The 72089-nt window shown below is 36.3% G+C and overlaps 1 protein-coding gene across 2 annotated transcripts; it reads right to left on the bottom strand.

The window, feature by feature from the left end:
* Positions 1-12270: 12270 nt before the first annotated feature.
* On the bottom strand, positions 12271-58005 carry LOC126754970 (integrin alpha-PS3). Of its 2 annotated transcripts, none has more exons than XM_050467205.1 (11): positions 57518-58005; positions 17399-18155; positions 17114-17329; positions 16944-17046; positions 16298-16876; positions 15930-16059; positions 15497-15865; positions 14835-14904; positions 14435-14759; positions 13868-14373; positions 12271-12756 (listed from the first exon to the last, which is right to left on the bottom strand). In XM_050467205.1, the coding sequence occupies exons 1-11, from the start codon at positions 57778-57780 to the stop codon at positions 12637-12639; spliced, it is 3438 nt and encodes a 1145-aa protein (XP_050323162.1). In that variant the 5' UTR covers positions 57781-58005; the 3' UTR covers positions 12271-12636. The 2 variants fall into 2 exon arrangements, with proteins under 2 accessions (XP_050323162.1, XP_050323163.1); XM_050467206.1 differs by lacking the exon at positions 57518-58005 and adding an exon at positions 25552-26000.
* Positions 58006-72089: the final 14084 nt, after the last annotated feature.

The following is a 72089-nucleotide window of genomic DNA, read 5'->3' as shown; positions in this document are numbered from 1 at the left end:
CTCATATTCTATATTTATCCCCATAAAAAGTAGCAAGTGGTCATGCGAGCTTTAAGGGTATTATAAACAACCGTTATCTATCTATCTATATAAATAAAAATGAATTGTTGTTCGTTAGTCTGATTAAAACTCGAGAACGGCTGGGCCGATTGAGCTGACTTTGGTTTTAAAATGTTTGTCGTAGTCCAGGGTAGGTCTAAACGGTGAGCAAATAAGGAAAATTTACGAGTAAGATAGAGTAAAACGACAATTCCATTTTCCTATATAAAAGTTGACCACTTACTTGCTGTCAAACATTTGACGGTATTTGTACTCTCAGTTCCACTCGAATTGAAGAACGCATTAAAACAAGACTTTTGAATCGACAACATAATATCAACTTTGCTCATAACATCGTGTATTTAAATTTCAATTTCAAAATATATAAATATAGTTAATGTGTTGACATGTTTGATGGTGCCAACCTTACAGTGTTACCAACTCTCAAAAATACTTTTATTATAATAACGGGGCATCTCTGCCTGTGCAGACTCCACATTGCTCATTGCTTACTAGGTATAGAATACTACATAGTTTGCCATATATGGTAAGCTCGAAGCTGTCTGTTCAGCAGTTTAACAGCGCAGTTTTCATTTATATGAAAATTTCGAAGAGGCAACATATCCCATTTCCACATATGCCGACGGCATTTTAATTTCGGTAATATGAAAATTAGAAGAGCGAGTTAAGACGGTTGTGTTATATTATAAAAATAAAGTACATTTTCAAAATAACATTTGATATTTAATTTAATATTGTTAATCTATAGAAATATTGTGCAAATTGGGTTGGGAAGTCTTAAATTTAATAAACTTATACAAGCATAAATCAAAATATCATTTCTCATTTTAAATTTATTATTTTAATTGGTATATAAAAGTTATGCCACAATTATTATATAGTAGTCCAAAAATATAAATTCTTATTTTTCCCAGAAATACATTTGTAAAAAAAGGATCTTTATCCTTTGTTATTATCTTATTTTTTCCAAAAATATATTTGTAAACAAAAGGATATTTATCCTCTTTTTTATGTTCCACACAAAAGATTTAAGGAGTTCAAGAGCTCAAAACGTGCCCTACATCAGCTACCTACTCGACGGCATTTCGCAAATGATAAAATAAATTTTTCAAGAGCTCAAAGCATACGCTACATCATCTCGAACCTACCTACCCTACGCTTTTGCGCAAATGATTATATCATGATAGCAAATGCCCACATACAGATTTGGCAATGGCAATAACAGTTAGTATTCTACAAATTCTATCCTGTCGAGATGCCCTGTAATAAGTGTATCCGAACGTTCCATTGTTTTTTCATCTCATGTAAAAAGCACGTGTATCCGAACGTTTCACTGTTTTGTCCATAAATTTAGAGACTTTTTGCTGCGCTCCTACTTTAACATCCTTCGTTTTGTCATCTCATGTTAAACAAGTAAGGAGGGGCTAAGTTCGGGTGTCACCGAACATTTTATACTCTCGCATGATAAAGTGATAATCGAGATTTCATTATACGTCATTTACATATTTTTTAAATACCGTATTTTTGTAAAGTTTTATTCCGCTATCATCATTGGTTCCTAATGTATACATATATTATACAGAGAAGGCATCAGGTGGAATTCAAAATAGCGTCATATTGGAAGAAGGCGTGGTTGTGAACCGATTTTATCCATAATTCGTACATGACATCAGGGTGTTAAGATAATATTATATACCGAATTTCATTGAAATCGGCGAAGTAGTTCCTGAGATATGGTTTTTGGTCCATAAGTGGGCGAGGCCACGCCCATTTTCAATTTTTAAAAAAAGTCTGGGTGCAGCTTTCTTCTGCAATTTCTTCTGTAAAATTTAGTGTTTCTGACGTTTTTTGTTAGTCCGTTAACGCACTTTTAGTGATTTTCAACATAACCTTTGTATGGGAGGTGGGCGTGGTTATTATCCGATTTCTTCCATTTTTGAACTGTATATGGAGATACCTGAAGGAAACGACTCTGTAGAGTTTGGCTGACATAGCTATAGTAGTTTCCGAGATATGTACAAAAAACTTTGTAGGAGGCGGGGCCACGCCCACTTTTCCAAAAAAATTTCGTCCAAATATGCCCCTCCCTAATGCGATCCTTTGTGCCAAATTTGACTTTAATATCTTTATTTATGGCTTAGTTATGACACTTTATAGCTTTTCGGTTTCCGCCATTTTGTGAGCGTGGCAGTAGGCCGATTTTGCCCAACTTCGACCTTAACCTTCTTATGGAGCCAAGAAATACGTGTATCAAGTTTCATCATGATATCTCAATTTTTGCTGAAGTTAAAGCTTGCACGGACGGACGAACGGACAGACGGACGGACGGACAGACGGACGGACGGACAGACGACGTGCTAAAAGTGATTTTCTTCTCGCTGCTTACAATGCCGAGGAAAAGAAAACGACCTGACATAGGTCGTCGAAGTCGTGTAAATGAGCAACGAGCTACTTTACGCTCCAACCGCACTAATGACCAGCGAGATGCTGATAATGATAACAGTCATACAAGTATGGAAGAATTAAGTACGTTCAAGAGTAAATAACTATCAAGTGGATAGGGGGAGAATGGAACGAGTTCGTGCACATCGATCACAACAGCAGCGAGCACGGGATAACGAAGTTAATCGATTCCACAGACGCAATGCTCCTGTAAACCTCGAACGAGGAGCATTTTCCTACGATCCAGAATTTGATTATAGTGCCGACAAATCTGTGACGATTGGAGAATTGTCAAGCATTTGTCAACATTGTAAAGCATTAAAGTACAGTAGTGAACCTGCAGGATTATGTTGTGCTGGTGGCAATGTACAATTGCCTCAATTGGTTCCACCACCTGAACCGTTACACTCATTAGTTAATGGGATGGAAAGTGAGTCTAAACACTTCTTGGCTAACATCCAAAAATATAATAATTGCTTCCAAATGACATCGTTTGGTGCAAAGCATATACTTTCAAGGTAGTATACCATAATTGTTTTAGTGAAATTCTAATTTGTATTTGTATCACAATTAATTTAACCAGTTCTTACACAATTACAGATACAAGGACAAATTCATCACCTACTGGGGGCAATGCTGCCAGTGCCAGATGCAGATCATAAATTTTTTCAAATTTATTTTATGAGCAATCAAGATGTGGAAGTTGATACACGTTGTGGTCATAATCCAACCGTCAAGCGAATCATTGTCCAACAACTGCAAACATTTCTTCACGAGATTAATGAATTAGTGAAGATGTTCAAAATGGCACTGGATCGGATGCCATCAGACAGCCATAATATTGTAATACGAGCCGACAAAACACCTGCTGGAGAGCATGCAAGGAGGTTTAATTCACCGACAATAGATGAAGTGGCTATTGTCGTTGTTGGAGAGAATTTGCAATCAAGAGATATTGTACTTCATCGCCAGAACAATGAATTGAAACGTGTATATGAAACGCATAGAGCTTACGATGCTTTACAATACCCATTAATTTTATGGCAGGGAGAAGATGGGTACCATTTTAATATCAAAATGGTTAATCCAACAACAGGTAATTGGATTATACAAAATAAAATATTTTATATGTTCAATATATAAATGTATTTTCTTATCATATGATACACACAAAAAAGTCAGTGCCATGAATTATTATGCATGCAGACTCATGATCCGTGAAGGTGAAGTTAGTCACATTTTGATGTGTCAACGGCTCTTTCATCAGTATGCAGTGGACATGTACGTCAAAATTGAGACTGAAAGATTGACATACATACATCCGTCTTAACCAATAGCAGCTTCGATCTGAAGAGTACATTCTTCTTCGCGATGCAATCAATGCTGACGGCAATGTAAATAATGTAGGAAGAATGACAATTTTACCGGCCACTTACATCGGAAGCCCGCGCCACATGCACGAGTACGCTCAAGATGCGATGTCTTATGTTCGAAAGTATGGCCGTCCAGACCTATTTATTACATTCACCTGTAACCCACAATGGATTGAAATAAAAACAAAAAGAACTGCTACACAACCAAACACCACTTGATAGGCATGACATCACAGCCAGAGTTTACAAGCAAAAATTAAAATCTTTAATGAATTTCATTACAAAGCATCGTGTGTATGGCCAACTACGTTGCTGGATGTACTCTGTTGAGTGGCCAAAGCGTGGTTTGCCACATGGTCATATATTAGTCTGGTTGGTTGACAAAATAAGGCCAGAAGAAATTGATTCCATTATTTCAGCCGAAATTCCTGATGAAACGGTTGACCCAAAATTGCATACGATAGTAACTAAACACATGATACATGGACCTTGCGGAGTTTTCAACAACAGCTCACCCTGTATGATCGACGCCAAGTGCTCCAAACGGTACCCGAGAAACTTGCTTGCTGAAACCATCTCGGGAATCGATGGTTACCCATTGTATCGTCGGCGATCAGTTGAGGACGGTGGACGATCTGTAGATGTCAAGATAAAAGGACAAGATTTTCATGTAGACAATCGTTGGATTGTGCCGTTCTCGCCCATATTGTCCAAAACTTTTGAAGCTCACATCAACGTGGAATTTTATAACTCTGTGAAATCCATAAAGTACATATGTAAATATGTTAACAAAGGTAGCGACATGGCCATGTTCGCAGTAACAAACACAAATGATGAAGTGTCTCACTATCAGATGGGTCGCTATGTAAGCAGTAATGAGGCTATTTGGCGCATATTTTCGTTTGCAATTCAGGAAAGACATCCCACTGTATTGCATTTGGCAGTTCATTTAGAAAATGGACAACGAGTGTATTTCAACCCAAACAACGCTGTGGATAGAGCGGCACGTCCACCTGTGACCACATTGACAGGTTTCTTCTCAATTTGTGCAACTGATCAATTCGCTCGCACTTTGCTGTATGCTGATATGCCGCGCTACTACACATGGAACGCATCATCAAAGTCTTTTCAGGGTCGTAAACAAGGAACACCACTTGAAGGATATGAAAATGTATTTGCCACAGATGCTATGGGCCGTATATATACAGTACATCCTAATAACGATGAATGTTATTATCTTAGATTGTTATTGGTGAATGTTCCTGGTCCGACAACTTTTCAACAATTGCGAACAGTTGATGGACATCTGTGTGCGACTTACCGTGAGGCGTGTCAATTATTACGGTTGCTTGAAAACGATTCGCATTGGGATGATACGCTCAAGGATTCCGTGATATCTTCATCGCCGCATCAAATTCGCACACTGTTTGCGATTATAATATCGACATGTTTCCCCTCAAATCCGAATGATTTGTGAATGAAATATAGGGATGACATGTCTGAGGATGTGTTGCATCGCGTGCGTTGTGAAACTTTGAATCCTACATTGGAAATTACGGCAGAGATTTACAATGACACATTGATCATAATAGAAGATATGTGTTTGTTGATGGCAAATAAAGTATTGTCGTGTTTGGGCCTGACAGCACCCAATCGTGCTATGCAAGATGTATTAAACCATGAGTTGCAAAGAGAACTCCAGTACGATACTCAAGCTATGACCGAAGCAGTTCGCACAACTGTTCCGCAATTGAATGAAGAACAAAGGATTGCGTACGATCGTTTAACACAAGCTGTAAACAGTGGGTCTGGGGGGATTTACTTTCTTGATTCTCCCGGGAGTACTGGGAAAACGTTCCTAATTTCATTGTTATTAGCAAAGATCCGATCGCTAAATGAGGTAGCCCTAGCGTTAGCTTCATCTGGAATAGCAGCAACTTTATTAGAAGGCGGACGAACTGCACATTCATCCTTAAAATTACCATTAAACATACATATCAACTAAACGCCAGTTTGTAACATTGCCAAAAATAGCGCTATGGCGAAGACTCTCCAAGTATGCAAATTGATAATTTGGGACGAATGCACAATGGCCCACAAGAGGTCGCTGGAGGCACTAGATAGGACGTTAAAAGATTTACGTGAAAACCAAAACATTTTTGGTGGAGCTATGATACTGTTGTGAGGTGATTTTCGTCAGACTCTTCCAGTAATTCCTCGATCGACTGTTGCTGACGAAATAAACGCATGTCTAAAATCATCAAATTTGTGGCGGCACGTAAAGACACTACAATTAACTACTAACATGCGAGTGTTTTTGCAACAAGATCAAACTGCGACTGTGTTTTCGAAGCAGTTGCTGGATATTGGCAATGGTAAGGTCGCAGTTGACAGCTCGACCGGATTAATGACTTTTCCCACAGATTTCTGTCACTTCAAAGAATCGAAAAAGGAGCTTATTCAGCGTGTTTTTCCGGACATTAAACAACAATATAATAACCACGATTGGCTAAGTGAACGAGCAATATTGGCAGCAAAAAACAAAGATGTCGATGATCTCAATGCTACCATTCAGAATTTCCTTCCAGGAGAGTTGTTTACGTACAAATATGTTGACACGGCCACAAACCAGGATGACGTAGTCAACTATCCTACAGAATTTTTAAATTCATTGGACTTGCCTGGACTACCACCATATAATTTGAAATTAAAAGTAGGGTCAGTTGTCATCATGCTGCGTAATATTAATCAACCTCGACTTTGCAATGGAACGAGATTGGTTGTGAAGAAACTCATGAATAACATCATCGAAGCTAAAATAATCAAAGGAAAATACAAAGGAGAGGATGTCTTAATCCCACGAATACCTATGATTCCAACGGATTTGCCATTTGATTTTAAGAGGTTGCAATTTCCCGTGCGTCTGGCGTTTGCGATGACCATAAATAAATCGCAGGGCCAATCGTTGCAAGTTTGCGGAATAAACTTAGAGTTTCCCTGTTTCGCACATGGACAATTATACGTTACGTGTTCGCGTGTCGGAAAACCAACATCCTTATTTATTTACGCACCGCAAAAAAAAACTAAAAGTATTGTCTACCAGAAAGCACTATATTAATCATAACTGTGTTGTATTTAATTTAAGCAAAGATTCGTTTATAATGTTCACAGTCCAGAAACGAGCACATCCAAGAAAATTTTAAATTTTTGTATATGAAGTGTATAGATATAAATAAATGACTTAATATGTATATAATATGTGCATTTGGATCCTTAATATCAACGTGTATTAGTAACTCTTTATTTCCATCAACTTGGCTCCATCTACTTGGGAACCACTTGGCTCGCCAGGACATGATAATATGGTGGAAGTACTAGGCGACTCGGACAAATCTGATTCCATCAGAACATTATCAATGTTGAGCTGCTGGCTGTCTTCAATAACATCAATATCTACCAGAACATTTTTGATGTTGGGCTTTTGGCTGTCTTCAATAACTTGAATGTCCTGTATGTCTTCGGCCGATAAATTTAATTCACAGAATGTCTCCTCAGATGATGAAGATGGCATTGTAGAAACGTGTTTTGGTTTAGATAGCAGCTTTTGCTTTAATATATTTTTTTGTACTTTTGCCCTGTTCACGCGTATTATTCGTTCTACATTCTTACCACACTTAGCACAAAATCTGAAGGTAACAGCGATTTGTTGTAGCATTCGTCGCATCTTAATAATAATTTAATACAATCTGGACAGTTATTATTTTTTTTCTGCCGTTCCATCCACTTTTTACAAAACGGACAATGCATTTTAAGGAGTTGAGGGATATATAGCTTCACTATAACTATATTATAGTTGTTTGAATTCTTTATTTTCTCGATGACAGATGTAGTTCTTCTTCTTTTCCTAACCATGGCCATCCTCAAAAAAAAAAAACGACAGATGTAGTTTGATAGTTATAGTGTAAATATTTGTCAGTATTCACTCAAAAAAAATTGTCTATGGTAAAATGTCACTTGAAATGTTAACGTCTCTTTGCTGTGCATCTATACTATAATTCTTTAATATTCCTAAAAATCTAAAAGCAGCAAATTTCAATAAAATGAAAAAAGTATTGTGTCGTGTGTTTGTGACTTACTAAATATGCCTCCAATAATTAGGCGGTGCGAAGTTCGCCGGGTCAGCTAGTACTACAATATTAATTTGTTATTTCATTATGGAGTTCAATTTTACGATTAACACTCGCGACCACTGCAAGCAAAACTAAGAAAAACTTCACCTTCGTTGGCACTGAAAGTATAATACCCTTCACAAATAAAAACTTCGTCCACACAATGGCATGATGTTGATCGATCAGTTTCTACGGCAGCTATATGCTATAGTGATGTTGTCTGAAAAATTTATGCGTAAACTGTAATATTAGCTCGGAAAATAAACCATGCCGAATTTACTTAAGATATCTCGTCAAATGAAGCTACATATATGCTTTAGTGATTTTTATAGTTTGATATCGGCGTTTCTGAGTTGCTTCTTGGACTGAAAAGAACGTGAGCGAAATTTCAGCTAGATACAGCAGAGGCCCGCTTATCCGGATCAATTAAAACCGGCCCCTATCCGGAATATAAGGAAATCCGGATTACCGAAGACATATCAGAACTATGTATTATGAAAAAATATTTATAAATTTCTGTTTGTTTATTATAACAAATAATACACATGTTCCAAAAAAAAAAAAACAAAAAAAAACTTAAACCAATAAAGCATAAAAGCGAATGTAGCGAATAATAAACATGTGATCCGGATTAGAGAACACGGATAGAGAATGTCGGTCCGGATTACAAGGGACATAATAGAAATTTTGAGTATTTTAACCCTGTCCGGATTACAGTGGAATCCGGATTAGGCCATGTCCGGATTAGCGCGCCTCTACTGTATCTGAAAATTTGGGGGAATAGTATATACAGACAGACAGTCGGATATGGATATCACTGATCACTTATATTTTTTCTATACTTCGTAGTAATGTTAATCTTTCCTCTTGAGAGTATAAAAAGTATGTATTCTAACCACAAAGCAAACGTACTTAACTCAATTCTATGAAGAATATTACATTTTCTTAACAAATTGTTAGAGTTGTGGTTAAAGAATGTAAAAATGTTATTTCAAACTAATGTTTAATTAAGTTCAGTTTAAGCATTCTCTCAAACACAAAAACTTGTCGGCTCCTTCAAGGCAATATAAACATTTAGTTAACATAACTGTTCACTCTCTGTCTTTACTTCATTATGTTAACCAATTATATTAGTTTTCTGTTCGATTCACAACTCTCTAAGGTAGAGCGGATAGAACACAGCTTCTGTATTTTCAACAGGTAGTCATTAATTCGATTATAATGCTTCTCCCGGTCTAAGTGAGTCGAAAAGGTCCGGATATTTCAAACTAAACGAACCATTGGTCTCAGAATAACATAACCTCTCTGTGTGTTTTGATGCAAAAGAAGTCTATTTGAACTGGGGTCGGCGTAAGAGCCGCTACAACAAATTTTATAGAGCTTATCCTGGAGAATAAATCCAAATTTGCGGAAATCCGTTCACCACATAGTAATTTCTTTAGAAGTTAAGTTAATTAAATATGAGTATTTTTCCTTGGAATGATGGGCAAATACTTCTCATAAAGTGAAACAACGATAGGGAGTCGCCTTGTCTGAAACCTCGTTTGGTATCGAACGGCTCGGAGAGGTCCTCCCGATCCTGACGGAGCTTTTGGTTTTGCTCAACGGCAGTTAGCACAGCCGTATTAGTTTTGCGGGGATACCAAATTCAGACCTCGCGGCATAAAGGCAGCTCCTTTTCGTGTCAACAGCAGCTTTGAAATCGACGAAGAGGTAGTGAGTGTCGATTCTTTTTTCACGGGTCTTTTTCAAGATTTGGCGCATGGTGAATATCTGGTCGATTGAAGATTTTCCAGGTCTAAAGTCGCACTGATAAGGTCCAATCAGTTTATTGACGGTGGGCTTCAGTCTTTCACACAGTACACTCGACAGAACCTTTTACGCGATGTTGAGGAGACTTATCCCATGGTAGTTGGCGCAGACTATGATGTCTCTTTTTTTGTGGATTGGACAGAGCAAACTTAAATTCCAATCGTCGGGGACTGCCACTAGAAACTCAACCGTTAACGATTGGTATTCTAAGTTTGGACATGGTAAAATGAGTATCGAAGACGAGGAACGCAGTGGGCGCCCCCAAAAGGTTGTTACCGACGGAAGCATCAAAAACGTTCACAGAATAATTATAGACGACCGTAAGGTAAATTTGTTCGAGCGAGCAAGTACTCTAATGATATCAACCGAACGTGTTAACCATGTCATTCAGGAATATTTGGGTATGAGAAGGCTCTGTGCAAAGTGCGATCTTTTGTTTCCTTATGTGACAATGGATGAAACGTAAGTCCATCATTTCTCTCCGAAGTCCAATCATCCAAGTGGACGCCACGCGATGAAACCGTTCCAAAACGTGGAAAAACGCAACAGTCAGCTGGAAAAGGTTACGGCGTCTGTCTTTTGGAGTGCGCATGGAATGATATTTATTGTTTGCCTTGAAAAAAGAAGGACCATCAACAGAGACTATTACCAAGCACTACTGAACCATATTTGAAGAAAAATAAAGTGCTGTTTCACTAGGGCAATGCTCCGTGTCACAAGTCAGTGGAAATGATAATTCGGATCATGAATTCGACTTATAATTGCTTCTTCTTTCACTGTATTGTACAGATCTGTCCCCCAGTGACTATTTTTTATTCTCAGATCTCAAAAGAATGTTCGCTGGGAAGAAATTTTGGTCGAAAGAACAGGTGATCTCATATACAGAGGCCTATTTTGAGGCAAAGGTTAAATCGTACAAATCTTAGGTAACATTCAGCACTACCAACCGATCATCTCTCCTCGAACATTTCAAAATTTATATTTTAAATAGTTAAGCACATCTTTAAGAATTCGTTTAAAGTTGTATTTTATTTGTAAAAAAAAACAATAAAATTTTCAAGAAACTTAAATCTAACGGTAATCACTTTCATAAAAACACTATTTCACTATTATAATACTTGTCTTATATAAGTAGTTATTGTTATTTAGTGACTGCGAAGTTTTCCTGAAGATCACTCAAACGTAAGTATATAGTACATACCTACGCATACTTATCTAATGCTTATAGGAGGCGACTGCTATTGGCAATTATTATGGTTTTTACAAAAATATTTTATTTTAACTTATCTTAAATGCACTCTATTAACAAAAAGTCTTTTTTACAGAAGGATATGCACATGCATACATACTTACATATACATATGTATGTAGATGTGTTGGAAATTGCAATTTCATAGAGAACATAATTAAATACATAGTTACATATATGAGGCGTAGATATGTAATTTAAATTATTTTATTCAATACATATGTACATATGTACAGAGGGTGCCACCAATAAACATATACAGAGAAGTTTGAAATATTTATATGCAACTTTCAAAATAACATAATTTTCTTTTTGTATTTACTGCTTGGCACAGTGTTTAAAAAAGTAAAAAAAAATTATTAATACTTTTTTTCTAAATTTCTGAACTTTTTAAATGTACCGGCAACACCCTTTAAGTAGCAACTTAACTAACTACATACATATACTCATGGCAGCTACTAAGCTTAAACCTATTATTGTTTTGCTCTGTCATTTATAATTTTATTTACATGCTATATTTCTTATGAAAAGCGCCTAACTAGAGTCTATACAATTAACAATACAATCATAATATAAATATATAAATAGAATGCAACACTTAAATCGATTGGTACATTTGGTTTCGTACATATGTATGTGTTTCACTTTTAAATCGTGTGATTTTATTTTCCAGCAGTAAAATTAAAAATTAAAAAAAAAAATTGTATAAAAATGTTTGAAGATAAAAAAATAAAAAAACATAGTAGATTAATATATTAAAAACAAATGTACATTAAAATAATTACTAATTAGAAGAGATTGCAAAATAAAAATTATTCAAACAAATTAATTAAAAAAATATTCAAATTAAAAATTTCAAAATTACCAATAAAAAAATAAAAACAAATAAATTAAAAACAAATGTGTATTAAAAAAATAATGTTTAAGAACAAAATAAAGAATAAGAAAATAATTTCAAATTACAAAAATGTAAATTAAAAAAAAAAAATTAAACAAAAATTAAAAAAAAAAATTAAATTAAATTTGTTTAATGTACATTTTTTTAATTATTATTATTTTTTATTTTTTATTTAATTTAATTATTAATAAAAATTAAAAAAAATTATTGAAAGTTAAAAAAACGTACATTACTTTTTTTACATTTGTTTTAATGTACATTTCTTTAATTACCTTTTTGTTTTTTGTAACTTAATTTAAAAATTAAAAAAATTTGCATTAAAAACATTAAAAAATAAGGATTAAAAAGTTAAAAAACAGCAAGAGTTTCAGATAATTTAACATTTCTAGCTTTTTCGAAAAGAAATTATATTAAATAATTTACAAATGCAACACTGGCACCTACTCTTTTTGTTTTTGCGCATGAACTTATTCCTTTCAGTTAATCCCAGCGAACATTTTCTATGTGATGATAAAGCCGTTCGTTTCGATGTTATTGCTTTAAAAATATATGTACATACATATATATGTATATATACATATAATGTATATAAAATATATATATATATAATATTTTTTTATTACTCTTCCCATTTTAGTTCCTTTCGGTGTTAAGATTTTCCGCCTCTGGCTCCACATCTTGTGCCGGTTGCGTTGAACCTTGATGCACCAAGGCATCCATTTGTTCTTTCTTGGCGCGCTTGAAGAAACCGAGCTGTAAAGTTTGGAGAAAAAACAAAATGGTTTTTATTGTTTTTGTGGAAAATTGTAAACATAGGATACATAAATAAAATCACGAGTTGTCATAAAGAAATAAGAACAATAATATATATACAGAAGAGCTTCAGAGCATAGCCTTTTAAAACGCATGGAACCCAGACCAAATAATCACTGAATGCATTTGCTGGCGAAAGGTTGCCCAGAAGCAATGGATATGTTTCAGACATATGGTTTTCAATGAGCAATGAGTCCTTTCGGCATCGCCTTCTACAATTGGAACTGTAGAATTGCCGTTGTTTCCGACTTTTACCACACAATTTTGTTTAGCGGTAAACCTCACTTTGGATTGAGTGAACAAAAGTTGAATAAACAAAAGTTTCGCATTTAGAGTTATGATAATCCACAAGCCATGGATTATGATGAGACGTCGTTACCTCCCCACAAAGTAACTGATTGGTGTAGCCAAAAATTGGACTTCTCGGCTGGAATTTACTCGAGATAGCTGCGGCGGTCACTTGTCCGAAACCATTTTCATAAACATATTGGCTCGCACGTCACTGTAGATAATGTCGTTTATCTTTGAAACAACATCAACACCAACAAGAGAGCGCTCGAGGGAAAAGTTTTACGGGAGGTTTATGGTCCTTTGCGCATCGGCAACGGCGAATACCGCAATCGATGGGACGATGAGCTGTATGAGATATACGGCAACAATGACATATTTTAGCGAATCAAGAGATAGCGACTACGCTGGCTATGTCATGTTGTCAGGATCGAAGAGAAAACTCCAGCTTTGAAAGAAGAGGACGACCTCCACTCCATTGGAAAGATCAGGTGTAGAAGGGCCTGGCTGCACTCGGTATATCGAATTGCCGCGAAATAGCGAAAAGAAGAGACGACTGTTATTAACTCCGCTATAACCGCGTAAGCGGTGTCTAACCCCCAGTAAAGAAGAGGATTGGAAATTTTTGAACTCAAATTCGTAATCAGAACAACTCAAATACCCCACAGATCTCTTAGCATATCAGTCGTAAATCTCTGCTTCAGACTGGTTGAGTAGTGTTACTAAAAATATTGCTTTTCCACATACATACATAAACACTCACCTTATACATGGCGTATGTCATTGCCGCCAATAACAACAGTCCACCCAATACAGCTAATATATAGACCCAGATTGGTGTGCCATAGAGCTGATGTTTCGACACAATATTATAATCTATGCTCTTACGTATCGCCAGCGTATTTTGATGCAAGTCGCCGAGTTTTTTCACATCCACGTCGATGAGTATAACGAAATATTCCCATGGTTCAATCAGAATCTGATTGATCTCTCGCAGATCGACCTGATATTTCATGCTAACGGTAAGCGGGTTTTCCGGCTTGAAAGTATGTAAACGTATGACGGCGCGCACACAAACTGTCATCTCCGGATCATGGCAGTTGAAGACTATCGTACGATTCACGGGCAGCTTACCCTTGAGATCCTCACTCAACAGTTCGTGCGACTTGACGATGCGCTCATACTGCGCTTTGGTGGCCGTGTTGGCGGCAACTTCACGTTTACGTCGTATAGACATTTGCGAGAACTTGCTGCTGTCATCGATATAATCTGGAAGTAGAGTTTGGTCAAATAATCTGTTGTGAAAACGTTTTATGGCTTTCCAACTTACAATTCTCGCTTTCGACTGGCAAATCATAGAGCCCCATTGAGTCGTACGTTGTACTGATCTGTTTCTCTTTGTATATTTGTATGTTTGAGTTGATACTCGTCGTGCTGTGTGTGCTGGACGTGCTTTCAATCGCATTCATCACAAGCTGTGTATTGTTTTCAAAATAATCGATGACAACGGTTTGTGCGTCACTCACAGCCTGCATATTTATTCTATCCTTCTCCACTATTTGTATGGTGTTCGTAGTACCGGGCACCTTATATGCTACTGGTATATAGAAAACAACATCTATAGTACCGACTGTGCTGGGTCCCATGCTTTTTATCTGGCAAAATAAGAATTTAATATTAGAGAACTCCGAAATAAATGATATTTCATCTCGAGGTTCTTGGAAACTTACCTCATAATTATTGATTATTTGCGAGGTATTGCTCACTTCTTCCAGATTGATGTGTTTTGTTTTGGGTATACTAAAAAGTGGAAAGAGATATTTTTAAATGATTTGAAAGTAATTTGTATGTTCGGAAAGATCTTGTTATCTCCGAATTAAGTAAGACGAGCGTAAAAATTTTATTCCAGTAAAGAGTTCGACAATAACTGAAGTTATTCGACCATCCGAACTCCCGACCTTTCGGATTCGAAAATATTTCCATGGACACGGAAGACTTTCCATATATTTAGACCAATATTGTCATATTGTTGGAATAAATATTTCCATATAGGTGGCTACTTTTCTCAGACATATTTGCCATACTAAGCTTTCGTAAGCCCCTATTGTTTGATACTCATATTGTAATAATTTCATATATAATTTTGTGAAAAAGTGGCAACTTTGTCGAAAAAATAATTCTCCAAAAAGCTCTGCTAGCGTTCTTTGATTGGATCCGCATGGCAATTTGTTATTTATTTTTTAAATTATTATCGAACTTCAAAAACAATATTTTATTCTCTTCCATAGTTTTTGGTCGATATTCCGAAATCAAAAATCAGAGTACTTAGTCATTATTTCACAAACTTCGGACTTTCCACACTTATAACTGTTAAAACTTGAACACTACTTACCCAACAACATCGATTTCCGTGAATTCACCCAGTGTTACAACATCGGTCGCAACATTATTGGCATCATTCGCCTCTTTCCCGGTACTGAAGACTTTCGCCGTCAATACCATTGCTTTGCCCGATATACTCGACACATCGAAAGTAACGGTAAATGAAGTTGTGGCGCCTTTTGCCATCGACACATCATTACTCTTCAAATCACATTCTAAGTAGTCATTTTCTTTGGGACGGCAGGTTCCTGGTATCTTCGCGAATGGCATGTGATTCGATGAAGTGAAACTGATTTGAGGTAGATAAGCGGTCTCACCGTGATTCGTTATGTCATAGGTAACGGAAAGCGTACGACTACTGCCGAGTATGTAAGTGTGACTGTAAATGACGTTAAATTACTGTTAATATTACATTTGCATTTAGTATTTAAAAGGACACTCACTTCAAGTCCCGACTCTTAACTTCCAGGTCGGCTACACAAATGTCAGAGCTGCAGCCAGTGCTAAAGATAATTTTTTCTCGATATATAGACGGTTCGGCGGGATCAACGGCGGCACATTTATCGCAGAAAGCTGTGAATAAAATAAGTAGGGGTTAAGCTGAGAATAATTTGTGAGTTTTGAGCGAAGAAATAAAAAATTTACAAACTCTAAGATTTCCCTGAATGTCCGATATATTCTTATGGGAGGATATAGCTTAAGATATCGCTTTGTCCGTTTAAACTGAGAGAAAAAAAATTCTCATTCCCTTTTGTCTTACAAGTACCACTACAGTTGCCAAACCAATGATCACCTGGATCTCTTTACTCACCTTCCGTTTTCGGCACACCATTAATTAGTTCGTAATGCATATCCAACTCGATCGGCTTGAATATATCCGCCACATTCGTGTATACTTCACAGTCGAACGTACGACATTGTTCCTGCAAGCCCGCCGAAACATTAAAACTGATCTCATTCGTGCGCGTCTGTATGAACTTGGCGCGCTTGACTTGCGAATCTACGACAATGCGTATGGCCAAGTCCTGGCCGGTCAACTGTGTGGATGTGGTGCTGATTTTATAGCAGGCCGTGATTTTGAATGAATTTTGATCGGTTTTAATTTCACGAGTTGCCGACTTGACAGTAGCGTGTATCTTAACAACTGGATAGGCACGATAGACGAAAACCGCTTCGGCATTCGGTGCACCGATGGCAAAATCATTGAAGCCGTTGCGATCGATATCGACGCCCTTGGAGAGACCGTGGCCGAACATGTGCTCACCATATTTGCTGCTCACCGACTCTGGCGCATCCAGACGTTGGCTGTGCTCTTCGCGTAAACCGCTACTGCTGCCGAGATAGACAAAGACTGCGCCATTACCGGTGAATGGTGCACCAACTGCGATATCTGTGTAGGAGAAGCGACTAAATTATATGCCACTGTTAATACAGAGGAATATATTTAAGACACAAACCATTGAAGCCATCATGATTGATATCACCCAAGCGGCTGAGGGTCGTACCGAAACGTGCCTTGCCTTGCACCGGCGATATGATAAGTTTTCTTTCGAAATTGAACTGTAAGTGAGTGAATATATTATTATTTTTCTAGGCTATATATTTCTAAGTTGTCGTGTACACTTACATTTCCCTTGTTCAGAAATACATAGATGGCACCGTTGTCGAAGTAGTTCGTTGACGAGTATTGTGGCGCTGAGATTACCACATCGGTAAGTCCATCACCATTAAGATCCTCAGTAATCAGTGAGTAACCGAAATATTCACCAAACTTCTCACCACGAAACACATAGATACGCTTCAATTTGAGCAGACTGTCTTCAGAGTATTTATACAAATAGGCCTGTTGTCGAAAGGGTTATTGACTATTAAAGATTGCCACGCAAACATCTTAACATTAACTGCTACTCACCTCGCCTGACTGCAGGTTGGCTTGCGGCGCTGAAGCTACATAAAACAGCTCAGTTTCGTCGTTGCTATCAAAGTAACCCGAACCGACAGCATAACCGAAATACGAATCATTTTGTAATTCCCCAGTATCCAACGTATATTGGCCGGAAAATTCAAGATCTCGTATTACACGCTTTCTGGACAGACTGCTTGTATCACGTCGACTTAGTGTGGGATCCTCTTCGAACCGCTTGCGACAATGTATCGTCGAACCACGCCACGTATTTATGCCAGGCGCACCAATGACGAACTCCTCATTATTATCTGTGACGTGCGCACTCAAACCCTCCTCGGCAAGCATATAATAGTAAATTCGATGACCATTAATTTGTCTCATTTGATCCGACTTGAGTCTTAAAGGTGAAATTCTTTGCACATTTTTAGGATTATCGTCCAGCGTATCGGCAACCCAGTAGCACACGCCATTCATTATATAATCACTAATGGTTGGCGATAGAAAACGTGGTGCGCATATAAGCAGTTTATCGGTATCCTTTGTGCCGCCGTCCATGGCGCCGCCTAGCCACTGATTGTTGCGCGCCTCGCTATCGTAGGTGTACGAGTCAGGTCGCTCGAATGTGAAATTGCCTTTGTCATCTATGACATATGGATTGCATGTGGAAGTCGGTGACAGCGAACACCGATATATGGCACCAGTTTCATTGACATTTCGCTGCGCCGGTAGTGTGGACTGAGCGCGTGGCGCACCAACAATTATGCTAGAAAGATTCAAATTAGATAAATTTAGGTTAGAAACAGCGGGTATATAGTATATGAAAGCAAAAAGAGATTGACACGACTCTCGCATGATCTGTCAGAAAAGGCTACTGAAAAGGTAGATTCCATCTCTCTAAAATTCTTTTTGTGTAATAAACCGAAAGTTATTTCTCTTTAAGGCACGAGTATTACTAAAAGTGTGATTTATCAAAAATCGTATCCCCGTGCAGTTGAAGTCTGGACAAAAAAGTATGGTTAAGCCACTACATTTGATTTATACCACTTGTTTGATCGATTCGCCACTGTCTATATAACATGATGCAATAATAACGATCTTGGACTGAGCTTGAGACCTCTCAAGTCGCATGTTATGACAAATCGTTTGGGAATAGCGAATGGAGTATCCAATATTTATCAGCCAAATTTCCTCAACGATCTATTTTTATCTGTCTCTTCTTCAGTCTCCAGTTTATGTATGGAATCATGTCTTCGCACGCACTCTTTTATGTGAGTTAAATATTTAACAGTTAGAAACACTTCATATGATTGGCGTTAGTTTGTATTACAGCGATTGGTCATTGCTATGAAATTAATTAATCACATCAAGTAAAATTCTTGTGGCTGAATAACAAACATACCGAGTAAACGAAGACGAGAGAGAAGTTAGTTTTTTTGTTCGGAGGAAAAATTAGTATAATTTTTTGAACGAAAATTGTTGGCATGACCTCATGAACTGCACCGAAAAGATCAAAACCGCACATAATTCATATATGTACATAGATACATTTATACGAAAATATTATAATATCTAAATCAAGATGCACGAAGAGTACTGAGACGTAATTTTTGTCGCCTTTAAAAATATAAGTGTGTAGGTTTCCGTGAATTTTCTGCGAATGTCATAAATCAAAAACAACGAGTGATAAGAACAAAAAACATATGTTGAGATCAAAAAGCTTACTAAGCAATATAAATGAATCGAGGATATAGACAATTATTTTGAAGCTAGCTGATCGAGTCTGGGAAATCATAAGTTTGCAAAAAGCTCCGAAAAGCATCCACAGCAATATACATATTTAAATACAAATAATGCACAGTTCCCTAAAAAAAGTTTCAAATGGGAAATATCTGAAGGTACGATTCATTAAAGAAGCGGCAAATATTTGCTTTCATACCTATAGAACTTTCAGATTTATAACAGCTACGCAATTTGTATGTCCACTTCCAAACTAGAGACGGCTAACTTTAGAGAAGGAAGCTCTTGCTAAATCGTCGACTGAGTTTAAGCGATTTCTTAACTTATTCGATAGCCTTTCCGACTTCTCTAAAAGAGTAATGCTGGGAACACGATTAGAGGGTGGTAAATAGCAAAACTATTAGAAAAAAGCTTACGTTGCCTTGCTTGCAGTAAACCTATGACATTCTAAAGCCGACCTCAAAGATTTCATAGGTATAGATGTTATTTGAAATCTGACAGTTTGAAAATGATTGCGGTCGAAACGTCTAAAAGATATATAGCGGTTAACATAACCCCTACTCAATCAAATCTGTCCTTAAAGTTAAACGCTAGTTTTTTGCGATAAATTAAAAGCCTTTATTAATCAAGACCAGTTGTTCGAAAAGCTCAGAATCTTATCAAAAGACATAAATACAAACAAAGATTGTTGAATAGAGCTCTCCAAATGCCCCTCCATAATTATCGATTAGTTATCTTATGAGATTCAAACTTTTTATACCCTGAGCAGGTTATATTAAGTTTGCCACGAAGTTTGTAAGACCTAGATAATAATGTCGGAGACTCTGTAAAGTCCATACATATAAATAAAGCGATCAAAATCCAGCAGAGGTGACAAGTCTATTACCCCCCGGCTGACACACAGATGGCGCCACAAGAATTAAATCCATATGATTTTTAGTTAGCTCTAATCTTCAAAAAGCGCGTGTATAAATTCGACAGCTGTCGAATTCTTAGTTTGTGAATTATATCATTTTGAGTGATGCAACTTATTGTGGAATGAAGAAAACGGATATTCGCGGATATTAAAATATTGCTTTTTGAAGGGGAAAAATACAGTTGAAGCAAAACTTTGGCTTGATGACGAGTTTCCGGACACTGCCCCAGGAAAATCAACCATCAAGGATTGGTATGCTAAGTTTACAACTGGTGAAATAAGCACCGAAACCGGTGAACGCAGTGGTCGCCCGTCAAAAACATCAAAAAAGTTCATAAATATTATAATTTTGGTTGATCTTAAAGTGAAGTTCTTCAAAGTAGCAGTCACTCTAAATATATGAGTTGAATGTGTACATCATATCATTCAGGAATATTTTGGGATGAGAAAGCTACATATGTGCAAAGTGGGTGCTGCGCGAGCTCACTTTTGCCCAAACAAACGACGAGTTGATGATTCGGAGCAGGGATTGGATATGTTCAAGCATAATAAACCCGAATTTTTCCATCGACATGTGATAATAGATGAACCCGTTCCAAAGCGTGGAAAAATGCAACAGTCGGCTGTTATGGTTATGACGTCTGTATTTGTGACGCGCATGACTACCTTCATAAATGAAATACAATCAACAGTGGTAATGGACCGTAGAAAAGGAAAGTACTGGGAAGAAATTTTCGTCGAATGAAGAGGTGATCGCCGAAACTGGGTCCCATTTTGAAGTAAAAGACAAATCGCAGTACAAAAATGCTTTCGAAAAGGGTCGCCTTGAAGGGAATTACGTTGAATAAAAAAAAACTGATTTTGGCAAAAACAACTTTTGAATTCATATATTATAGAAAACTTTTTATTGAGCAATATATTTTCCTCAAATTTGGAATGGTTTATTGCCCAAAGCATTGCAGCAATCTCCGAGCGTATTATTCATATCAACATGGAAAAATTTAATTGTTAAAATGGAAATAAAATTTTATGAGCTATTAAAAGTTCAGACCTCTGCTCTATGTTATTTACCCGTTATGCCTAAATTGTATGATATATTATGTATGCTATTCATGACAGCTGTCATACTTATTAAATACGATATTGATGAGCCCGAGCACACCTGAAATTGCAATAATTTTTGCAAATCGATGTGATTTACTAATCAATGCCGATATGTACAACATTTTATATATTATATAATTGCAAAATATTCTATAAAACATTGCACATATTTATTTATATCATATAGAGGCTATACTACGTTAGGGCGTTGCCTATTTACTTATCCTTAAAGCCACAGATATGGCTAACATTGCAAAATTCACCGTTATTTACCAATATTTCTATATATTTCCACAAATGCATAGCGGTAATGTTCTTGGTAAAGGCAAAACGTTGTCTAATCTTATCAACTTATGTATATCTCACTTTGGCACCGTTACTGAAGGTGGCCGATAACGATAGATTTTTATTAATTTCTATATTTTTTCGTTTCGTATTTGTGAAGCGATGAATACATTCCATTGTGATCCGTAATGTGAGTATACTATACTTAAACATATGCCGGTGTGTTGATATATTTTTTTAATTCTAAAATAGTTGAAAATCTAAAAAAGCGGCACACTGAGCTACTCCAGGTGTACATAAGTATATGTATATAAGTATGTACATAGCGAACTTCAAGTGTGTGCTTCAATGCTGTGGAGACAACAGTCACAACCCATTTATTGTTATTTCGCTTTTATCAATCTACCGAGTGTGTTTATTAAGTATGACTTCATCTCTTATTTGGTGTGCGAGTTTATCTATGTACATATGTACATATAAACAGGCATACATACGCGTTTTGGCAAATATTTAGGAACTCAATTTTATTCACTTTTAGTTAATATTTTCCAAGATTTTAGTCTTCAGACTATTTTTCTCATATTTATGGATTTTTTTGTGAGTAAAACATAGATTTAGAGTAACTTCTGAAAGAATCGTCGTAATTTTATTTCAAACGTTCCTCGGTAGGCGGTTTTTGATTTGGAAAACAAACAAATAAAAATTGCAAAACCTTTTTGAAAGTTATTCAAAACTATAGATTACTCGACAAGTCTTTATTTCACAGCTATCCTATGATAACCTATGAAGACCGAAGCCTATTCGGAATCATAAAACCAAATATGTTAATATGTAACCGGCATGTGGTTAGTTTTAAATCTTACTATGACTAGCTGAGTTACTAAGCTTTCAGAGCAACAAGCTCATTGAAGACCTATCAAAACGATGCTTCATCAAAAAGTTTTGTGGTCGCCCGTCCCGCATGAAGCGCGAAAATTTCTTCTTCAGCGGTATCTTAAGACCATCTCTGAGGTTAGATATCGGATGCGGAGTACATTCTACTACCATGAGTGAGATCTTGTTGGCTACCCTTTTCTGGGAATGTGGGAAAATTATGACATTCTCAATTTTCAGAAAAGTGTTATATTCAATGCTCCTAATCCATATACAATGTATACAGGTCAATATTCTCCGTGATATTTGCGGTTGGGGAATTTGTGGTTTTGAAGTAAGAAGTTGTTTTTTATGCAAAAAAAACTGGCAAAATTCCATTCTCATACAATTTTTTCGGAGAGTACACCAATGCCATATTTCGTGAAGCAAAGTTTTTGTATGGGAGCTATACTACTTCGGGCAAAAAACAGTAAGTCTTCTCTATTTTTGCTTCGTACGAAAACCCATTTGTCGAAATATTTTTCTTTCGAGGTTCTAGGACTGTCAGTAATACTTGTGCCAAATGTCACATGAAAATAATAATAATTCTTAGTGTCTAGCATGCTTGGCTTTCCGAAGTACATAGTCATTCGGCGATTTTTACGATGAGTGAAGTTATTCAAAAAAGAAGTAAAACTAAATTTTTTATGCAGATTCAAATTTCGGGTGAAGAAATGTTTATAATGTAGGGAAATTTCTTTGGTGATAGTTTTTTATTGCGAGTAAGTGTTTTTGATTGGTACAAAATATTTAAAGAGGGTCGAGAACGCGTTGCCGACGAAACACATCCAGGACGATCATCGGCACCAATTATTGATCAACACGTCAATAAAATAAAGGAATTGGTGCTTGAGAATCGACGATGAACAGTCAGAGATCTTACTAGCATCGTTGGAATATCGGATGAATCAGCAAACACCATTTTGAAAGGTGATTTGGTCATCACAGCGACACGTTAATGACTGTTAAACAACGATTTCCGACTGCCACGATGTCATGAAACGTATTATTTCTGGCGATGAGTCTTGGATCTATGCTTACGATCCGGAAACGGACGATGAATCGCCCAAATGTCGTGTCAAAAGTGAGCCGATGCCGAAGAAAAAACGTAAAAACAAACTCAGACAGTCGCTCCGGGGAATCCATTTTAAGTCAATTGAAAACATTAAACGTGAATCGCTACGCGCATTGAAGTCGATTCCGGAAATTGACTTTAACAACTGTTTCGAGGATTGGAAAAACTTTGGCACAAGTGTATTGAAGTCAAGGGGGATGAAAAAGTTTTTGAAGGACAAATTAAGAATTTTGAAGTAATGAAGAAAGTCTTATTATTTTTATACCCTGAATAGGGTATATTAAGTTTGTCAAGAAGTTTGTAACACCCAGAAGGAAGGGTCGGAGACCCTATAAAGTGTATATATAAATGATCAGTATGTCGAGCTGAGTCTATTTATCCATGTCCGTCTGTCTGTATATATACGAACTAGTCTCTCAGTTTTTAAGATATCGTTTTGAAATTTTGAAAACGTCATTTTCTCTACAAGAAGCTGCTCATTTGTTGGAAGCACCGATATCGGACCACTATAACATATAGCTTCCATACAAACTGAACACATAGTTATTAACAGAAATGCACCTGTGAAGGGTATTTAGCTTCGGTGCAACAGAAGTAAACGTTTTTCTTGTCAGAAATCGACGATTCCGACAAATGAGCAGCTTCTTGACGAGAAAAGATGTGTGCAAAACTTCGGATGAATATTTCAGAAATGAGGGACTATTTCGCGTACATACGGACGGACATGGTTCAACTGTATATATTTATTAGTGTCTTTGACGTTTTCTTGGAAAGCTTTGTTCAGGGTATAAAAATAATATATTTGATTCATATGAATACAAATTACAGCTCTGTAACCATTATTGATTCAAATAATTCAATTATTTTTTATTTTATCTTATTTATTGATAGAGTTACTTGCAGATATTATTTATTGTTTTTTTACACACATGTATGTGTTTATTTATATTTTTTGTATTAAAATTATAATTAATCTTTGTTTTATTATATTTTATTTCTTAATGGTATTATACTACTATTTTTATTATTTTAATTCTTTAATATATAATTTACTTATTTAATATATAATATACTAATATTATTAATTTTTATAAGTATTGTTCAATTAATATTGTGTTTCTAATATTTAATTAATATAATAATGTGTTATTTTATTTTGTTTACTAATATTTTTTGCCTTTAATTTTTCAATAAATGTTATTTGTTGTTATTTTTAAACGTTTTAGTTTGCATTAAAACCACTTAAACCTTAAAAAAGGCCTAAAAAAAAGTTGAATTGTGTTTCTAATATTTTTAATGCAAAATTACGAAATAAAATTCATCAGTTATGTTAAAATTATGAAAAATTTAAATTTTATTTTTTTTATTTGATATTCAAAAATATTTTTTATTTATCTGTTACTTTTAATTTTATTCTGTTCTGTTGTTATTTTTTTTTTTTAACGAAACAGATGTGAAATAAAACACATTATTAAAAAAAAAACAATATTAAAGAAAATATTATATAATTTAAAAAAATATTTTTTAATTTTAGATATTTATTTATTTTTCATTTAATTATTTGGCAATAAAAAAACATTTTTAATTTTAATTATTTATTTATTTTGTATTTAATTTTTTGGTAATTAAAAAAATATTTTTAACTTTTAATTATTTATTTATTTTGTATTTATTTTTATATTTTTTATTTGGTTTCCGAAAGCGTTCTGTTAAAAATATAACTTTGTTTTCAATTCTTACTTTTTATTTTAAGAATTTTTAATTTTTTATGCTTACATTTTTTTTATATATTTTACTCGAAAGCTTTTGCTACACCATTAGCACCTTGAATTTCCAATTATAAGCACAAACACAGGCAAACCTTCAAAGGCACAAGTGTTTTTATTTTTAGTTTTTATTTTTGCTTTTGGCTGACAGTTTTCAATCAACTCATAATAGACTTCTTGCTAATATGCATGAATCATGCAACAACAACAAGATACATATTATTTACACAATTCATAAAATTCGAAAAATCCATGCGTAACCGTAATGAACCACTAACAGGTATCACTTACACACACACACACACACAAAGCGGCCACTACAATCGCGCGCACACACCCACAAACAACACCAACACTCACTTACCCCAACGGACGCAAGTTGATGGTAAAACCAAAGTAAGAAGACTCGACTTTTGGCAAGCCGGTAGCAAACTGTGGATCTTTAACAATTATATTCGGTTTGGGTGACAAATTATATGCCACCAATCGGTGGAACAACGTTAAAAACACCAGCGAAAGCACTAACATGTGTGAGTGGCTCTTATGCGCCATTTTTATTTTAATAAATATTTTTTTTTGATTTTTTTTTAATTTTAAATGGTTTAAAATTTTTGTTTTCGTTAAATTAATCGATCGCGGGCTCGCGTTACCGCCGATAGCAACGGCTCTTATCGTTGTACTATATTCCTATGTATATATGTATGTATGCATTCGCGTACTTCTAATTCACTAACTAAATAACGGCAAAATTAACTAATTCAAGCAAGCAACCCGCTTAGCTGCACGTTCGCATTCGACTAACCCAACAAAGTTTTCCAACAGGCAAAACTAACTGTCGACGGAGTGCGCGCAACTCAGTTAACTGGTCACTCAATTAGAAGTCGCTTAAGCGATATCCACCGAAAACCACATACCAGTACTCGCATTCGCTCTACAGTCAGCGTCCGAAACAAAGGCGAGTGTAGCCTCTGTGTGTGTGCGATGAGTGTTTCTTACTAAATTTTGCTGAAGCAGAGAAAGTTTTGTTTTGAGCTCGAGTGGCTATGAGTAATAAGAAGCGAAAGAACACATACTTAGATACGTACTTCTAAATGTACTTATAACAGTGTGAGCCAAAAGTTTTGTATAAGGTACCGTCAGACCAAACCAGAAAATAAACATCTATAGGTTCTTTCAAATTGAAATTTATCAATATTTTCAAAATAAGCTAAGAAATTTATTAAAAAAAAAAACATATTAACATTTTTATTATCGTGGTAATATTATTTGAATTGTTTGAATTTACTGAGGAAACCATAAAAATTTATTATAAATTTGCAATGTCTCCACAAAAAACGTTATTCGAATTCCAAAATATACAAAAAGTTGATTCCGATCGTTCAGTTCGTATGATAGCTATATGCGATAGAGTCCGATATCGATGGTTCCGACAAATGAGCACATTTTTGGGGATATCTCACAAACTGAGGAACTAGTTCGCGTATATACGGACAGACGGACGGAGAGATAGAAGGACAGACAGGTGGTAATGGCTAAATGAATCAAGCCCTTTATGCTGATCGTTTATAGTCGTTTGAAAGTGTATATATATTATATAGGACCTTTGACGTTTCCTTAAGGGCTTTTGTGGCAAACTTGAAATACTTTGTTCAAGATATAAAAACTCTATGTAACAAATAAAGGGTGATCCATTTCGAGATTCCCTACTTTTTTAAAGAAAAACACAGAAACTTCAAATTTAATGGGATATGTTTATAATCATTCGTAAGAACATTCTTTGGCAAGTATTTTTGAAGATTATCTCTATCAAATGGTGGCCACGGATACGTTTCATTGAAATGAGCCTCAACGCTGAACAAAATTTGCCTCGAAAACGTCGGATCTTCTTGGAGCTTTTGAAGATGCCATAGAAATGAGAAAGAATGATCAGCATAAGTGTGAAAAGCGAACATATTAGAGATGATTTATTTATCTACTTATGACTCGCTGAGCAATAAGATATCCTCGGCAATTTCTTAAGGCTAAATCCGGTGTCTCAAAGCACACTTTTTTCATTTACTCGATGTTATCGTGCTCTCCCACGTTCAAACTCTTAACTTGCACCTATACTGTCAACCATTGGACCGTCGTCAAGTAAGCAATCACTCATAGGCGGTCAGCTTTGGCCATAGATTACTGCTATTCGGTCTATTCCTATTTATGGCCAATTGGCCTGGTGGTGATAAATTCGTTTCTAGAGAAGCTTGTGACAATTGGAGAGGAAGATAAGAGTCGTGGTTGAATTTTTCGGGGTTAAAAACGGGTTATCTCGATTTCCGGCGTAGCTACCAGTCCTATAGAAAAAACTTGTATTGTAAAGTTTTAACCTAAAATTTATGTGAATTAAATCAAATAATCAAGTTTTTCGGTTATTTAACTTAATCTTAAAAAAAATTTTTTTCTTTCACGAAAGTACTCACCAAATTTTTGTACACAAAATTCAAGAACTATCTACCCTGGTCTACTACTGAAAGTTATTCATATTGAAAGATCCATATATCAATAATTAATGTGCCACTAAGAGGTCAAAACCCAAACACTGTGCACATTTTAGACTAAGTGAATATCACCCACACAGTTGCACCATTCACCTCTCAACACCCACAGCCACAAATTGAGTGGTTTGCCCACGAGCGGCCACCTTAAGCGCTTTGAGTGAAAATATTTCTCTATTTCGGTTTATCGAAATTTTATTGAGCGTTCCGATGATTCAATATTAGCGACCAATTAATGCGCTCAAAGCTCTCTTCTCACTTAACTTAGTGCATTCGTTGTTCGTTCTTCTTCATAGCGCTGTTTTGTGAGTTTCCGGTTAACTGGCGTGAATCACTTAAAGTCGGCCGCCCAGGCAGATACACTGACATATCGACATACATATGTAAATAAGAACGTGTTATTTGAACCAATTTATTTATTTATTTTTGTTGTAATATTACATATTTGCAATTAATACATCGGCGCTCGAAATGTAACATTTATACTTGTGTAATATGCTATATAGTACAATCATGAGCTAAATTTTAGCGTGAGTAGCAATGAGCTAATATCAAAACAAGTTGGTTTTATAAGAATTTGAGGTTTCTATTGAGGTTTATGGATCAGTTCAGTTCGATTATTATACTCTACATTAAAACCATTGATTTAAAAGAAAGTTAAAAAGAAATCAAAATAAACATTTGTGCGTTTCTTGATGTTTCTCCAATTAGAGACTCTCTTCTTTTTTTTAAAGAAAAACCACAGAAACCTCAAATTTAATGGGAGGTGTTTACTATATTTTGAAAGAATATTCTTGGCATATATTGTTTGAAGATTCAAATGAAGATTTCAAATAACGGCTGCGGCTACGTCTCAAAAGGGATTGTCCGCATAAACTTTAGACTTTACATATCCTCGCAGGAAAAAGTCTAACGGTGTGATATCACACGATCTTGGTGGCCAATTGACCGGCCCAAAACGTGAAATTGTCTGCACACCCAATTACTCTCTCAATTAATCCATTGATTGATGCGATGTGTGGGAAGTGGCGCCGTCTTGTAGAAACCAAATGTCGCCGAGCTCACGGGTTTCAATTTCAGGCATCAAATAGTCGGTTATCATGACGCGATAACGGTCGCCATTGACGGTTACGTTCTCGCCGGCATCATTTTTGAAGAAATATGGACCGATGATTCTACCGACCCAAAAGCCACAACAAATTCTTGATTTTTCTGGATGAAATGGTATTTTTTGAGGGTCTTCAGGTTGCTCTTTGTCCCAAATTGCTTACATATCTATCTAGATCTAGAAATGAGCTTCATCGCTGAACAAAATTTGGTTCGAAAACATCGGATCGTTTTGGATTTTTTCAAGACCCCATAGAGCCTAACGTTGTCGCTTGGGAAGATCGAGCGGCTTTAGTTCTTTCACAATCTGTATTTTGTACGCTTTCAATTTAAGATCTTGACCTAAAATGCGCCAAGTCGTTCCATACGTCAGTCCGAGTGTTGCGAATCGACTCTCCACGGTCTCCGTGTACACTCTCAGCTACGGCTGCTCAAGATGGGTGATGTTGTTGCGAATAATACGCTCAGTAGGCCGATTATGTTGACCACAAGTTCAGCGAAGCGCGCGAAAAACATTTTGTACAGAACATGAATTTTCGTATTAAAATTGAACGATTTGTAAACGTTATTCAGACGTAAGTCTTTTTATAATGAAATGCCAAAGCACACTGAACAGAAATAACATGACTCTACTTGGATCACTCGATATAACTGCTAAAAAAATGATCAGCCTTTCAGCTTCTCACAGGTTAAAATATTAAAATAAATAATTAAATTAAATGCCTACTACTTTGGACCTTTTTTTGGTTCAAACGTTTTTCATTAGCCGATCAGCTTCCTTAGCGACATGATATCCTTCCTCTTCAATGATTTATTTTTCTTTATGGTAATGAATTTCCTTTTAGATGTGACTTACAACAGCAGTTCGTAGCAAAATTAATTTATAATGCTAAAATATTTCTCGTCAGTGTACATAATTTTACAAATCATACCATACTCATATAAGGACGGGGTTTGTTATCTTCTTAACTCAACTAAGGCGTGTTGAGAACAAAAAATTTAAAAATATTGGCTTCATGTCAAGCTGGTGAAAATTTGAAGCTAGACAGCAGACCTTTCAATAATTGAAGGGATATATAATTTTGTTGTTTCGGTAAGTAAACGGCTTTAATAACTGCTGATCTTCTAACCAATGAAGTAATTTGTGGAGTTGGGTAAGTTTAGTTTACTAAGTGCTCTTAGTTTTGAACTACACAAACCTTCAAAATAACAAAAATTAGATTATTATTTATAAGGCCAAATCTTTGGGCGGTAATATTTTCGAAACTATTTACAACAGGAACTTGTGTGTAAACTTTTTTACCATTATTCAATACAGTCACTAAGCTTATTATGGGAGAAAAACATTGAAGAAGCAAAACAGCTACTCTTAATCGACTTTATTGTATCCACATCGGCTCCTGAAAACATGCATTCCAGGAGGTGATGCATCTCAAGATCGAAATCGCTGGAAGGAAATTTTTAAACCCAATTTTGGCATTGTCGTTCGGTCAACACATTGTCTCCGTACACATTAAATTAATTACAAATACAGCATTAAAAGCAACAACAATGTCAGCCTCGAAATCCAACACCGAATAGCTCTAGCTTATAGATGTTACTTCGGACTGAGTAGGCAATTGATAAGAAAAGTCCGCTCTCGACGAACAAAAGCCAAACTCTATAAATCACTCATAATTCCCGTCCCGCTATATGGTGCAGAGTCTTGGACGATGTCAACAACGGATGAGTCGACGTTGCGAGTTTTCGAGAGAAAAGTTCTGCGAAAGATTTATGGTCCTTTGCGCGTTAGCCACGGCGAATATCGCATTCGATGGAACGATGAGCTGTACGAGTTCATATGTATCGGGTGATTTTTTAAGAGCTTGATAACTTTTTTTAAAAAAAAACGCATAAAATTTGCAAAATCTCATCGGTTCTTTATTTGAAACGTTAGATTGGTTCATGACATTTACTTTTTGAAGATAATTTCATTTAAATGTTGACCGCGGCTGCGTCTTAGGTGGTCCATTCGGAAAGTCCAATTTTGGGCAACTTTTTCGAGCATTTCGGCCGGAATAGCCCGAATTTCTTCGGAAATGTTGTCTTCCAAAGCTGGAATAGTTGCTGGCTTATTTCTGTAGACTTTAGACTTGACGTAGCCCCACAAAAAATAGTCTAAAGGCGTTAAATCGCATGATCTTGGTGGCCAACTGCCCATGCATCCCGAAAAATGCACTGTTTGGTGTGGTTTGTACGCTGGTGGAATCATTGACCGTATTTTTTCAAAGATGCTGTTGGACGCAACGTTACGGTGAATGGCGATCGCTATCGTTCGATGCTAACAAACTTTTTGTTGCCAAAATGGAAGAACTGAACTTGGTTGACATGTGGTTTCAACAAGATGGCGCTACATGCCACACAGCTCGCGATTCTATGGCCATTTTGAGGGAAAACTTCGGAGAACAATTCATCTCAAGAAATGGACCCTTAAGAAGAGGAAGACCTCCACTCCGTTGGAAAGATCAGGTGGAGAAGGACCTGACTACACTTGGAGTCTATAGCTGGTGCCAGAAAGGGAGAACGACTGGCGCCCTGTTGTAAAACCGTGTAAGCAGTGTCTACGCTAATAAAGAAATAGAAAGCGGTTAAGTGCGAAAAAATGCAAAACGATGTTATCATTAAACGAAATTACTTAATGAACGACCCACTATATGTGTATATTAAGGGGTATTCAGCGCTTCCTGCTGGATATTACAAACTTCATGGGAAACTTAATATACCCTTTTCAGGGCATAAATAATAACAAATAATCTATATAAATAAAAATGAATACCATACCAAAAATGTATGTACGCGCATAACTCAATAACGCCTGGACCAATTTGGCAAATTCTTTTTCTTAAATGTTCGTTGAAGTTCAAAGATGGTTTTTACGGCGAGAAAAATTCGAATAATTTCCGGAAAACCCTTAAAACAGCCTTTTTCTTTTCCCTATACAAACGTTAGAGACATATATACATACATATGTACATACATATAAAAAAATGAATGTTTGTTTGTTAGTAACACTAAGAGACTTAATGAAATGTTTAAAGGTTGTTTGTTGTGGATCGGGAAAGGTTTAGAAACAAATACCTTATACTTTTCATGAGGAGAAGTCCTATCCAAAGGAAAAATTGTTGTAAATTATTCAGTGAAAACTTTATGTGTGTTTCACACAATGTGATCAATTGCATATTGAAATTTGTTACGAAGCCACGTAATATCGGTCGGCGTTCTTTTTGCCATCAACATATGGCAGCCCAAGGATAGGCAAGAAGTACTCCCAAAATGCGATCACATACGTGCGGAATTATGGATCGCGGTCAATCAGCTAGCGATCGTAACGATATCACAGCACGACTTTTTAAACAATAGCAGCGATGTTTGACGGTCTTTATCTTGAAGCAACCTATGGTATATATGGTGCTGTTAGATGCTGAATGTATTCTGTTGCGTGTTGCCGCACGCACACATTCTGCTTTGGATGCGGATGGTGATTACACCAGATCAAACTGATGAAATCATTTCAGCGGAAATTCCTGATTCAGAGATAGATCTAGAATTATACGAAGTGGTGAAAACCAATATGGTTCATGGACTTTGGGAACCTAAAAAAATTTGGTTTGTATGTCTGACAATTAATGCACGAAACACTACTCATGTCCTTTTCTTTCGGAAACGGAAATGGGAAATGATGGATATTCACTGTATCGGCGTCGCTCACCAGACGACAATGGCAGAACATTTAGCATTTAGAGGCGTGAATATCGACGTTAACAACACATCGAAGTTGACTACGCATGATCGTACCATATTCACCCCTTTTGTTTAATTCACATTCAAAACTCATGTCAATGTTGAATATTGTAGATTGGTGAAATCGATCAAATACGTTTGCAAGTACGTCACCAAAGAAAGCAACATAGCGGTTATTGGCCTTGAACAATATGAGATCAGCAGTATCAAATGGATCGATATTTGAACTGTGTATTATGAATGGTACAGTGTGTGCAACTTTTTGAGAAGCATGCCAGCAGTTGCATTTGCTGGAACATGATAATCACTGGAAACAGACGAAGGACAATGCGATAGTACTTCGCATGCCACTGAAGTTCGCATACTTTTCGCGAAGATCATTTCGATGTATCAGCCTTTAAATTCGCGTTAATTATGGGATACGAAAAAATGACATTGCCGACGACATTTTACATTGTATTCGCTAAGAATTGGAAATGGGCAAATTTCGGTTGATACTTCCAGTGGTTTGATATCAATTTCACATCCCTTTTGTCAATTCACTTCAACGGAAGATGAACTCATCACGAATGTTTATCCGCACATTGGTCAAATTATCGTAACTGCGATTGCTGGAGAGCACAATGTTAATGACTTAAACTGGAAGATTCAAAGTCAAATTCTGGGAGGTTTGCGCTCATATAAATCGATCGATCGTCTTGACAAGAAAGACGAAACCGTAAATGGTGTAATGGAACCCGACTGATTATGACGCAGTTATCGAATACAAGGCACAGCCATTTCAGTTTAAACGTATTCAATTTCCAGGGAAAATTGGCCAGATATATGTGGCGTGTTGACGAGTTGGAAACCCATCTTCTTTGTATATTTACGCACCAGAACAGAAATCAAAAAAATTATGTTTATTAAGCTGCGCTACATAAAAAAAATGTAGAAAAATCGAAAATAAATCATTTTCAACACAATATAATTTCAACTTTTCTTTATTTCAAAGCATATAATTTCACGCAGGACAACGGCTGCGGGGTCAGCTAGTATCTAATACTTCAACTGCCAGAATTCTAAGAAAAATAATTTCGTTCAATGAATTCGAAACAGTTGCCTGAACTTTGGATTGAGTTATTATATGATGACTAAAAGTTCTTTGAAGAAAATACGCAAGAATCCATTGAATATCATCTTAATGCGTGAATCAGACTGTAGTAAAAACTGAGCATTTCAAAATTTGCGCAAAATTCAAAAAGCACAATAAAGTCATAGTAATCAATGAAGCCGTGGACGCTATCAAAAGGCTGCCCACATACGTGTAATGTATAGTATTTAGGCATGAATAATTTGTGAGATTAAAAAATTTGTACCGACGTCAGCTGTGGCTGGTTTAGTGAAAGCGAGAAATGCGGTAATCGATGCCGACAATCATTAACAAAAGCATCAAGCGAATTTGCCAAAGCAAAATAAACAAAGAATCTCATTAAAAATTTTGAATTTGAAAAAAAAATACGGTGTTAAAGAAATAACAATATATATCTATACTGTAATCCATAAACATATACATACATACATATGTATATACATACAGTATATAGTCGTTGTAAGCGAAAAGTGTAAGCTCCGGCGATTTCCCCTGTGGCGTTGACAAAAAGCGTCGATAAACGCCAATCTCCGCACGATCGCCGGACACGTACAACGTTCAACGAACAGTGGGCGCTGCTAATTATTGCTTGGCCTTAATGGTGTAAGCTCATGGATGCTGGCGTGAAATGGCCAAATGGCAAAAGAGCAAACGCAGCGATTTGCCAAAGTGCCAAGAGTTGATTACGAAATCGCGACAGCTCTCAAATTATACGACAGAATTTATCGAAACAGGTAGGTGAGTCATCATCTGAATCGCATGTGTTTGTTGTGTAAAGTTGCTGTAGTTGTGCCGGCTCAAAGCTTAACGGGCAGACGAACTAAATACTCATGCATAACTGGTCAACGAATCACGTTGGAAATTATTTTAGTTTTTTCACCTTTTTTATTGAATTATTTACGCCAGACTAAGGTGAATAATGAGAGGAAACCAGTTATGAGTACAAGCGCGCTATTTTATGTGTAAAAGTATTCCATTATTTAGTGAATCTAAGTATATAGAAATGGAGTCTGGTATTAATGCTAAGTAGCAAATGAATATTAAATTAGCAAGAAAGGTGTTATTGAGAGTATTTTAATTAGATATATAGTACTTTGTATAAAGCATATTAAATGACTAAAAAAATTGAATAAAATGCTGTTATCTAGATTAGCAAATCGCTGAAAGTTCGGAGGTCCTTAGAGCTTAAAGCTTCGTAACGCATCTCGAACTTAAAAGAGTTCCACAAAAAATTTAATATAGTCGCTTTTAGTCAAATACAACAAAGTACGTTAGTCTTCATTTCGTTCAGTAAGTGGACGCATTTTTAAAAATACAAATAAACTCAATAACTTGGTCATTAAGTATCGACTGGAATCGAAGCGGGATTGTCCGCAGAGACTTTAGACTTTACATATCCACATATCAAAAATCTAACGATGTGATATCACACGATCTTGGTGACCAATTGACCGGCCCAAAAAGTGAAATTATCTGCTCCCCCAAGTGTTCTCTCAATAAATCCATTCACTGATACGATGTGTGGGAAGTGGCGCTGTCTTGTTGAAACCAAATGTCACCGAGACATTTGAGCTGCAATTTCAGGCATCAAATAGTCGGTTATCATGACGCGATACCGGTCGCCATTGACGGTTACGTTCTCACCGGCATCATTTTGGAAAAAACATAAACCGATCATTCTACCGACCCAAAAACCACAGCAAATTCTTGATTTTTCAGGATGAAATGGCATTTTTTGAGGGTCTTCAGGTTGCTCTTTGTCCAAAATGGTACAATTTTGCTTGTTCATATACCCATTGAACCAGAAATGGGCCCCTTCGCTGAATAAAATTTTTCTCGAAAACGTCGGATCTTCTTGGAACTTTTCAAGAGCCCATAGAGCGAAATGGTGTCACTTGGGAAGGTCGGGCGGTTTCAGTTCTTGCACAAAATGCACTTTGTACGCTTTCAACTTAAGATGTCGACGTAAAATGCACCAAGACGTTCTATAATTTAATCCAAGTTGCTCGACTATCCACGATCTTCGTGTATACTCTCAGCTACTGCTGCTTTATTTTCTTCATTATGTGCTGAACGTAGCCTATTCTGTCGAATAGGTCTCAAGATGAATGATAGTGTTGCAAATAGTACGCTCAGTAGGCCGATTATGTTGACCATAAGTCGACTGAAGCGAGCGAAGCACATTCTTTTCAAAACGTGAATTTTCGTAATAAAGTTGGACGATTTGGAAACGTTTTTCAAACGTTAGTCCCTCCATAAAAAAATGTCAAGCAATACTGAACAAAACACTCACTCAACAACTCACGAGTGAAATAGGCTATTGAAAAAAGTACCTCTACTTAGATCACCCCTTTTTTTATAACTCTTTATGGTTTTATCTCAATATAATCTAGTATACACCTGTTTCTTTAGTAGTTAAGCAATGAACTATTTTCATAAAAAAGTATGAGCTTCTCGTTTTTAAATCAGTTTCACTGTCTCAAGTCTGAATTTACTACGGATAATTAAACATCTTTGAAGATAGATACATACTCATGTCTATACACATATTATACATAAATATTACTTATAAAACATACCAAATAGATTACATATAAGCAGCTAACTATAATTCTGTGCACTCTTCTAAGTAGTCCCGAATAAATTGCCGGTTGACGTGATTTTCTACATAATTTCCTCAAACAATTTGTCTGATGTCAATGGCAAAGACTGATTGGGGGAAGTTCATTCAGAATTTCGAGAGCAAATTGCTTGAATTATTATGCAATTATGTGTGAGTACTTCTCTACCTTGTCAAGTACAATAAGAGCAAGTAAAAAAGTGATTTATCACGCTGTTGCTTTCTGCTTTCTGGCTCATACCGATTAAATTACTAATTTTTTAACAGGCTGTTCTTTTGCAACACCACTTATTTGTACGCTAGAACTCACAACAGCAAATAAAATCGCTGTCCGCTTTAAATTTTTTGTCAGCAAAGTTATTGCATGCAAACCTACATTTATACATATGTAATTTTCATACATACATTCATACATATGTAATTTAATATATTTGAATCGCCGGTAATTGCCAGCCACAGAGTGACTAAAAATTTTTGGATTTTTTTTTTTGCAGTTTTTCTCTTTTGCTTTTAATTATTGCCATTTAGATTTGGTTGAGATAAATCGTGACCTCATTGCGGAGCAGAACCGAACATTAAAAAAAAACATAATTAAATATCATCCAAATACCGGTTGTAAGCGAGATTATGGACATATTTCATTGCGAAAGTATTTTGCGGATTATTCTATGTATGTAGGTGTGCTCTGAGTGGAAAAAACAAGAACATTTGAAATGTATAATATGTTTTTCAATCAAATCTCCATCACTTTAAAGGGTTAGTAGGTCATAAAATGTTGAAATCTTAGTTTACATATATACTACTGTGATCAAATTGAAAGGTGAATTTTGTTCATTTCATCTCTTTCAAAGTAATCCCCTCCCGCTGCAATACACTTATGCCAACGATTTTTCCAGTCATCATAGCACTTGGAAAAATCCTCCGTCGTGATGGCCATCAGAGCCTTCTTCGATTCAGCTTTTATATCCTCAATTGAGTCAAAACGGTGTGCTCGGAGTAATCAAATGCAGTGGTTGCGGCACGATGTACATATGTAAGTTGAAAATGTGGCGATTTGATCACAAATAACTAATGCAGTATGAGCTGGTTAATAATATTGAAATCATCATCACATGAAAAAATTGTTCTTAAATCTAGAAGACACGGTGGTACATGTTGTGGCCTACGCTGATGATGTGGCGGTTTCGGTTATAGGTAAGTTTCTGAGTACCCTCGTTAGGCATATGTAAACAATATTAAATGACAATTTTTGTTCTTCCACAAAACCGGGCATTTCTGGCTGATTGCAAGTAATATAAAGTATTTTATTGACGCCCCTGCAATCAAAGGAATCTGTTTCTTGCAATTGACCAGAATCTTGGCGCGCTTTTTTCGCTTTGGCAAATGTGGCAGCTTTCATCTCTTATGAACTTCTGGAGAAGATTGAGGTTTTTTGAGCAATTTTGGCACAAACATCCCAGACGAGCCTAAATCCCTTCAAGCAAAGCAGCTGTCAAAAATTAACCAAACATTCAAAATGGTTGAGCTTGTCACCATAAATAGGGGATATGTGTACCAAAATACGTCAAAATTCAAAATTCGCGATACTTTTTGTACAAAACTTGTATATGTATCAGTGGAGCCCTTAGAAAAATGACAACTAGGGAACTAAACGTCATTTTACAATTACGGCCAACAGACTCGTTCTGTAAGCAATTGGCTATGATACCTAATAAGTTCACGTGTCTATCCATTACCCCGGATTTTCGAAATCCTATAGAATATAAAATAAAATCAGTCCCGATATTGCCTTCCCTTCAAGAAAAGAGTGGGAAAGATGCGAGGTGTACAGGTACGCTGGAGTAAGTATCTATACGGATGGGTCTAAACTCGCTTTCCGTTTACTAGGCCACTTCCACGTGGAGATCACAGCAATTAAAGAAAGTCTTTTGTTGGCAACGCTGCTTTGCCACAACAAGAAGTATTACTTATGTATGATATAATGGACGATTAAGGTGGAAGTAATTTTTAAGACTGCTTGTGCAAGAACTGAAGCCGCTCGACCTTCCCAAGTGAAGCGAAGATTTGCGATGAGGCCCATTTCTAGCTGAATGCGTAAGTAAATAAGCAAAATGGCCGCATTTAACCAAAGAGTAATCTGAAGAGATTTAATAGCTGCCGTGTCAACGATTTGGTGTGGTTTGTGGGTCGGTGGAATCATCGGTTCATATTTCTTCAAAAATGAAGCCGGTGAGAACGTAACCGCCAATGGTGATCGTTATCGCTCCATGATAACCGACTATTTGATGCCTGAAATTAGAGCTTGTGATCTCGGCGACATTTGGTTTCAATAAGACGATGCCACTTCCCACACATCGCAAAATCAATGGACTTATTGAGAGAACACTTCGGTAAGCAGATAATTTCACGTTTTCAGTCGGTCGATTGGCTACCAAGATCAAGTGATATCACACCGTTAGACTTTTCAATGGATGAACCATCTGAGACGTAGCCGCCGAAGGCATTTGGAAGAGGTATTCTTCAAAACATAAATGCCAAAGAATGTTGTTTCGAATGATAATAAACATTTCCCATTAAATTTGAAGTTTCTGTGTTTTTTCTGCAAAAAAATAGAGAACTTCGAAATGGATTACTTTTTATTAGGTGACTAAGTCCGAAATTAGATATAAGTGACGGTGTTATGAAGCATGGAAAATTGCAACATTTCATGAGCAGTCATTTTATATGTACATATGAATATTCCTGAGTGAGGTTCCTTAAAAAAATATCGTCCTTTAGGTATAGTGTTATTTGGTGGATTTAGTAAGACCTCTTAAAAATTAACATCGGTTGAGTTTATATCATGAAATGGCTGTTAATATACGAGTAATATTAATAACCAACTAATGTGATTTTAATTACCTTAGCATATCTGCTAACTTTTTGTATAGTTCTGGTCAATTGCAAGATGGAGCTTGGCTCTAAGCGCAACTACTTCCAACCGAACCTAACTTTCGATTTCGTTCAATATCTAGTCGTGCTTAGACGTTACCGCCAGGTCTCTACAAGAGTGCATTATTTACTTAATCTACTGAAAATCACAGCAATTAATTAACCATAAAATATAAGAGATTGTCAGTGTGAAGCAAAGCTGAAAACCTGGAAAGAGTTACGACTAATAAAGACAAGCGATAAAATGCGCGCAGAAATCGCGTTGCCAATGATTGATTTGTTTACTAATAAAAACATACTTAAATAGCCACATACATGCGCACATTACATGCATTTCTGTAAGCATTACATTGTATGTATGTGTGTTTAGACGCTTTGCGATATTTTATGCAAGACGCGTCGCGCGTTGCCCACAAAGTCACGCTTATCACCGAGCTTCGCGGTCTAAAGTGCATGCATACGTGTGTGTGTGTGTGTATGTACATATGTAAGTTGCGAGTGCTGCAATTAAATATTGTTTGCATTTCATATTGTTGTTGAATAGTTGCTTGATTAAGCTTAAATGGGACGCCACAAAGAGCCGGGAGTTGTAAAATAAGAGGTGATAAAAAGAATCGCTTCGGGCAAAGAAGATCAAAAGCAAGAGAAAAACGCAGAAAGCAATGACAATAAAAATTGAAAAATGTTAACAGCTAAAAATAACGCATTTAACTGTAACCACAATAACTACAAACAGCATTACAGTCGACGAAACCGCATTTATACATACAAACATGCATGTCGCCACAAATATATGTACATACATGAGTATGAGAATAGCTGTGTGCATATGAAGAGCGCGCACACGCATACCGACACTCCCATTTCCATATGCAACCGAAGCAACGGCATTGGACATGCCACCGATGCGCCGCGGCAGTTCCTTAACCCGGCAAACTGACGCATAATTCATTGTGACGTCTTCGCTCTTTTTTTGCTTTCGGTTTGGCTTTTTGGCATATTTTGTTGTTGTTGCTTGCCTTAACTTTAACCGAAGCTGTAATACCCTTCACAGCTGCATATCTTATAGCTTATAAGAGTATAAACAAATCTTAATCTTGAGATTGACTATTCAGTTTGTATGGCAGCTATATGCTTTAGTGGTCCGATCTGAAAAATTTCTTTGAAGATTGTAGCAATGTCATGGTTAAAAAGCTGTGCCAAATTTTGTGAAGATAACTTTTCAAATAAAAAAGTTTTCCATACAAGAGCTTGAGTCGGATCGGTCAATTTGTATGGTAGCTATATGCTATAGTTGAACGATATCGACGGTTTCAACAGATTAGCAGCTTCTTGATGAGACAAAGACGAGTGCAAAATATCAGCTCGATATCTCAAAAACAGAGGGACTAGTTTGCGCACATACAGAGGGACATGACTAAATCGACTCAGCTATAAATGAATGTATGGTCATACTTAATAGGGTCTTCTACCATTCTGTTTTCGGTGTTTCAAACATTGTGGCATATCCTGTTCAGGGTATAAAATATTTTAATTTGCTTGTGTTGTTGTAAAAATTCTTCCACCGCAATTACAAGAGATTTCATGTGGTCAAATAAGTTTTGCAGCCGAAAAGACAAGCAACTGCATTTCTATATACTATATACATACATACATACTTACATATGTATATAGTAAAAACATAAGTGTAAACTTGCATGAGTCCGTCAGCTAAGTTAATCGCTTATACGGAAGCGTCTCGCCGACACGGTAGCTGTGGCGTCTTCCATGAGTCATCGGCTCCAAGTATGCAGCATCTCGCCGGCAATGACTGATCATTGGGAAGCTTTATGTTTTTTCACTATTTCTTCTTTATGTGTCAGCGGTTTGACAAATACGTTTTCGTTTTTTTTTTTTTTTTTTTTGTTTCGCTTACATTTTTCCATAACTGTTTTTACTATGTTTTTGTAAGCTTCGTGTCTTAATTTTGCGGTTTGCTTGCGGTCAGCACTTCTACAACATTGAACTTCAGAAATGCCCTTACCACGCGAGCTTGTAAACTTGTTTGACCGCAATACCTGTGCTATACTCAAAATTTTTATTGCATTTTTGTCAGCAAAGCGCACTAGTCAGCCGTTCAGTGCTCTAAGATAGACAAATTTCAGAGCAAACTGTGAATTCCAAAGCCATCTATCAATTTTTTTTATAGAATTTTTGACCACACTGTAATATTTGCTGTTTTAAATTTAGAGTATCATATATTCGCCACGACTATATTGATAAATATGTACTTAATCGTATATAAGTAGATCAAAAGAAGTTTGTCAATGAGAATATTAGATTTGAAAACAAGGTGGAAAGACGGATTGTTGGAATCAGTGGGATTCTCGAATAACTTACAGTTCAGGACTACAAATTTAATGAGATACATGTACATATGTATGTATGTCATCAGTTCTTTCAAACCTTAGTTAGCCATAACCTCGAAGCGACAAGCAGTAACGCAGTACTTTCACTTTTAGATTTTTCTACATCTGGGCTATATTTTTAAGAGGGAGTATTTTTCTGTCTTCAATTAATGCATAATACCTTAAGAATGTTTTGTCTAAACTCCAAAACGATTGGCGTGATTTTGACGAAGCTACTCGTTGATATTTGAAACACTATTTCTCTCACTTTTGCGTTTTTCCCTTCAAAGTGTTCCCAAAAAGTGAAGACTTAAAGTTATGAGAAACTTTGACTTCCAATAAACGGTTTTAAATTTTGAGAAAAAAAAAGGTTTAAGCTATCACCGATTGTGATATAATGTCAAAATCTCCGAAGAGTCCATTGTTCAGAAATGAAATCGCTGAACTATAAAAAGAGCTAAAACCTCTTATGCTGTATTGATAAAATTGATCAGATCATTCTAACAAGGAATATTAGGGCAATTCACAATTTTGCAATTGCAAATATGCAAGACCATTTGCAGCAGATTATGAATTGCCCTAATGTTTACCTCACATTTTTCAATTTCTTTTTTTCTTCTTTATTAGCGTAGACACCGCTTATGCGGTCAAAGCCGAGTTTACCAACAGCGTGCCGGTCGTTCTTCCTTTTCGCTGTTTGGCGCTAATTGGAGATTCCAAGTGTATCCAGAACTTTCTCCACCTGATCGTTCCAACGGAGAGAACGCATTCTTCTTCCTCTGCTCCCCGCAGGGTACTGCGTCGAACGCTCTGGGAGCTGGAGTGTTTTCATTCATTCGGACGACTTGACCTCGCCATCAGCTGTCGATCAATCGTCTGCGGTACTCGCCGTTGCCTATGCGTAAAGGAAAGAACCCTTCTCTTTAAAGTCGTAACGCCGACTCCTCAGAGGTTGTCGTCGTCCATGTCTCTACACCATGTCTAGGGACGGGGATGATGAGTGGCTTGTAGAGTTTGGTCTTTCTTCGTCGAGAAAGCGGTCTTTACTTCTCAATTACCTGCTCAGTCCGAAGTAGCACCTATTGGCAAGAGTTATTCTGATAAAGATAAAATTATCTACGATTTCGAAGTTATGACTGTCAACAGTGACATGGGTCCTAGCCGCGAGTGCGACGACTGTTTGTTTAATGAAAGAGATATTTCCTCTTGCCCTCGTTCACTACCAGACCCATTTGTTTCGTTTTCTTATCCAGTCTGGAGAAAACAGAACTAACGGGCGGTTGTTGAGGCCAATAATATCGATGTCATTTTCGTACGCCAGCAGCTGTACGCTCTTACAGAAGATTGTATCTGCTCTATTCAGTTCTGCAGCTCAGGCTCTTAGATAATTAATGGAAATGATGCGAAAGGACTTTGAGAAGCTAACTTCATAGGGAGCGTCAGCATTAGAGTTAGTTCGTGTAGTCATTTTAACTTCAGACAAGTGCCAGAATTTGCCCTACATCTTCTTCTCAACGGAAAGCAAATATGTAATTATCATTACACAAGGATGTTATCGTCACATCAAAAATCCGCCACGATAAGTCGATTTTGGGGCTGATAGAACGTGGACAGTGGCCTGATATATAACAAGCATTTAACAACTTTAATTTTTCCAGATATTGAGCATATAGTGAATTATGAAGACGAAATACGTGGGTTACTCGTACAACTTTCTCATCCATAAGCCTATGGATCCAGAAAATGTATACCACATCAAAGACAGTAGTGCTAGGATTAAAATATGAAGCTATTGTTGTGGCAGAAGTGACGAGCAGATATGCGGTGATTTCTCCCGAATCTAAAGTTCTCAGGGAAATCCTTTGCTCTACAAAAATGGCTTACAATGTTTTCCAGTGGCAATAATTAGGGTTTCACATATGAATCAGTGGTGGTTAAATAATTAAATTTTGCATCGGAGGGCATTTATCTTTGACAGTTGTTCATTAGTTTAATACTATGTTCCCACCAAAAATTTTAAGTGATTTGATTATATTTAATCTCTTCACTGATCAAGTCCGTTCTCACTGCCGTTGGACAGATGATAAAACAGATGTTTTGTCATTCAAGAATTCACATCATCTCTATAAACTGGTTAATTTACAAAGGAGCTTAAGCTGAAAATAGGCATCAAAAATACCAATTATTTTTGAAAAGGGAATTGGATTGGAGACGACTGTTTCGCGTTTTTTAAATTCAACTACTTCTCTCCATAATTGCTAGTTTTTCCGTAGACAAGTATTTAAATTATTTTCGCAAGCTTTAGTTAGAATTTGCAAATATGCACTTATGTACGTGTCTACAGCTCAATTATATACGTAGTTAATTTTTTTATTTTTAAATTGAATTCATACATAATACAACCATATATTACATAATTACTATACAAGTATGCATGTACATATGTGCTTATACCGGGCTTAGAGCTAAACTTGATTGCCAACAGCTGTCCGCAGCACATTTTTAAAGTACGTACTTATATTTTGATAAAAAAGCACCCGGAAATTATAGTTCCTGGGTAAACCACATTTCAAAAATATTTTGACAAGTTGGGAGGACCGTTCTTAATTACTATGCCAAATATGAGCGCGATCTGTCAACCAGTTTGTTTACAACAGCTACTTAAGTCGGCACACCTCAGTAGTGCAATGCGATATTTTACAATGAAATCACTCACAGCTCCTTTCCAATGATTTCGGTGCATATTTTGATATGAAAGGCGTGTTTGCTTTACTCGTCCGAATAAAGCTGAATTTTTTCCAGAAAGAGTACCGTAAACAGATCTCTTTGGTCACGCGAATTCCGATCCCACATTATGGAGAGCATTATAACTGCCGATAAGACATGGGTTTATGAGTTTGACATGCTAAAAAATCAACAATCATCGGAATGGAGAGAAAAACCGAGCCGAAACCAAAAAACCAGGGCAAATCCGCTCAAATTCAAGGTGATACTCATTGGTTTGTTCAATAATCGTGGTTTAGAGCATCATGAATTTGTTCCGGAGGGACAGACGGTCGTTGAGGAGCTCTATTTCGCCGTATTGAGGCGTTTGCTTGAGAACATCCGTCGAAAATGGCCGGAATTGTGGAAAAACAATTCATAGACTTTACGCGATGATAATGCACCATCGCATTGAGCAACGATTGTGACCGAATTTAAATCCAACAAGTAAGGAAGGGCTAAGTTCAGGTGTCACCGAACGTTTTATACTCTCGCATGATAAAGTGATAATCGAGATTTCATTATACGTCATTTACATATTTTTTAAATACCGTATTTTTGTAAAGTTTTATTCCGCTATCATCATTGGTTCCTAATGTTTATGTATTATACAGAGAAGGCATCAGATGGAATTCAAAATAGCGTTATATTGGAAGAAGGCGTGGTTGTGAACCGATTTCACCTATATTTCGTACATGTCATCAGGTGTTAAGAAAATATTATATACCGAATTTCATTGAAATCGTAGTTCCTGAGATATGGTTTTGGTTCATAAGGGGCGAGGCCACGCCCATTTTCAATTTAAAAAAAAGCCTGGGTGCAGCTTCCTTCTGCAATTTCTTCCGTAAAATTTAGTATTTCTGACGTTTTTTGTTAGTCGGTTAACGCACTTTTAGTGATTTTCAACATAACCTTTGTATGGGAGGTGGGCGTGGTTATTATCCGATTTCTTCCATTTTTGAACTGTATATGGAAATGCCTTAAGAAAACGACTCTGTAGAGTTTGGTTGACATAGCTATAGTAGTTTCCGAGATATGTACAAAAAACTTAGTAGGGGGCGGGGCCACGCCCACTTTTCCAAAAAAATTTCGTCCAAATATGCCCCTCCCTAATGCGATCCTTTGTGCCAAATTTCACTTTAATATCTTTTTTTATGGCTTAGTTATGACACTTTATAGGTTTTCGGTTTCCGCCATTTTGTGGGCGTGGCAGTAGGCCGATTTTGCCCATCTTCAAACTTAACCTTCTTATGGAGCCAAGGAATACGTGTATCAAGTTTCATCGTGATATCTCAATTTTTACTCAAGTTACAGCTTGCACGGACGGACAGACGGACGGACGGACAGACAGACATCCGGATTTCGACTCTACTCGTCACCCTGATCACTTTGGTATATATAACCCTATATCTGACTCTTTTAGTTTTAGGACTTACAAACAACCGTTATGTGAACAAAACTATAATACTCTCCTTAGCAACATTGTTGCGAGAGTATAAAAACGCGCAGAATACCATCGATTAACCACCGTATTCATCAGATTTGGCTCTGTGTGTTTTTTTCTCCTCCCTAAATTGAAATTGCCGCTGTGTGAAACCCGTTTTCGTCGAAGAGATAAAACAAAATTGCAGAAGGAACTGAAGTCCATGCCAAAAAGTGTTTATGAAAAGTGTTTCGAGGACTCGAAAAATCGTTGGCAGAAGTGTATTACATCGGGTAGGGAATACTTTGAAGGCGACAAATTAAATATTGATGAACAGTTTTCGGGTACTTTTTTGTCACAATGTAAATAGTTATTTACATACATATGTATGTATATATGTATGTATGCTTAAAGTATTCGAAAGACCTGCAATAAAAGCATGCAAAACGCGAGTACGAGTATTTTATGAAGTCACGACTCCAATCAAGATATGAAGGTCGTTGCGTCTAGAATTTTATGACCGAACTGCATTTAGTAGAATCACATATTTATAGATATGTAAGTATGTATTATATATACGTACATATACAAATATGCGCTGAAGTAAGTCTACAAGTACTTAAGTATATAAATAATTGCTTTGTAAGCTTTTGGGCCGAGCTTTTCTGCAATTTATGCTACAGAAGTGTTTTAGAGAGACTTCTCTAGGCGCTCGATTATCTGTCGTTGTTGAATAAGAGGGAGTTTTTAGTAAAAAAAACTCTAAATTAATTAAATTTTTGTACAACATTCAATGCTCAAACCCAACCCGAGCAGCCATGACACAACTAGTATGTCCGCCCGTCAGACGCGCCCACCTTCGTTTTCCAACGAGTTAAGTTATTGTATTGTGTCTCCCCGCTTGCTTTATATGCACAGCAAAAACTTCAAGTATTTAAACAACAATAAAAAAAAACTTGAAAACAACTTTTATTGTTTTATTTTATTTTTTTTCAGCGCCGTCAGATTCATTCAAAAGAACTTAATAAATATGCATAACTGGCAAATGAAGGTGAAAGACGTCATTACAGTCATGGATAAATGAATAAGCCCCCTAGATAATACAATATCGCATCACGCACACATGTCAACATACATATGTATATACACACACACATACTCACGCTTCTGTAGCGACTGCTTGCATTAGTCATCGTCGACTATTTATCTGCATTCACTTTCGTTGGCACATCTGTTGTTGTTGCTCGGCTGAGAGGGGAGTGTTGACATTGCATGCACTGTCATTCCACGTCGTCTGCGTTTATGGATTTCCCGTTCCCGTTAATTGTGCATTTATACAAGTGTGCCACCTAATAAGGCAATGCTGGGTTTGACGAAATCGGTTTGCATTGCTAATGGGTCTTACTAGTGCGGCTCTACACTCATGTAATTATAGTTGCATTGTAATGACTACACTGCACTATAGAGTGACAAACGAACACTTGGTAATAAACACGAGTGCGTATGTGTATGTATGTGTGAACATAGCCTATGTGTTCGAAAACCGCTACACCGAACTCAACAAAATTATCCGGCGAACCATGAGAGGGTGGGAAACAATAAAGTAGGCGTGGTGAAAGAGCCAAGAACCAAAATTCCGCGCATAATAGTGAGTAATGAGAAGAATTGTTTTGGGATTATATATTTTCGACATTTTTTAATAAATATTAGCGATAACTATTACAAAGCTTCGGTAATTAGACTTGCAAAACTTCTCGAAGGTCTAAAAACTATTATTTTCTGAAGAGATTACTATCAAAGCCGTGATATATGTATACAATGCAGAGATAAATTATTTAAGTGAGTATAAGAAGTCATCCGATTTTAAAGTTCTTGTGGATTAGATGGGGAAAATGTCTTCATTAGTGTTTCTTTCTGCATGTTACAAACTTCGAGAAACACATAATAATTCTGTTCAAGGTCGAAAAACTGCAATAACAAAAAACAAACGCGAGAAGAAGCGAATAAGCTATAATTCATGACAAATGCGACACCTCTATAATATTGTCCAACATTTTTAAGTTGATCCGAGTAATAGTTTCGGAGATACAGCTTTGAGAACTTGTGCGCTCGAGGCTAGCTAGGCTAAGTGCGCCATCTTTAAACGTTTTTTTCTCGAAACTGTTTTTTTGAAGACGGTTGCAAAGATTTTTCGAGAACTATTTAATCGATCTTCTTGAAATTTTACACAGGTTGTTTAGATACAATTCTTAAAGACTTGGACGAAGGTTTTTTTCGATTAAAACTATTTGAAAAAAACAAAATGTCCCGAAATTTTCTCTGCAATTTGTATATTTTTGTAAAAATGTCTGCCAAAAACCAAATTTTCAGTTTTTTCTTTCGTCCAAGGAGGTCAGAACAAACAGATGAACGAAAGAAATCGTTTAGATCGGACAATCATAGCATATTTAGTATATATCTGCCATACAAACCGATAGATCAAAATTAAATTCTGTACAGACACAATACACACAATAAATTAATATTTTTTAGCAAAAAACTGAACCATTCTTTTTTATTACGTAAAGCTCAACTATTTTACTAGCAAGACCGTTCCGTTTCTATTTTGTTTCAGATATAACGAGTTCCTCACAGTTGCTTCTAGATACCGTATGAAGTGAAAACCGAACTCTGGCGGCTCCCTCTCTGCCTGTATACCAGCGAGGGAGTTGTGGGTGGGAAGAAAACGTTGGAGGAGAGTGTTTTTTACGGATGGGTTAATGCTTGGGGGGAAGGTTGGTGGAGGGCTTTACTGTCAGGAGCTCTCCATCAACTTCAGTTCCTGACTATTGCAGTGTCTTCCAGGCCGAGGTTGCAGCCATTAAGATAGCAGTAGATTTACTGCTCCGAAGTGCAGCCTCCTTCAGAGAAGTGACCATCTACTCAGATAGCAGAGATGTAATACTAGCTTTGAACTCATTAACAGTTCGTTCAGAGTTGATCAACGAGCGCCTAACCTCACTATTAATAGCATCGAGGGTCTTTGTGATGGAACTAGTATGGGTGCCAGGCGCCATCTGCAGAAGCTGTACAGAAGAAGTTGTCGTGAAAATAACTCCACACTTTCATCCTGATGGTTGCACCCGTACTTAGCCGTTCCATACTTGTTCTGTGATAATTTTATTCAGAATAAAACTAGGAGCTTTTATATACATACATACTATATGGTCGATTTCTATTATTTCCCTTAAGCTAAAAAATATAAAGATGTATATAAATATGTAGATATTTACTGTCGCAAAACCGAAAGTTTCTGATTGAGAAGCACAGGTGGCAACAAGAGATTATCCAACTATAATATGCACGTATGTATGTATATATGTACATATTTAGTATTTGTAATTGACTATTTGGTTATGCCGCTAGTTCTCACTTTTCCGATACTTATAGACCAGAAGAGTTTCTAATAATATGCCACAAACATATAGAGGTATGTACACAATATTGTATGCATGTATGTGCGTATTTAAAAAATAAAACAAGCCAGTTTTTATTTCGCAAATCTAAAAATACATTCAACGCCTCTGGCGCAACGTCACAAATGAGATTTCAATGTCAACGGCCTTTAAAATACATAAATTATACAGGGTGTCTCAACAAAAGTGAATTGATTGATGATTTTAGCAATATTTGCTAATAACTGACAGATCATTTTTATGAAATCTCGTCTCACTTAAAAATTAAATTTAGAATTCTACAAATTTTCCTTAAAAATAAAACAAAAACAACAAAAAGCTTTGAAATCTAAATATGAACTGATATTAAGATGTTTGATATACTATACATATGTTTGGTTTAGTGTGCTTAAAAATCGACTTTTGTGCGAAGTTGGTAAAAACCAGCCACTGAGGCTTGATGAGAGTTTCGTAAAAAAGCTAAGAACTACTTCAAGAAGTGAACCATAAAATAAAACTATTTCTAAGATCGATGATATGTATTTAATACAGTGTACAGCTTTCGTACATTTTTCAATAGCAACCTTGAGTCTCGTAAAGAATTAAATGAACTTATCTGCGTGAAAATATGAAACGGTTCTCTAGACTCCTCTCAATCTGCTAAGGCAAGAGTTGAAAATTTGGGATTTAGAAAATAAATGTGGAAAAACCGAGATTTTCAAAGGAAGATGTGGTTTGTAAAGAAAAAAATCGATATTTTGACGTTGAACGATAAATAACTACAAAACTTTCATCGAAAAGACCTTGTTTTACATTTTTGTTTTTAAAGTAGAAAAGCTTACTTAAAATAGAGTATTAAAAATATATAAATAATTTAAATATAATTAGGCTAGGTTAAGGTTAAGACGAACTTAACAGGGATCTCACTTGCACAGCTTAGAACGCCGGTAAGTTGTGGTACCCAAAACTCCTATGTAATAGACATAAGACCTTTACAAATCGACAAAGCGCTTTGAGTCTATCACAAATTTGTTTAGACGTCTAATGCCACTTTCGGCCATGTCTTCTGGTTCGCCGGAGGTAAAACTGCTGTAATGTTTCAACCTCAGCCATTGCTAGACGGACAATAGAGGAGAAAGTGTAATATAATCAATAAATAGAATTTCATATTAATATTTTTCTTTTGCCCTAAAGAATCACGCTTTATAATCATAGGAATTAAAATGAATTGACAGATAAGCATAGGCCAACACATGTGACTACGAGCCTATACAAATAGTACATACATACATATGTACATAAGTATGCACACTCACACTCTCAGATAGCGCAGCACAGAAAGTGATATAAACCGATGCTATCGATAAACATAAAGAAAGCAGTTAGCTATGTCGATAAGCTATTAGGCTACGCGAGTTGCAGAATGTTAAGCGACTTGGCCAGACAACTAGAATTATACATATACAAATGTATATAAATATATATACATACATATATGTAGATGAATACAAAGTATCACGTGTGTGTTTATATGAGGCTTACACCCGAGCATTCTAGTTGCTTTCTGAGTTCTGTCTGTTTGTATGTTTGTATGCAAATAAGTGTGTTCAGCTGTCAGTACCTTAAAAATAACAAATTGTGACAAGCGTTTGAAGCGACAGCACCACACAACAAGCACAAACAAATATACAGCAAACAATGAAAACATACAAACAATTTGTTTATTTCGTAAAAAGTGGATGGGTATTGAGCAAGAAGAGGCGGAATATATAGGTACGTATTGTGAGCATCTAGATCCGTATATCTACATAGTACATACATATGTATACATTTAAAAATATGTAAAAATTTATGTCTAAAGGCCACAACCGTTAAAGCCCGCTTAGAAGCTAACTTCGTTATTGATATCTAGAATCTAAAAAAAAGTCCAGAAAACTACTTTTGCTTAATTTTGCTAAAATTTCAACACATTCATTAGTTACTTCGATGCTATCACACATTTTCGTATACTAAAATCAAAGCACTTTCCTCTAAATTTAACATTTCAGAGTTAAGCTGTTATAGCCTGCTGACACAAATAAATCAGCGTGGGAGCAGAAAACGCAGATAAGCTCGTCCACAACACCGATTAGTATATTTGTATGCATTTGTTTGGCTCTTGATGGATGTAAGCAAATGCGTGAAAAGCATTAAAATTGTTTTATTGAATCCCTGAGTAGGTTTACTTTCTCATGTGTTCTTAAAAAAAAAAAATAAAAAATATTGCAGTTCTCACAATCACGAGTTAGAGTTATCGAATTGCTATGTTTATTATAGAAAAAAATACTGCGCAGACCGATTGCGATACGAGCCGAGACCGAGTATATACATATGTACATACTTACATACATCTAGTATGTCTCAGAAATTCTCAAGTACTTTGAACTACTGATCGTATTTCTGCACATATTCTATATATGTATGTATGTATGTACGTATTTATATCCATAAAAAGTGAAAATTAAACAGTGGTAAATTCCCTATCGAAGTATAAATTAATCAAGTTATAATTATTAAATATTATTTAATGCTAAGAAACCTTAAAAGATCTCATCATCGTCATCTTCCGACCTAAGCCTTGAGAGAAGAAGAACTCATTTAATGAAGATTTTATGGAAAACCGCGTACAATGAAATTGATATTATTTACATTAAATATTTAATTGGAAACACATCTCGCTGGAGGTGAAGCTGGAGGTGAATCTCGCTATCAAGACTTATGGCAGACAGTGGAGGTCCGCTTGCAAGTAGAACGAGATAAGATCTACTCGCAAAGAAAGAAGACAACTCTGGCTATGGCGAGGAAGCAAACACTTGAAACCTGGCAAGATCGGCACGGCACCATGGTGAGCAAAGGACGATGAACCGCCAAACTAATCAAAGGTATATACTTATGTATATGTGGCACACTAGGCAGCACGCAGAGGTGAGCTACAATCAAAACAAATGCTATCCGGTCAAGGGTAATTCCAAAAATATAAACAGAAATTTCTGCATGTATTTACGAAGATGAACCACTAGGCGATGTAAACTATACCTTTTTTAAGTTCCGCCTATGGAGAGACGGAGAACATTAATATATTAACTAAAAAGGGGACAACTCTCTGGCTCTGGAGAATTCGGGTCAATAGAAGGTGAGCCTAATAGCTTGATAGTTATCTTGGAAACCTTGCCTTGAAGTCCATGATAAAATGGAAGTGTTTTGATGCGTACTACACTCACGTATAATGACGGCCATCTATGGTACAAGGCATTTTGAACACTCTTTTTTAAATAAAAAAAATCATGATCAAAACAAAGGAGCCTAAGCAGGACTCTATACTCGGGCTAATTTGGCGCTTAAGATACTATTTGTTTCTATAACGAGTGTCAGCAACTTTCGTAAGAAATGAGGAATAGTTATAGCTTTGAAAATACTTAAGCCAAGTCTAGCAACCACTAGTGAGATATCATATCTTGTCATCTGAGAGATATGGTCACCATTTCAAAAATCAAAATAAGTCTATGATTGGGAGACCTTAGATAACTCTAACTGGCAATACAAGTATAGCAGTCAAGGAAGCTTATGCCTTTTACGTCTTGAAGAGATGAATGAAACTTCTGGTGAATGATGTTTCGGCAATCAAGACTCAAAACGGTGTTGCACCTTTAAAAATGGATACGAACTTTAGATTGTTTACGTCTTATTCACGTTTTAACTTATATGGTGGAACTGCGAAAGTCGGATCGTAAGCAACTGGATTGTTTGTATAAGAAAACAAAAAAACGTTAACTTCGGCTGCACCGAAACCATAATACCCTTTCTCGATACATATCTTATAGCAACTATAAATATGTATAACTAAATCTGACAGCATAATCGGCCAACGGTTTGCACCCAATGATTGCTAGTTGTTTCTAACAACATTCTCTGATATAAATAACTTTAAAGTCAAAATAAGATTACTTAATAAGAAAAAAAGATCTTTTATGAAAATACTCAGCTTTATATTGATCGGTCAGTATATCAGCTATATGTATGTCTTGGAGGTCCGATGTCGTCGGTTCCGACAAATGAGCTCATTAATTTTTTATTATCTTCTCACTTCAAACTCACGCTTACACTTTTCGGATTATTTCTGATGACTTGTTGTATGAGATGACTCTCTTAGAACGCAACTAGACTAATCGAACAGTTTCGTGGATTCATTAGATCATAGAGAGTGCCATTTAACAAGTACACCTCTGTTATTTACCCCTTCTCAACTTCAACCTCTACTAATTCTGATTCTTTACAGTCGTCTGGTCCGCGACATGCTAAATTGCGGTTTATTTATTTGGTCGCTATTTTATTTTTTCTATTTTTACATTCTCGTATATAAATAACAATAACAATAGCAATTTTGCACCATTTATTTCCAACTATCCAGCAGACTTGCGAGCAACTCTCGCTCGCTCACGGAGACACTAATTGAAGAAAGAATTCATGCACGAAATTAAATGAGAATAAATTTCTTCATAAGTTCGCCGTAAGTCTGACGTAAGTTTTCGTGATTTCTTCAAGTTATTGAAGTTGTTATGATCGCATATAAGTAAACTTGTTTGAATGTACATATGGATATACACATGCATATATGTATAACACTGTATACAGCTATGAGGAAATGTGTGGTGATCCACTGCTAATACCCAGTACTCTTACTTAATTATTATTATTTACTTTTTCTATTGCAATTTGTTCTAATAAACGGCTATTTGTTTTGTATTTGTTGTCTATTTTTTTGGAGGTGTTGCCCATAAGGGTGGAGTAATTGGAAGCTTAATAAATTAACCAAATTAATATGCTAAGCTGGCAATTATTGTGGTTCTTGCGCTGGCTTAAAACGAATCAACGAAATCGAAACGGAAATCGAATTAAAGCTTTATGAAGACCATACAAGCAAATTAGTTTGGGTTATCGCTGGATCAGCTATACATTAATTGAAGAAACGATCACAGATTAAAATTAGGTTATGATATCGCAGGAACCAGAGCCATTTTTTATACTCTCGCAACAAAGTTGCTAAGGAGAGTATTATAGTTTTGTTCACATAACGGTTGTTTGTAAGTCCTAAAACAAAAAGAGTCAGATATAGGGTTATATATACCAAAGTGATCAAGGTGACGAGTAGAGTTGAAATCCGGATGTCTCTCTGTCCGTCCGTCCGTCTGTCCGTTCGTCCGTCCGTGCAAGCTTTAACTTGAGTAAAAATTGAGATATCATGATGAAACTTCGTACACGTATTTCTTGGCTTCATAAGAAGGTTAAGTTCGAAGATGGGAAAAATCGGCCCACTGCCACGCTCACAAAATGGCGGAAACCGAAAAGCTATAAAGTGTCATAACTAAGCCATAAATAAAAATATTAAAGTGAAATTTGGCACAAAGGATCGCATTAGGGAGGGGCATATTTGGACGCAATTTTTTTGGAAAAGTGGGCGTGGCCCCGCCCCCTACTAAGTTTTTTGTACATATCTCGGAAACTACTATAGCTATGTCAGCCAAACTCTACAGAGTCGTTTCCTTCAGGTATCTCCATATACAGTTCAAAAATGGTAGAAATCGGATAATAACCACGCCCACCTCCCATACAAAGGTTATGTGTGCGTTAACCGACTAACAAAAATCGTCAGAAACACCAAATTTTTCGGAAGAAATGGCAGAAGGAAGCTGCACCCAGGCTTTTTTAAAAATTTAAAATGGGCGTTGCGTCGTCCACTTATGGACCAAAAACAATATCTCACGAACTACTTGACCGATTTCAATGAAATTCGGTATATATTATTTTCCTAACGTAATGTACGAAATATGGGTGAAATCGGTTCACAACCACGCCTTCTTCCAATATAACGCTTACCTTACTTGAATTCCATCTGATGCCTTCTCTGTATAATATACATATAGATTAGGAACCAATGATGATAGCGGAATAAAACTTTACACAAATACGGTATTTGAAAAATATGTAAATGACGGATAATGAAATCTTGATTAACACTTTATCATGCGAGAGTATAAAATGTTCGGTGACACCCGAACTTATCTCTTCCTTACTTGTTTTAATAGAAAATTAAACTTTTAACTGTCTTTAGTCAAAAATATTTTTAAGAGAAAAACTTCCACTCTGTATTCTGAAAATATAATGCTTTAGACTATTGAGAATATTTATACGTTCCTAAGGAAAAATTTGTTTCATATCTTTTCACCCACTTGGTTTTCTTTCGACTTTATTTGAACACAAAAGAATTTATGTGGTCGTTACCAGAAGATACCAAGTTTTACTGTGAACTGTTCTTGTGCTCTTTTGACTTACGCACTCTTTCAGTATAAACGAATTTAAATCTTTTCCGAAAAGTTGGGATCTATTATTATGAATTTGATTAACTAATGGACTTTATTTTCGAAATGTTTTTGATTCTGCGAAAAAATGTAAGAGGATTTATTATAAGAGGTGTAAAATTTTCGAAAGTACTAGTATAATCGACAGACTGGCGTAACTAACGTTGAGGTCTCTAACAGTGCGCTCAAAGCTAGTCAAGGAAAAGTTAGAAACAGCATCAAGCTATAAAACATTTTGGCGAACCAGGAGGCATAGCAGAAACTAACAGTAGCCGTCTCAGCAAAGTTGTGATAGACTCAAAGTGCTTTGTCAATTTGTAAGGGACCTATGATCTATGATATAGGAGTTTTACGTCCACAATGGACCAAGTTAGATCCCATACTGACTGGTATAACCACTTTATATTTGATATAACAGTCAAGAATAGTCTGTGTAGAGCAGTCTTTACATATTTTGATGCTTTTTCAATGAGATTTTGTAGGGATGCTACTAATACTTGAATATTATAAACGATCTCTTTAGTCTTTATAGTGAAGATGTGATAGCTTTATTGGACTGCGTAGTTATTTGAAAAGTAGCGTTCTCTCTCGGAAAACAAAGACCAATCTCTAAAAGTTCATCATCATTCCCGACTTGCTATAAGGTCAAGAGGCATGAACAGTGACATCATCTGATGAGTCAGTCGGTTTGGAGTGTTCGAGAGAAAGGTTTTTCAATGAGGTTTGGTAGGAAACTGTTTTATTTCAAATACAATAAGATATAAATTTGGGCTTCCGCCCAAGTTTTAGTGTGTTGGACAAAGGTTCTCATACACTTACACTTGACCTGTGCTGTGTTATTAAATAAATGTAACGATCTACTAGTGACATGAAAAAGGCATTACATTTCATGGGTAAGTATATTTCAAGATACCGATATTTGAAATGAAAGTCAATTTAATGTTGGCCAGAAATTGGGATCGTATACAGATCTTGGAGAGTTATTTACAGCATAACAGTGATATACTACTCTGCTACTATCAGGGAGTAATGCACAGATCTGGAGTTTTTCAGTTAATTGAGACCAAAAACAAACCAAATTTGGGTATGCTATAATATAGTAACCTAACTTAGGATGAGCTTGGAAGTCTTGACAGATCGAAAACCACATTTTTTAGTGATAATTCTGAGACTATTATGTTTATATACTATGTTCGAATCTTCTTCGATCTGTGACCGTTTTGCTCAATATATTTGTGTACTACTGACTGAGAGCGTTACAACAAAGTTAAACACTTGAATAAAGTTCCTCTATCTGTATTGTATTATACCAGTTCTTTGTTCGATTTGCCATTATACTTCATAGTTGCATGTTAATGAGTATTTGAAAGTTTTAAAATATTTCTTTACCAACTACCCAAATGAGTTAACATATTTAATAGACAGCTCCAAAAAAAAGTTAATTTGGTCGAAATTTATTGCTTTGAAGTGAAAGACATTTCTTAATATTTTGATTTTTTGCTTTCACATCCCACGAACTTTCTTCTTTTCAAGAAAATCTTATTTTTTACTTTGTTATGGGGCATTCATTAATATCATACAAATTCCACCCATTAATTTGCTTTACGAGTCCAAAGTGGAAAATCATGGGAATCAATTAATTTTTGCAATCAAATTTTTAAACCGCAAAAAACGAAAATACATAACTGTGTCTGTACAGTTAGCATATGATTACGATTGTGGGATGGCATTTACTCATATGTATGTTCATACATGTATGTTTGTATGTTAGTGTGTCAGTATGTATGCTTATAAGCACTATGTATCTATTGCGGCGAAACTCACCTCGTCGGTCGCATCACCAGCGTGTAACCGAAGTAGGAACTGCGTGTTTGTGGCTGGAAGAATTTCAAGTGTTGCGGCGCTGGAACTGCAATATTCGGTTGTTTTGCGAAGTTGAAGCCATCGGCGGGCCAAATCAAGGCGAGTATGCTGCAGAGCAGAGCGATGTAGGTGAACGGCTGCTGGCTGGGCACTCTGCGGTGCATGTTGCTTTTGTTGTGTTGCTGTTGCGTTGACATTTTGACACGTTCCGATTGATTTTGCATTTTGCATAAATTTAATTTTATTCACTGCTTTTTCTATTCACTTTTTTGTGTGTGTTTGTTGTTGTACCTAGACCACTAATTTATCACAATTTGCAAAATTTGCTCGATTGAATTTGGCGTTGGTGTTTCTGTTTATGTTTGGCTTGCTGTATTGTGTGTCGAGGTAAATTTGTTAAAATAAAAGTAATGTCTTGTTGGCAAAGGCTGTATATTGTGGAACAAATTGTTTTCAGATTGCTATTTTATAATAAAATATTAAATAATTATTTTTTTAATAAAAAATAAAATAGTAATAATTACATTAATCTGTGGCATATATAATATTTTTACACTTTTTTGAGTCGACATTTTTTTAGAAATATTTGCTTCGAGCATATTACTTGAATTTGCGAATGCGAAATTTATGTTTTTTTATTTTATCAACGATTGGTTAGACCTTTTTTCATAAAGAAATATCATCACAAATGAATCACTAATACATTTGTAGGGTTCGTCATCCACTGAACTATTATCACAAATAATATTATTATTGTCCTTATTATCATTATTATTACTGTTATTTATTTTATTCAGTAGCTTAAAATTAAATGAAATTTTTTAAATATAGGAAAAAACGCTATTTCATTTCATACTTTTGTTGGTTTTTCTCTTAAAAATTTACAAAAACATAGACATCTGCTGGCTTAATCGAGTTCAAGAATGACAATATGTAATTAAATTCTGCTGACAGGGCACCACAAAGATATTAAAAAGAATAATTTTTTCCCCGAAAATGCCTTTCAAAACACTGACAGTAAATACTACGATGAGCAATAAATAGTAAAACTTTGTTCTTAATTTATTTTCAAAATCTATGTCGTGCTCTATGTAATTCTCTTGGCCCAATACATTTGTGCCAACATTTTTTCCAATCCTCGAAACAGTTGTTAAAGTCTATGTTCGGAATACCCTTGAATGCGCATAGCGCTTCAGGCTTAATGCCATTAATTGATTCAAAGAGGATTTCCCGGGAAGGCCGTTTGAGTTTGCTGATTAGCCAGAAGTCACACGGAGTTAAATCAGGCGTCGGCAGTTCCACCACGATATTGGTTGAAAATTTGGCAAAAAAAACTCATTTAAAATATTGCAAGATTGTCGATGCGCGATCCATTTAAGACCGCCGCAGCCATTCAACAAGAATTAGATGCACAAATTTCTCCAAGGACGGTAAAAATCGAAAAATCTCTTTGTCGCATTATCCCGAAAGGTGTCAATACTGAGAAAGCGGCATAGATGCAATCGTATTCCGTTTGCAAAACGATACATTAATTAGGGTGGAGCTCAAAATTAAAAAAAAAACAATGGTTCGAATGGGTTGGGGTAGTGTCTCTTAGTGTGGTGTCGGACCTATTTCTTGGATATAAGAAAACATGGACCGCCATATAAACGTTAAAATTTCAGATAAAGTCATATTCCCATATGCTGAATGTAATTCTCCTTCAAATTGGCAATTCCAATTCGGGGCGCTCGAAGCATACTTCGGGTCTTGCAGAAAAACAAGATTTTCACCAATACAGCATTAATCCCTATCCAATTAAATATCTTAAATACATTTTTGATGAGATTCGAAGATATTACAAATTTAAAAATGAATACCCTTTCAGATCATGGTGTTGAAGTTATGGCTTGGCCGGCACAATTACCAGATCAAAATCCAATCGAAAACTTATGGAAAATCGTTAAGGAAAATAAAATCTAACTGCTATTTTTTTAGAATGAAAAATAAGTACTATAAATTATTATATTTTATTGTTCGTAAAGCAGCTGTGAAGGGTGTTATAGCTTCAGTGGACCGAAGTTAAAGTTTTTTCTTTATTTTTTTATACATTTTAATTTTGTTGTATTAAGTTTTAAAATTATTATAATTTTTTTTTAATTTCCCAATTTTGTATATTTTTAGCCAGATACATTCTTAAAGCTATTAACATTCTTGGTACATATTTATTATTATATTATGTCTATATTATATATTATGTATATACACAAATATTCCTTAAACCTTCCAGCGCTTCGCAAAATACTTTTGATTTCTTTTGAAGAAACCGCACTCTTTTATTTCTCAAACAATATTTTTTGCAAACTCAAAAGTATGTACATATGTATGTATGTATGTATTCACATATTAATTAATTTTTTGTATGAATTCTTAATTAGCATTTATGCTGTCTTCCTTTAAATGTATAATGATTTCCCTCGCAATCGTCATTAATCACAATTTGTGCGCGGAACTTGTTTATCTGCTTCTCTTTGCCAATTCGGACGAACAGTAAAGTGAGCTCAACCACCAAAAGCGACTGTGACTTTCTTGGACACATACTACATATGTATGTATGTATATTCCACATTTATATATTCACACAAACATACATACACTTATAAGTATGTGTGTTTGTGCGTAGCAATTTTCTCGCTATGCAACGCAACACCGCTGTTTTTGTTTTTTTTTCGAACTCCAATTCAAGAAATATTAAATGAAGCAACTGATAAGCACTACAACAACAACACCAAGAGCATACACTCAACACTTGGAACACTTCATTTCACTAATTCAATTAAATCGCGTTGCGACAGCAGCAGTTGCAACGCCACTCCACCGAAGCGTCACGAATAGATCACAACTGGACGCGCAACGAAATCAAACTGACGCACGGACCGGCCGCCGGTCCACAGTCGGAACGCTGAAACGCCGATTATGCGTGCGTGCGTAGCTATGTGTATGCGTGCGTATGTGTGTGTGTGTTTTCTTTTAGTTATTTTTTTTTGTTGTTGTGCGCTTAATTTGCGTTACGTATCAGCGCGCTGGCTGGCAACGCCGCCTATCACTTGCAAAAATATCTCTAGCTCACGAACTGATCGCGACTGCTCGCTCGCAACGCTTCTCTGCTGGCTGATCATGGGGCAAAAAGGCCGCAAAACGAAAAAAAAAAACAAAACCAAAAAGTGCCACAAATAAACGACAATTGCGGCGACGGATGTGACGATTTTCTCCACTATTTTTCCACAACCAACATTTTTTTGTTGTATTTTTTATTGTTTTTTGCTTTGTTTTTGTATTTTATTTTTTTCTTCTATATTTTCACGCTTTTAATCTGCGCTGCTGCTGTTCTGTCGTGTTTAGCGTTGTTTTTGTTGTTATGGTTGTTGTTGTGCTTGTTGTGATAGCACTTGTAAGTAATATGTCCATTTATTCGTGTTGTTGCCGTGGTAATTGCAATCGTTGAACATAAGACCATACATACATACATAGTATATACATGTACACTTACATTAGTACTTTATATACATACATATCTGTACATATGTATATCCCATGGCTTAATACACACATACACATATACAATGTAAGTTCTTACTGGTTGCATATGAGTCCAACGCTTGATTACACCACCGGATAAGTGGCTTCTGTCGCCCGTTGCACGTCTCTCAAAGCGACTGCAAGACAACACGACGAAGTCTGTCTACAGGCTCCACTAGTTCTTAGTCATAAATACTGATTATGGAGCCCTTATTATTTATTATCTACTATATAAAAATAGTACTAAGATCCACATGTAGTTGTTGTTGTTACAATTTCAATCACTTAATATATTTTGTTGTTGTTGTTGTTGCATTAAAAAACTTAAATCACTTCAACTTAGTACTAATATCTACATATCAGTTGTTGTTGTTGCAATTTTAATCACTTTTATGAATTTGTTGTTGTTGTTAAATTTAAAAAAAAATATATCACAGACTTGCAATTTGAGATATTTTCTATAATAAATCACCCATAAACACACTCCAGCACCTTCACACTAACTCCACTTGAATCACTTTAATGCTACACACCTCTACCGCCCACTTTGGCGCTAGCACTACCCTTCACCACAAATTCCACTTCCACATCAACGGCAACCACTACTCGTCTAGGTTTCACACAAGTTTTCGCGTTTTCGAACTAAACCGACTTTTCAACAACTGTTTTGTATCTCTTTGCTTTGCAACCGTCTTCGCCAACAATCCAATTGAAAATGACCAGGCTTCATTGGCCCTAAGCTTGGCTCAGCGACGCTTGACTATAGTCTGCTGCGTGCAGTCGTGCGCCGAGCTCTCCACACCGGCCGGCTAGCTGTTCCATTCCACTTTGTTCGCTGTGCCCTTTGTTGTTGTTGTTGGGTACCGGCGCCAACTCTAGTTGTCTTTGCATTTGGTGCTTGTTGTCTCTCAGTTGCACTGCAAGTAATTGTGGCTGCTCTGAGCAAATGGTATCCATGTGATATGCGTGCACCACAGACGAAAATAATATCACACATTCAACATAGAAATATGCGCGTGCATTGAGGGGGAAAGCAAGCGAAAAAAAATTAAAATAAAATAGAACACAAATTGAACTGCTCAAATGAGAGAGCTGCAGGGAGTGCATAAAGGGTGGTTGACTGTCCCATATGTGTACACGTGCGTAGCTGGGTGAGGGTGGTGAGCGCATGCATGCTTTTGATAGTTGCACTCTTGAGCAAGACTCTAACATTTTCATTTCAAGAAAGTTTAGTTTCTAATTTCCACACAAAACAAATTTTTATAATCCGATATGTTCGTATATTTTCTATATACGGGATTGTATTGTACCCAGCCTTAAATGACAAAATGTTCCATATGGTTGAATTTAATTTTAATACAACGAAACCCTTTTCTAGGTTTAAAACGAGACCAAAAGCTCTTCCCAGTGTTGAGAATGATTTTTTAATTCTTTTGTACTGTATCGCCAAGTCGTACGGGCTACCCACCCATGAACAGTAAGAAGAGTACATCATGAGCAAATCAATATTACATATTTTTAAAGCTCCTCGAATTCCTCAAACTCACTATCTACCTCTCAGGCTTAAGCTGTGGTCAATTTCTTTTCTATAAAATCTAAAATAACCAAATTGAAAATAGATATGAGAACATATGTTAGCTTTTTCTTGTCAAAATGAAGCCGCTTTTATTGACTACTGAGCCTAAGGTACCGCGCCGTTGTTCTGCTTTCTCCAGACTGGATAAGGAACCAGAGGATAAGGATCTGATTGTGAACGAAGACTAGACGACTTATCTCCTGTCATCCAATAAACAGTCATCGCATTCGCGACTTGGCTCACAGGTCACTGTTAGCAGTCAGAACTTCGAAGTTGTAGATAATTTCGTCTATGTATCTTGGAGCAACAGCATCATCACTAAAAACAATATCATCTTTGAAGTCCAATGCAGAATCACTCTTGCCAACAGGACCTACTTTGGACCGAGTAGGCAAATGAAAAGTAAAATCCTCTACCGACGAACAAACACCAAACTCTATAGGTCCCTCATTTTTCGTCCTACTGTATGGTGCGAAGGCATGGACAATAAACTTCATAAAACCTTCTTGGTTGTTGTTGTAACGGTTTGCTAGGATGATAAGAATTAGATAAGTTGATATCGAGGTCATCCAAGGGTAGACCTAGGAAACGTGCTGTTTCGACGGAGTCGGACCATAGGGAGAGCGGTGTCAGATGTGTATAGATATCAGGGCATGCAAAGAGATGTTATCGTCATGCGTGGTCTCGTTCTACTCTGGACATATGTTTGGTACGTTGGATTATTCATGTTTAACATACTACAGTATCCAAAACGAAACTGCGAAAGGGTCACTCACGATTTTCGCGGCAACTTGAGCTCTTCGTCTGCATTGGTTGATGGTTTGACTCCAAGTACACTATTCACTGAGAGGGAGTCGGTGAATGTGTTAATGGCTCCACTGTGAATTGCAGTCAGGGCATGTCCGAAGTCTATTCGAAGTATTGTTTCTTATCGTCGACCTGCTTGGTGTTTTTGTTCGAACGAAAAGAGTGTGTTTTTTGGAATTTCGGTTCCTAATCTACTAAGTCTGACGCATAAAAATAAGCGTTCATTATCTTCTCTGACTAAATCCCAAAGTATACCCCACATAATGTCTCTTCTCAACATAGATACCGCTGTTTCTTTTTTAAGTATTTCTTATGCTACATTTTTGCTCGTCAATGTCTCTATCCCTTCTTATGTCGTGACGCATCGCTAGCTGAAGGGAAATATTTGAGACAATTCTGTTTTGTCTGAAGTTCAAGTGCTATCAAGAAGGTCATTTCAAAATATGTTGCTGAGTGAAGTACGGAAACTTTGCAATCCAACTCTGACGCAAAGATTCTACAGAGAAGCCTACAATCAAATGCTTTAAATAACAGCTAATTGGTCCAGAATTATTAATCACAAAGAACACAATGAATCATTAACCGCAAAATTAACTGAATGCAATTTTATTTTCTGCATCATATTACTTGCCATTACTTGGCAAAAGTATAGTGGTCTTTCAATAAAAGAGAATTTCAACTGATTTTGTAAAAGTAAAAGCCTATGCACAAGTCTTCAATTGGAGAGAAAACTATAGTTATTGGCAAATAAGCCATATAATTGTGTCTATTATAATCTTTGCTCTAGATCTTCACTTTACTTCACTGGTTCACTGAACTAACATCTGAATATTTTTGCTTATAGTATTGGTCATAGTGTATACAATATGTCAACTATTTGATCCCACCTAGGTACCAGAAAAAGATTTTTGTTTGCAACTTTTTTATTTCTATTCGCAATAGAATTTTATTTCATATACAAAAAAGTTAAAGGTAATAAATTAAAATTAACATATTTGTTTTAAACACTTTCTAGATTTGAAAGAATATTTTGTCAGGAGCTTTTAGCCTTCTATCATAAATTATTAATATTCTGACACTCACCTTGGCCATCAGAAATGGCGCTCGCCCTCTACGCGAACATGTTCGATTGGGTTAAGGTCTGGCGATTGAGGGGCTAACATAAAATGCATTCGGCAAATTTTTACGATGAGTGAAATTATTCAACAAAGAAGCTCCATTAAACATTTAGAGTGTTGGAAAAGGCCTTCGGTGGTAATTGCTTGTCGCAAACAGGACTTTTTTGGTTGGTAACATTATTCAAAGAGGGTCAAAAACGACTTGACGACAAACCACGTCTAGGATGGCCAACAACATCAACTGATGATCAACATGTCAATAAAATAAAGAAATCGACGATTAACCGCCAGAAATCTTACTGGCGTTGTTGGAATAGCGGAAGGATCACTGAAAAACATTTCGAAAACTCAAACCGAAGCCGAGACAAATATCAATGTTATGTAGACAGTTTTCTTCGATTGATTATCGAGGTGTGGATTCTGAATTCCTTCCAACTGGTCAAACTGTCAACAAGGAATAATTATTGAGCCGCTCTTGGTTTTTGCAACACGATTATGCACCGTCGCATACTTCATTGGTGCCTCGCAAGTTTTTTGCCAAATTTTCAACCAATATCGTGCCGCATTAGCCTGGTTTAACTTCGTATGACTTCTGGCTATTCAGCAAAGTAAAATGGCCGCTCCGGTGATACCGTCTTAAGTCAGTTGAAGACATTAAACGAAAATCGCTACGCGCATTGAAGGCTATTCCAGAAATTGACTTTAAAAACTGTTTTGAGGATTGTAAACAAAGTTGCCTCAAAGGAATTGTGACTAAGGGGGATTACTTTGAGGGGAATGACATAGATTTTGAGGAACAACTTAAGAATTTGAAAATTATGAACAAAGTCTTACTATTTTTTGCTCACAGTGGTAAGTTTAGTAGAAGGGAATAATCATATAATATGTAAGTATATAATATATAGATGAAATAATTGGAGGCTACTGATAGGTGAGGTACTTTTGAAACATTATACATACATATATACATTTTTTTATTTCCCAATATTAGGAAATGTATGTTCCCATGCTGATAATATAAATATAATATTTTCAAAAAATATCTCATGCTGCTTATCAAAGCAATTAAATGAAACAAATTGCTTGTCATGAATGGAGTATTTTTGGTCGTTATCAGTCGCTGAGCTCTCAAAATACCTACCCCAACGAATCATTTTGAATATTTGAGTATATTCTCACTATTAAATAAAACCATATCCTATACATATGTACATACGTATGTATATGTATGTACTCACAGATGTGGAAGTGTTTTGTACATTCGAAATATTTTTGTTTTTTAATTTTAAGGCAGCCTTTATTTGTTGTTGTAATGACCAAGCGTAAATAAATTACAGTTGTAACTGAAATGGAAATTGCTGACAGCAGCTTGTTAACGGCGCCTGCAGATTAATAGTCGCTACTTAATTTAAAAATTATTTGCATATACTAAGGAACATTTACTAACCCACATATATATGTACACAAGTGTATACTTACATATATACATATATTTATTATATGTACATACATACATATATCTATTTCTTTACGCAGTTACGGGAGTAAAAAGTGCCTAACAGACCAGCGCTTCAGCTGCAGATGCCGTCATTGAATTGCAAAAAATGGCACGCCGCTGAGTCGCGATAAGTTGCTCAACAAAGGCTCCGATTATTGCATGTACTCAGATAAAAATACAATAAAAAATATATTTAATATTATTAATTATGAAATTCATGCACCTATAAAAGTACCACACTTAGTCACTTATAATATAGGGTTCTCCAATAAGGTTTAAGGTTAAGTGTTTTCCAATAGAGCTATATTTAGGTGAGGCGTCAATGGCTCACGTTTTGCCTTGATCGAAATAAATATATCCACAACGAAAAACCTCTGAAAATTTCATCAAGATTATTGCAGCCATTCACTTAGTGTTACCAACAAACAAACATTCATTCGTTTGTATGGGCAAAAGAAAAGGCCTGTTTTTAGGGGCAATTATTCGAATTTTTTTCCGTAAAAACCATCCTTGAACCTCAACGAACATTTTAAAAAAGAATTGGCAAAATTGGTCCAGGCGTTGTTGAGTTATGCGCTTACCAACACATTTTACGCTTCATTTTTATATATGTATACATACATACATACATACATATGTACATAAGATAACGAGATTAGTCAAGGTCAAATTTTAGCTACACATTTCTTTTCATGAATTTATCTTAGAGTTTGTCATTTCTTTAGTAAAACTTGTAACCATATAAGCTGCAGTGCCTTTCTCCAGTCTTCCAGCTTAATTTCTTGCAAAATCACCGTATTCAAGGTACGCATTAGCTTTTCTCAAAGAAACCAGTGCATAATGCAAAATCGGTGCGGTACATGAAAGTGCTGACTACAACCTGATATGGCAAATTACCCGATATCTAAAGGACTGAGCTTTTACTCATTTAGGACACAACTGTCCACACGAGTTGGAAAGTTTATCAAATGTGTTCAAATTGGAGAAGATGAAGGACAAAACGTCAATCCAAATAGGGTTCACCGGATGTAATTTTGGGTCTTTCGAAATTGAAAATAGCCAGACAAGTGCTACTATTTTTTCGAACCAAGTAAACGAACAAGAACGGAAGTTGCAATGCATACGATTTCAAAAAAAAATTAATTGCAGGTAACATACGTTGAGACAAGAAAGTACCTGGAATTTGCAAAAAATTCAAAATATTTAGTTATTCATCAATAGATATTTTTTCGCCATCAAAGTAATCCCTACCAGATGTAATACACTTATGACAACGATTTTTCCAGTTCTCGAAACACTTTTCATAAACACTTTTTGGCATGGACTTCAGTTCCTTCTGCAATTTTGTTTTATCTCTTCGACGAAAACGGGTTTCACGGAGCGGCAATTTCAATTTAGGGAACGAGAAAAAATCACACGGAGCCAAATCTGGTGAATACGGTGGTTGATCGATGGTATTCTTTGCGTTTTTAACTTTAAATTCGGTCACAATCGGGGCTCAATGCGATGGTGCATTATCATCGCGTAAAGTCCATGAGTTGTTCTTCCACAATTCCGACCATTTTCAATGACTGCGCTCACGCAAACTCATCAACCAACTCATAAACCAATGTTTCATCGGCAGTTTTAATGCATTTTTTGTTAAGCAGCTGCTGTAAACAAACTGGTTGACAGATCACACTCATATTTGGCATAGTAACTAAGGATAGTCTTACCAACTTAGAAAAATAATTTTTTTTTTGAAGTATCATTTACCCGGGTATTTAGATTACAATTTCCAGGTGCTTTTTTGTCATAATATGTGTCACACAGCGGTCGTCAGGATTTATATCAAAAAACAGTTAACAAACTTTGACTCGCAATAACTTCACTATTTCGCTGCTTTGCTTTGGAAGAGTAATAAGTTATTACACCGAACTTTTCTTGCAGGAATTGCGTTGTTGAAAGGGAGTGATTTCATGATAAGGTTTTGAGGGCACTCCTGTTATTGTTACATAATTGAATGGTACTAAAGTATATGTATTTTCCAATGTTTTATATAAGGTCTGTTCAGATTAAAAAACAAGCCTGCTGGCAAAAAAAATATTCAATCACCTTCTTATATCTTCATTACTCTCAATATAAAATAGATAATTAATAAAGAGCCAGTGAAAGTACACTCACTAGTCGCCTTCTCAACTCGGTTGTTGCTGGTCTCAGCTTTCTTGTTCATACAATTTCAAAAGAAAGAAATAAAAAAGTTATCCAATTGGCCTCATTGTAGGTATGGTTATATATAATGGTTAATACATACCTTACTAGTCTCTGTGTTTGATAATCCTGATTTGCAAGCGTCATTTTTCGATTCGCAACTCTCTAAGGTCTGTGTGTATGTATGTATATACGCGAACTAGTTCCTCAGTTTATGACATACTTCTCTTTTGTCGGAACCGCCGATATCGGACCACTATAGCATATTGCTTGAATGGATGAATGGAATTGAATGGAAAACTCTTTTATAAGTTAACAATTTTTCTTATTTTTCATTCTTCTATAATTAGTCCCACATAGGACGGCATGAGGGACCCTGAACGGGGTAATATCGTATGCGTTCCGTTCAAATGCAAATGCGTTTTTTCTCGTTTAATTGCGATTTCCATGCAACTTCAACCGCAACACCAACGAAACTCCAATGAAACTCCCGCTGCAACAACAATAATAACAACAACAACAATAACAACAAACCACCACCACAAGTTCGTGAACTGCACGCGACTACTGTTCAAAGCCACTGCGTTCGTGCCATTGCGCTATAGGTCGCCCCAATTTGCCGGCAAAACTCTGACAGTGAGCTACGCAGTCCGTGGAGTTACTGAAACGTGCTGAATGACACAAGAGTAAATGTATGTATGTGTGTGTGGGTGTGTGTGCTTATGTGTTACTACTGAATGCAATTGAAGGCAGCGACAGCGATTAGCTTTCGGAATAGTTGTTGCTATGTGCAAATGGTGCATTTAATGTGGCATGTTGCATGCTACAAAGCGTGTCATATGAAATGTTATGCGTACGCGGCCAGCTATACAAGATAAATATATATACATACATATATCTGTTATTTATACACACACTCTCACATGCATAAACGTATATATATATAATTTTAAACATACTTTTGTCTGGATGTAAGTATGTATTCATGTCATTTATCATTTATGGAGGAGCAAGCCGGCCTACTTGGTACTTCCCTCACAACTTCTATTTACACCTACATACATACATACATTTGTATGTAAATATTCTAATTATACTTGTGTCAAGTGCATTTGGTGGTTTCTCTGCAAGCTCCTCGCTTCTGGCGTCGTTTGTGCACGCTGATTAAGTTGATTTTGATGTGTTATTAAGTCACACTTGACATGGCACATGGCCTTTGGGGTGACAAATCACACACATACACACATCTATGCAAACATGCAATGGAATGTCCATACAAATATACATACACACATGAATACTACCAACAAATATAATTTTTCTAAGCTATCTGGCAGCTCGTCAAACAATGAAACCGGCAGCAGAAAGCGTTTTATTAGCAGGCATTGTGGAAGCCACTTGGAGATTTGATATTAAATAACCAGAAATGCTTGGTAATATTAACTCAATCATCCGGCGTATGATATTTACGCAGTCAATTATGCACTCAGGAAGACACATTTGCTTGAGGAAGTCGCTGGGACTTGAAAATCAAACGCAATGCAACTAATCTGAAAACTAGAAGAGACCACAAGGGATTATGAGTGACCTAAAAACGTCGTGGGTTTCACTTTAGAACCGGTATGTTGGTGCTGAGAGCTCTTCCAGAGGTGCGAAGAGAAGCCTATACAATTTCTCATGCTTTTGGTTGATATCACCAGATCCACAGTGCTGACTGTTGCAGCAGAACTCATATCTTTCGTATACGAATAAAAAAAAACGAAATTACCTTACCTTGAATACAATTCGGCAAATGGTTAATTGAATGACAGTGGATACTTCTGAACTAAAAAGCATGTAAAGAGCTCCAAATTGCGATGAAACTTCAAAAAGTCCATTTTAACCTCGAATAATTATTCCCGGGTACATTTTCTGGTATTGCGATTTGAAGGTTGAGGTTTCTTTAGGGAAGATATTAAACAAAAGTTATGGTATATGGTATTATCAGTTTCGCCGATCACCTCTTTATTCGACGAAAATTTCTTCCAAACGAGCAACCTTTTGAGAAAATATTCGCGGGGGGTTGGCATATCTGTAGAATTCCGGTGTATGCGGAATCAATTCGAAGCCCAATTCATAGATTTTTGCCATCCTTTTCACTGACTTGTGACACGGTGCATTGCCTTGGTGAAATAGCACTTTCGTTTTCTTGAGACCCAGCATTCATTATTGGATAGTATTCGACCGAATAGACAACGTCGAGCACGGAGTGAAGAAAATATAGCAGCTGTAGTTTATGAGTGTACACGAGTCGATTCGATACCGTTTGTAGCTACTCGGACTTGGCGCATTTTAGGTTGAAATCATACAAAATACAGCTTGTGGATGAACTAAATCCGCTCGACCTTCTCAAGCGACTTCGCTTCGAATAGAATTTTGTTCAGCAATGAGGCCCACTTCCTGGCTTAATGGCTATGTAAACTAACAAAATTGACTCATTTGGGATGAACTGTAACCTGAAGAGATTCAAAAGCTGTCATTTTACTAGAAAAAACAACTTTTTGGTGTAGTTTGTGGGTTGGTAGAATCCCCGGTCCACATTTTTTCAAAAATGATTCCGATGAGAACGTAGCCGTCAATGGCGACCGTTATCGACCGACTATTTGATACCTAAAATTGAAGGTCGTGTTCTCGGCGACATTTGGTTTCGAAAAGACGGCGCCACTTCCCACACATCACATCAATGAGTTTATTGAGAGAATACTTTGGTGAGCAGATAATTTCTCATTTTGGGCCGGTCGTTTGTCCACCAAGATCGTATAATAGCACACTGTTAGACTCTTTTCTGTTAGGATATGTAAAGTCTAAAGTATATGCGGATAATCCCGCTTATATTTAGGCTTTGCAGCAAAACATCATGCACATCATTTGCCAGTTGCCAGTCGAAATCGAAAATTTTACTCAACAGATGTGCCATCTGAGACGTAGCCGCGGCCAACATTTGAAGGTAATAATCTTCAAAAAATAAATGCCAAAGAATGTTCTTTTGAATCATAATAAACATTCCCCATTAAATACAAATTTTCTCGATAAAGATCACCCTTTAGAAACCGTAGTGCAGAATTGAACAGACAAGATGGTCTTTATAAGGAGTGCTAACAGGTCACTGCCTAATTGGCAGGCATACTATTGCAGAAGCTGTCAAGACTTTGAAGTAGAAGAAGAGACTACAGAACATTTTCTATGCGAATGCAATGTATAGAAAAATAATAGCAATTAACGGTCGATGGTATCTTGGCGAAGGTTCGGAGATTAATTTTTATATTGATGAACTTCTTCAGGAGCGCAGGGTGGTTAAGAAGTTCAGAGAGTACATAATAGAGTAAGAAGATTTTAGTGCCGATGAGCCTCCTAAAGGCCAGAAGCGTCATCAGACATCCACTCTAAATACATACGTAGCTGATATTTTTAAGACGCTGTCACGGTAATGATGTGCTTTTAATCAGCTACAATGTTTAATTCCACAAAAAAATTGAATTATAATGTCATTATTTAAGCATTTAATTCATGTCAAACAAACAGTCGTCGCACTCGCGACTTCGCTCTCATGCCACTGTTGACAATCATAACTTTGAAGTCGTAGATAATTTCGTCTATCTTGGAACCAGTATAGACACCACCAACAATGTCAGCCAGGAAATCCAACGCAGGATAACTCTTGCCAACAGGTGCTCCTTCGAACTGAGTAGACAATTGAGAAGTAAAATCCTCTCCAGACGAACAAAAACCAAACTCTATAAGTCTATC

The sequence above is a fragment of the Bactrocera neohumeralis genome, chromosome 4 (genome assembly GCF_024586455.1).
Source record: "Bactrocera neohumeralis isolate Rockhampton chromosome 4, APGP_CSIRO_Bneo_wtdbg2-racon-allhic-juicebox.fasta_v2, whole genome shotgun sequence".
Taxonomy (NCBI): Eukaryota; Metazoa; Arthropoda; class Insecta; order Diptera; family Tephritidae; genus Bactrocera; species Bactrocera neohumeralis.
This window is presented reverse-complemented; position numbering and strand designations above follow the sequence as displayed.

Coding starts and splice junctions, on each gene's coding strand:
- LOC126754970 (XM_050467205.1), bottom strand. CDS start 57,780: ATGCAAAATCAATCGGAACGTGTCAAAATGTCAACGCAACAGCAACAC. Junction 17,330..17,398: donor CCAACCTGCAGTCAGGCGAG/GTGAGTAGCAGT, acceptor TTTCGACAACAG/GCCTATTTGTATAAATACTC. Junction 15,866..15,929: donor GTTAAGAGTCGGGACTTGAA/GTGAGTGTCCTT, acceptor CGTCATTTACAG/TCACACTTACATACTCGGCA.